At 46.8% G+C, this 72,089-nt stretch overlaps 1 protein-coding gene across 1 annotated transcript; it reads left to right on the top strand.

Moving 5' to 3' along the window:
• Positions 1–14,947: 14,947 nt before the first annotated feature.
• On the top strand, positions 14,948–58,140 carry LOC109778387 (MA3 DOMAIN-CONTAINING TRANSLATION REGULATORY FACTOR 2-like). The gene is given in 4 exon segments (XM_040388119.2): positions 14,948–15,618; positions 55,614–55,698; positions 55,700–55,768; positions 55,858–58,140. Coding segments are annotated over 4 exon segments (2,679 nt in total). The 3' UTR covers positions 57,712–58,140.
• Positions 58,141–72,089: the final 13,949 nt, after the last annotated feature.

Genomic DNA, 72,089 nt, shown 5'->3' on the forward strand with positions numbered 1-72,089 from the left:
CGTTGCCTCTGGATGAACAGTGAGCGTTGCTGGGGGGTTTGGATGAACAGTTCCTGGTGGGGGTGGATGAACAGGACCCCGATCGTTCGAGCCGCTTGGGGCTGGATGAACAGGACCCCGTGGAGGGCAGGATGAACAGGACCACCCCGTGGAGGGCATGATGAACAATAGACGGTGGAGGGCTGGATGAATAGTAGCCCGTGGAGGGGTGGTTGAACAGGAGCCCGTGGAGAGGGTTGGTTGAACAGTAGCCGGTGGAGTAGCGTGCGGTGGAGGCTGGATGAACAGGAGCCCATGGATGAACAGTCGCAGGTGGAGGCTGGAGGAGGTCGACGGTGGATGAACAGTAGCCCGTGGAGGCTGGAGGGGGTCGACGGTGGAGATGAACAGTATCCCGTGGAGTCCCGTTTTGCGGTACGCCACACCCCTCTCGATGAACTGGACCCCCGTTTCGACCGTAGCACTCCAACACAAGTCCGTTTCCTCCGTTTTGCGGTACGCCACACCCCTCCCGATCAACAGGACCCCCGTTTCGACCATAGGAGGTCCGTTTCCTCCGTTTTGCGGTACGCCAGACCCCTCTCGATGAACAGGATCCCGTTTCGAATGTGGCCGGTCGAACACAAGGCCGTTTCCTCCATTCTGCGGTACGCCGGGCCTCGTTTCCATCGGCTGTTCCGTCCAAGCCCTCCCGATGAACACGACGACGCATTCCGTTCTGACCCAGCCGGTTGGCTCCCCATGAACACAACGACGACGTTGTTTCTCCGTTCCGACCCAGCCATGTACACGAGCCCTGGCCGTGCGTATGTGCGAGTAGGCGTTCGAGACCCTGCCCGTATGTACATACGTGGCCGTATTTTCTTTCTTGCACACTGGCCGCTGTACATACGTGTACATGCTACGTGTGCGCCTCTACTACGACCCGTGCGCGCCTCTACATCGACCAGTATGTACGCACATGTTCGCAACCAGAATGACAACGCTACGTACGTTTCGACCAGGTGGGTCCCGACTGTCAGGCACTTCCTTGCGTGCGAAGATGTAGCTAGTGGGTCCCAGCAGTCAGGTGGGCGAATCGTTATTTTCTTGCCCGGACGCACTTCCTTGCGTGCGAAGATGTAGCTGGTAGGTCCCAGCAGTCAAGGGGAAATGTTTTTTTCGCGAAATACAGTTGCCCGTCTAGTGGGTCCCTGCTGTCAGGTGGAGGAATAATTATTTTGCGCGTAATAAGGAGGCACTTCCTTGCTGCGGCCGTGGACCCAGCTGTCAGCCTCTCCACGTACAGTCCACGTCCGATGGAAGCCGTTCCTAGACCACGTTGACCACGCCGCGCCGAGAGCACCAGGGCGGTGGACAACGGCGAGGCCTAGGAAGGGGACGACACAGAGCCGGGGAAGACGCGGCAGTGGAAGCCCGCGCGGAGAGGAGTACGAGGGTTCACTGGTTCGGCTGCGGTGTGAGGCTGCCGTCGCCGCAGGGCCTGGCCAGCGGTTGGAATAGTAGGGGGCGGTGAGGCCTTCGCGGCAGCACAGCCGGCCACGGGAGGCAGGAGCATGCGGCACGACCGGCGCTGCTTTGGGCGGCTGGAGCAACAAGACCAGAGGTTGAAGAAGCACTACGACCGTTGGATGGACATCGTACGGTCACTGGAGCTAGAATCATGCATATTGACTAAGTTGACAAAGCCCTCCGTCCCTGTTAACTTAGTAGGCCCACAAGTCAGCCTGCCACTATACTGGGTCCCAGCTAGCAGGGGGAGTATTCATTTTTTTGTGCGTAATAAGGATGCACTTCCTTGCGTGCGAAGATATAGCTGGTGGGTCCGAGCTGTCAGCGGCGGTATGTTTTTTTCACGAAATACAGAGGCCCTTTCGGTGGGTCCCAGATGTCAGGTGGAGGAATCATTATTTTGCGCGTAATAAGGAGGCATTTCCTTGCGTGCGGCCGTGGACCCAGCTGTCAGCCTCTCCACGTACAGTCCACTTCAGATGCATGTCGGTCGTTGACCACGTTGACCAGGCCGCGCCGAGAGCACCAGGGCGGTGGACGACGGCGAGGCCTAGGAAGGGAACGACACGGAGGCAGGAAAGACTTGGCAGTTGTTTCCCACGCGGAGGGGAGTACGACTGTACGGGGGTTTACTGGTTCGTCTGCCGTCGCCGGAGAATAACAGCAGGTGTGGGTGAGTAGAGGGATGGCTAGGCCAGCGATGGGAGTACAGTGGGGCGGTGAGGCCTGCGCGGCAGCACAGCCGCCCGCGGGGAGGAGGGAGCAGGCAGTCCCGCCGGCGCTTGTTTGAGCGGCTGGAGCAGGAAGAGCAGAGATTGAAGAAGCACGACGGCCGTTGGATGGACATCCAACAGTCACTGCTTGTGCGTCAACCTTTTTTTAGGAAAGCCTCAAATCTGTGGAAAACAGCATACAGCCCATCTGCCATTATTTCTAATAATTTACAGACCATTCGCTAATTCTTAAGGTTTTTTTGGAGCCCATATTCTTTTTGTTAGCATTACAGCCCATATTGTGGCCACGGTTAAAAAAGTATACGAAATTTTGCATATTTCGGTGCGATCCGAACTGTTTTTAATCCCGAAATTTCGAGTCACATTCAAACTGATTTAAAAAATAAATGTATATCAGTATAAAATCCAACAAATTGTCCACGCATAAAAATTAATGCAATTTAAAATCTCGAAATGAAAAAATAAATGTGAAACTAATTGCCGATTTGATGTGTTTTAAAAATGTACAGCCCATTTCTCATTACTGATAGGCCATTTTCTCGTCCAGCCGAATGAAACTCTCCTCGTCTTGAAAGATTTGCAGCCCAACAGGCCTGACAAAGCGACTTGCTTGGCAAATCACAAAAAAACTAGGCTAGCCATTTTCAGAAAGAAAAAAAACTACTGGGCTGGTCTGTGGTAAACATAAAGAGAAGGCTGTCTAGACAGGCCAGAGTGCCCCGCACAGCCCAGTTGACACCCTGCTTCCGTCTCAAAAAAAATTAGATAAATGCCACTCCAATTATGGTGATTCATAAAAATGCCACTGCAATTTCCAAACTTTGAAAAATGCCACTGCAATTTTGCAAACTTTGGAAAACGCCACTTCAATTTGCAAACTTTGAAAAACGCCACTCCAGACTTCGAAAAATGCCACTGGAAATGGCATGAAATGGCATTTTTCAAAGTTTGGAAATTGCAGTGGCATTTCTCGGAAACACCAGATTTGGAGTGGCATTTATCAAATTAACCCAAAACAAAAATAACTGGGCGAGCTGCTGGGTCCCTGGTGTCAGCCGCTCGTTGTGCAATTCTCTCGTTTATTGAATACGTTGAAAATGGCATGGGACCCAGATGTCAGAAATCCATTAGGAGGAGCCATTTTTTTATTGGCTTGAAATAAGGAGGCACTTGCTTGCGTACTGCCATGACCTTGGCGGGTCCCTGCTGTCATCCTCTCCACGTACAATCATCTCCTGATTGTGTACGTGTCAACTTGGTAGGCCCACAAGTCAGCCTCTAAACCCGTGGAGGACAAATACAACCCATTTTAAAAAATAACTGCCCATTCCATACGTTCAAACGAAAAGTTCAACATTCAGAGCAAAGTAACAGGTCTGATCCACATATAGAGTACTGAACTTCCACGTTGACAACCATCATAGCCAAATTAACTATCTACTCCCACTAATACTCTAGTAGCGTACAAGTACTAACTAGACGATGCCGGCCGCCATCTGCGGTACACGCTAAACTCCAGCACCGGCGTCCTCCGCCTCGCCTCGGACTTGCCAGAGGTGCCATAGGGCGCGTTGCTCGCGCGTGTTGGCCCTTTCCATGCCGGCGTGGTCCACCGAAGCTTCGGCTTCTAAGCGGGAAACCCACTTGACGAGCTGGTAGTAAAAATCGGCGTCGCGAACGCGTGCGTGCCCGACAGCCTCCAGGGCTATTTGCCGGGCGCCGGCCTCCACGTAGTCGGCCCAGTTGCTGGCGCTCTGCTCGCGACTCAGAGCGTCGGTGCGCTGCTGCTCCATGTCCCGCTGGCAGCGCAAATCGGTGATATGCTGCTCCTCCGCCAAGCGGTCGCGCTCCAACAACTCCTGCTCCTCCACTAGGCGGTCGCGCTCCAACAACTCCTCGATCTCCGCATTGCCATCTAAAGACCGATAGAATGCCTCCTCCCTCCGTCTGCCTTCTGGTGAAAAACCGAACACTAGTTCCGGCGGTGACCGCCTTCGGTGTCGCCTATCGCGGACGGGCGGGGCCATGGCGGACGTGGCGAGAGCGAGGATAAGTGGCAAGCGATGTCGGGCCGGTGGGGGCATATGAGGATAGGGCGAGTTGGGTGATGGTGCCACCGGAGAAGCTCGGGAAACAGTAATTATAGGCAGAAGGTATGTGAACTAGCGTGTTGCGGGAAACGCGACGGTCATCGCGGTCATCGGAATTCAATGCATAAGCATGCATGGCTTAGCGCGCCAGCTTGCCGTGGAAAACTAGAAAAACTGAAATTATGACTGTGCCGTCCCGTCCCTTCAGTGGTGCATCCCGTCCGTGCTGGGTCGCACGCCGGCCTGACGGTCAAAGGAGTGCATTCGAATCATCCAGATGAGGTACTCCCTCCTTGTCAAAAATGATTCCACCACCCATCATCTACCTTGGTTGGTTAGATTTTTGAATTAAGCCCTCCAAACCGGAAAGGAGGTAGTACGTGCATGATCCGCTATCTATCCATGTAGGATCGAATAGGTCGGATAGTGTACGTGTAGGATCGAGTAGGTCGGATGGTGTACATGTACGATCGCATTAGCTGATGAACGTTCGCTGGGAGATAAGGTATTTGCGAACGTTTTTGCTGGCAGTTTCTTCAGATTTGCATGACATTTTCTTCAGAGCAGCTTGTCAGTTTCTTCAGAGGTAGGCATTTTTATTCAAAAAACTACCACTTCAGATCTTGCGTCGGAACTAAAACTGCCAGGAGCGCATTAGTAGGCTAGCTAGTGATTGATCAGTAACTTGTAAACACTGAGCGAACAGAAATAAGGAACTGTTAGTAACTTGTAAACACCTAGAACACAGAAATAAGGATCATGATGTGCACAGCAGTAAGAGCCGATCCGTTCAAAATGTTCACACGAGACTCACAGGCCTGGCATTGTAATATGTTCACATTAGTAGCCCAAATTCAAAACCAACTAGTATGATTCCCATACATAAGATCAACATGTTACTGCATCTCAATGATTCACATATCATATATAAATATGTAGCTCCAAAAGCAAAGATCTAGAAAAAACATCTGTTCTTCCTACTAACATGGATGCTTCTCTTGGCCAACATTCAGTACAGACTGAAAGACAAATTTGTTTGTGAAGTCTACAATTCCTCTTGCAAACGTAAGTGGTTTCACCAATAGCTGGAACCATGAGAATGAACCACACATGATGGAGGAACATGTGCTGCAATATGATTTGGTCTTCTCTCGATCACACGGCGAGACTATTTTTGGAATACAAATTTTAACTTCGGAAAAATGATGCCCATTGTATAATAACACCAAAGCAATGAAGCACCTAGTGTTGGCCAATAAATAGTACAGTACTACTTTGCTGCAATCCATGAAGTGACTATCCAATCTTTCTGTGTCTATTTTCAAATGGCACTGCATGCAGTGACTATACTATTCTCTTGTGCAGTTCAACCAAAATTGCGGTCACTTTGTGTGTTTGCCAAATAGCAATGGCCAGACATTTTTGTCTGCACAAATATCAAGCAGCTAGTAAACATATACTCCACCTTGTATTTTCGGTTTAAACATGTCTCTTTCGCTTAGCATCTATCATGTTTTGCACTGGACAATTTGATACAGTCATGTTTTGCCCTGGACAATTTCATACAGAATTGATTTGCTGGTTCAGAGCAGAAATATAGCGCCTATTCTTCATCAGACCAAGGATATCCATGTTCGCAGTGATGGAAGAGGTGAAATCGATACAACCGAAATTGAGCATCCAATCATTGAATCCTGTCTTGCACCTCCAATGTAGGTCCACCCTGCCAATAAATTCACATGCAAACCACTAGTATTACTATCTAATGACAGTACAAAAAGAGTAGAAAGATAGTAGCAAGCCATGTACCTTCGTAATGAACAGCTCATAGTGCCACCAATTGGATATAAAGGTTTGGAAGAAAACATGCTCCTAATGTTGAACCAGTTGGACTTTTTGTGCAGTTCCACTAAAATTGAGCATCCCTGTTTGCATAGATATTGAAAGTGTGATTACTATAAAAGTGGCACTAGTTGAAGCATAGACTCACAAATATAAGCATCCAATTTCTTAATGGGAAAAGGTAGCAAGACTGTTTCTAACCACTTGTTTGAAGGAATAAATAAGGCAACAGCGGCTGATGTCAGAAAGGCATATATAGTTCTTTCTGAAAGAATGATCGATTCCTGACCTTTCCTCTTCTTTTAAGCATATTTTGTGCAGTTCAACTAAAATAAAATGCCATCACCGCCTTGACAATTCAGTGACACTGTACAAAAGGAAATGACTTGACATTACATCATGATGTCAGGTATGTAGTCGACAGGCATTAGAGACAAACATACAGACCTCCTCCGATAACATAATGAACATTAATTTTAACAAAGGTGTGACTAGCTTTACCGGGATTATTTGAGTGAACTCTACACCCTCTGTTCCTTAATATAAGATGTTTTCATAGTTCAATTTAAAGTACCCAAATGTTCGGTATTTAGAAAAACAGGTAGTAGTTTTCTTGAGCACATATCTGGGAAAGCTTGCCACACTTTATATATGTCCATACGCTAATGCAACACCATTTGAATAGTGCAAATATACACTAATCCAGTGGCTAGTGCAACAGTAGAGTAGTTATTTTATTACAGGGTACAGTACAATGGTTTTACTGAACAGATTTCCATAAGCTCTAGCACTGGAAGATTTCTATAAGAATTAACAATACAAAATGTAAAGGTAACAAGTTTCAGCATTGGTATACTAGCTGTGCAAGAGCATTAAACCAAATACAAAAGTCTGAAGGTAACTAGCATTATTAACTAATGGCAGTATTAAAAAATTGCAAACCATGTACCTTCAAGGTAAATATCATTTCGAACTCGAATGGACATGAAAAATTGCTATCCCAATCTTGATAATCGATCAAACATAAAAACTTTATCAAACGAATCAATACAATAGCCAAAGGGGGAGGTGCCCACTCTTGACCTTTCCTCTTGTCTTCATAATTTTTTGTGCAGCTTAACCAAAATAAAATGACATCAGCGCCTTGGCATTTTGGTGACACTGTACAAAAAAATTGACTTATCTCATGAAAGTGAGGTATGTAATCTATAAGCATTAACAGTGCAAAAATCTGAAGGTAGTAACAAGTTTCATCGTTGGTATACTGGCTGTGCAACAACATTAGAATGCCTTAGCTGAAAAATCTTTAATACGTCCGCAATCAACAGCTAACCCTGAAATAATCCAGAGACATTAAATGGCATTGCTTAAATTTATCGGTGGCATTAGACTGAATGCGGCATTAGTTAAATGTGGCATCACTTTAGCAGTAACATTGGTTGACTTTACCGCTGGCGTTATACTAACAGCAAAAAAGTGGCAATAAGAGCATGGGAGACCCATTCGGACAGTGGGCGCACCAGTACGATGTACCTCCACGGACGCATAGAGTGGTGAGGGAGGTATGGTTGCCTAGAGCAACAAATATCCAGGCAGCATATGTGGATTACGTCCCATTTTTGTTCTCTTTAGCCACCTTTTTCCTATGTGAGGACAACAAACCGATCGACCTGGTCATTCTCTATTGCGTTGTCATGCCTTTCTACCCTTCTTCAACCAAGAGACACGAGACTCGTTCCTTAGCTACTGATTTTCCCCTTTTTAACCTAGATGCGGGTTCGATGCCTACTCTCTTGGACAGTACATTCTCCCTTCCTTTCCTTATTCAACCCAGACATGGATTAGTCTGCATGAAGTAGGGTTTCCTATAATAGTACAAATTAAGGTTTTCGTCTGCATGACCAGCAGAGCACAGGACAGGAAATTGGGAAGATGGTGGAGTGGTAAAAGATCCACATGCAGCGTCAGTGGCGGAGCCAGCTCAAGTTTAGAGCCTGGGCAATATCTAAGTGCTGCCAAATTAATTTGTTTTTGCCCAAACAAAATTCTACGCTCGTGGCAGATGGGGCAATAGAACAAGGGTATGGTTCAAAAAGAGGTAGCATACCTGAGGGTCAGCGGGAAGTGGCTTCGCTCGTGGTGGTCGTCCTCCGCATGCACTACGACAGCGAGCTTGGGGACAGAGGCCATCCCGCACGGGCGCTAGGTCTGAGAGGACGGCCTTATCGTCAGTGCGTGACCTCGCTCGCCGACGACGAGTGCGTCAACGCTGCACGTCCTTTTCTTCCCCGGCGGATCTGTGACCACCGGTGAGGAGGGAGAGCGAGGGCCGTCTTTTTAGATCTGGAGAGAGGGTGATAGTGTGAGAAGCAAGTGGGAAGCCCTTAGCAAGAAAGCTCTGAACCTCTAGCCTATATATCTTTTTTATACTACTAGTACTAGAGGTGGAGTAGTGGTAGAGTAGTTTATAGTTTCTCTGGAAACAGTACCAGTTAGTCGTGCTTCAAAACTGAATGGCATGCCATTAATAAAATAAAGTCGATAACTAATGCGGCACCTCGGGCCAACGCGGCCAGATCGCATTTTGCACGAGAAATTACACACCATGTTTCGTTGACATGTGGTCCCGTAACAACATGTCAGTGAAGGACAAATGATAGGCGCTCCCACCCCCACCCCGGCGATCGCCACCACCTCCGGTGATCTCCTCCCCTAGCCACCAAATTTCATTTCCTTTCCAATAGATCTCTCTGGCGCACTGAGATCTACGTTTTAATACCCATCTCTATGGGTTCTGCTGATGGATCCACCCTTGGCTTGGACTTCTCCAAGGGTCTGGTTTTTGCGGAGAAGGTTTTTCAATCTACGGGTTTTCTGGTGCACCCCATGGATGACACGGGCTTCTTCACCATGGTAATTTCTTTTGGCCGACATGATTTTCGTTTGACTGAGGATTCGGTGGCAGCGGCGCTTGAGGCGGCCATCGGGGGTTCTGCTATTGAGTTCATGGTTTCTATGATCACGGAGAGGGTTTTTGGTTTTCACGTTTCTTGCAAGGCTGTGGCGTTAATCATTCTCAGGCTCCGTTCTTTCTCTTGTGATCATTTTAAATGTTTCTTTCATCTTTGGGGTAATGGTGGCCCAAATTGGGGCCGTGAGTTCAAGCTTTGGAAATTGGAATGTGATGCCGAGTGGATCATTGTTAGCCCTTCCAAACGTCGAGCTGCCCTTGGCATGTTGGCTATGCACACCAAGCCCCGTACATCTTCGATAAAATCATCGCAGGCCCCTGCCAAGAAGCTTTCGTTTTCACAGTTCCAGAATTATCCTGCTTGTCGTGGTTATCGTTATCCGGCCACGCAGACTTGCATTCAAACTGTTGAGGATGCGAGGTACACGCTTTCTGCGCATGAATGGGTGGTCATCCACCCTTCGCCGCCGGCTGAGCTCCGGTGGACGACAACTACCCCCTCCATTTATTTTGGAACGGTTAGGGATCTTCAACCAGCTGCGAATGGGTCGCCGTCTATCTCGGGCGGAAATTTTGGCTCTCCGAATGTGGACGTGCCATCCCATGTTGGGCCGTCTTCTTCACGGTCCACGGTCCAGGTGGAGCCGGTGCTATCTTCTGGGCCTTCCATTCCGTCTTCTCAGCAAGCAGACGAGGATATTGATAAATTGGTTACGGGCATGGTCGATGAAATTTTAACGTGTCAGATTTGCTTGTCTAAGGGTCATTTTGCTGCGGCGTGCACGTCTAAATTGCGTTGTACCTCTTGTCTGCGGGTGGGGCATGGTAAAAAGGATTGCAACAAGTTTGCAAGCATTTTGGGTTTGGTTTGGAAACCAAAACCTGGTAACGTTGCAACTTCCGAGGATCGCTCAGCTCCCACCGAGAATATCTCTCTGACACAGCTTTTACCAAACTTGGAGTCCTCTTGCACTTCCGCATTTACTGCTTCGCCCTGTTCCATCAGTCCTGGTCCCAAAACGCCTTCGACTGCGCCGCCTGAGACCCCTCCTCCGCCGGAGTTCTTGCTGTCTGCTTCCAGCCCGGGTTGTTCCTCTCCCATGGCCAACTTCCCTCTCGACCCCTTGTTGTATGTGCCGGCTGGCCATCACATTGTGGACGGCGGTGATGCTCGTCTGCCTCGGACCTATGTGACGCCACATAGCCCACTTGTGCGCCGCCATGAGGAATTCATGCTTGCTGAGGTAATGCCCATCCCCCCTCCCGATCAGATTGGTGCTGCTAGAGAGGAAGTGGTCCAGTGGTTGCAAGCTCATGGGGTGTTGGTGAGGTCTACTCAGCCTTGGATTAGATCGGTGGGTCTTTTCGAGCTTCGGGATGCTGCAGTCAGGTTTTCTCTTCTTCAGATGCCGCCCCAACCTCTAGGCAATGATCGTTTTGTGCGTTTTATGAAGCACGATGAGGGTGATTCGTTTAGAGGTGCTCAGGGTTTCCGTCAGGGACTGCTCATGTTCTTGGGGATTCCGCTCAATCTTCGCAATGAGGAGAGTATTCGGGCAGCGGTCAACACATTTGGGAAGTTTCAGCATTGGATTAGTGAGGATCCATACCTTGTGCGCACTTTGGTCTTTGCGTCTTTTCCAGAAGATATTTTAGTGCCAAGAGATGTGGTGTTCATGGATTATGCTGCCTGGGGTGGTGCCCGGGTGTCTTGGACGGTGCCTCTATATATCCTGGGGGCCAATTTTGCTGAACAGATGCCCCAAGATGAAGACTGGATGCCCATGAATGGCAATCCCCATCCCATGCCTGGTGTTCCCTTCCCGGAGATGCCACCTTTTATTCTGCCTCCATTCCCGGCCCTGGGGTGGAACGATGTGCCACCGCCTCCGCCTGAACCTGCACATAATGATGTGCATGAGGACAATTGGGGCAACTGGGAGGAACCTGCTGCGGAGCCTGCTGTGGAGGATCAAGAATCTATGGTATTGAATGCCTCGGCTCAACCTAGTTCGGCTCACCAAAGTTCTGAAGCTCAACCTCAGGTGCCCCCTGCTCCTATTGTTCTCATTGATGGGGCTCCACCTGCTAATTTGAATGATCAGATGGCAGCACCGGACCTGGAGGATGCTAATAATTGGGCAATTGTGGTCTATCAACCTCCTCCTTTTGATGTCCACACTTTGGAGCAGCCTGTGGTTCCGATTCCCTTTGGTCCCCCTCTGCCGCCTGAGATGATTTGGAGGCGCTCGTTTGAAAATCTGCTGAATGCTCCAATGGTGTTTGAGGTGCCTAAACCCCTGCTGCCTAAACCCCTGTCGCCTGTCATTTTGAACAAGAGAACCTGGGACTTTGCTTTCCAGCAGGATGCCCTTCCTTTGCTGACATGGAAGGAGTCGGTACCTGCTCGACCTGTGGCTAGAGCATTATTTGTGGATGAAGCTGACAGGGTTGTGCCTGTTGTCCCTTCTCCTCCTGAGCGTGCACCTACAAGGAGGCCACGCAAAGTTTTGGCGCCAACTCCACTTGTTGAAACTTCTGTTCGTAGGTGTACCAGAAGTTCGGCCCAGCAGGATGGGTTTAAGCCCACTTTCCATGAGCTGGTTCTGCAGCCCAAGAAGAAGAAGCCCAAGGCCAAGCCCCTTTCTGCGGAGATGTCTGAAGACCCTGCATTTGGAGATGTTCCTCCGCCTACTCCCATCAGTCATCTGCAAGCTATTGGCAAGGAGCTGGAGATTGATGCAGCTCTGCTCACGGAGGATGCACTTATGGTGGACCCCTCTGCTACTACAAATCAAGACTCCAATGAATAGTGTGCTCCTATTCTGCTGGGTTTGGCGAGCCCATAAATCTGCTTTATGTGTTTGGTTTTCTTTTTCTGATCCGGGGCTATGTAATAATGCTGGTTTGGAACTCTTATGTGCTTTTGGGCATCTGACACTGTGTGTCATGTGCATGGGTGGCTTGATTTTGTTATTCCTTTATGAATAATCTCTGTAGAAACTGGAATGTCCTGTGCTGGAATGTCAGGGGTTTAAATTCTGAGGCTAGGCAAAGAGCTGTTAGACAAAAGATTGACGAAAGCCACTGTGCTATTGCTTGCCTGCAAGAAACTAAATGTGCTTCATTCGATTCTCGAATGATTAAAAGCTTTTGCCCCAAGAGATTTGATAGCTTTGCTTTCTCTCCTTCCTTGGGGGCCTCTGGTGGAATTCTAGTTGTTTGGAACTCGTCTATATTTGGTGGGACTTTATTGCAAGTCCAACAATTTGCAGTGGTAATTGAGTTTGTTTCTAGGCACAACAATGAGCGGTGGACTCTTGTGGTGGTTTATGGACCTTGTCAGGGGGAAGCCAGGGATAATTTTGTAAACTGGTTGTATCACCTGAACATTCCTGTGGATGAGAATTGGCTGTTACTGGGGGATTTTAATTTCTTACGATCTATGGATAACAGGAATCTACCTGGTGGTGATTTGAATGACATGTTCATCTTTAATGAGATAATTGGACACCTCGGCCTTTTGGAGTTGCCCATCAAAGGCAGGTCCTACATTTGGTCCAATATGCAGGATGATCCACTCCTTGAGCAGCTTGACTGGTTCTTCACTTCTGTTGATTGGATCTCTGATTATCCCATGACTGAGGTGCTACCTCTTGCCAGAACTGCTTCTGACCATGTGCCTTGTATGGTTACAATTAAAACTTCTATTCCAAAGTCTAATATCTTTAGGTTTGAGAATTATTGGTTGGAGTTGGAGGGTTTTATGGACTGTGTTGATTCCTCATGGTAGAAACAATCCAGAAAGGGCCATATTACTGCCAGGATAGCTGACAAATTTAAGTCCTTGAGAATGTGTCTCAAAAGGTGGCAGAAGAGCATTTCTAAACTGAAAACTCTAATTTGTAAATGTAATAGCGTTATCCTGCTCTTGGATGAGCTTGAGGAATATAGAACACTCTACAGACAGGAATCAAATTTCAGGATTGTGGTTAAATACCATGTTGAGAAATTGCTCCACCTTCAATGTCTCTATTGGAGGAAAAGATGTACTATCAGATACATCAAAGTGGGTGGTGAGAACACCAAGTTCTTTCATGCTATGGCCACAGAGAGATACCGAAGAAATTCTATTGCTAGCTTAAAACTGCCTGATGGTACGGTGGTGACTGATCATTCCCAAATGGAGGGTATTATCTGGGATTGTTTTAAGAACAGAATGGGTTCTTCCAGGGGAATTAACATGGGCTTTGATCTTTCTTCCCTTATTGAACCAGTTGTGGGATTGGATGTTCTCACTAAGCCTTTTGAGAAGGAGGAAATGGACTTGATTGTCAAGCACATGCCAGTTGATAAAGCTCCAGGTCCAGATGGTTTTAATGGTCTTTTCTTCAAAAGGTGCTGGCACATAATTTCTCAGGATTTTTATGAACTGGCCCAGGCTTTCTTTCAGGGTACTGCCCATCTGGAGATATCAATGACTCTTACATAACTTTGGTGCCCAAGAAGCCCTCCCCTGAGGAGGTGGGTGACTACAGACCTATCTCTTTAACATGAATGGGTCTTAAGTTCTTGTCTAAGATGGCAGCCAATAGGTTTCAAGAGGTGATTATGCAGTGTGTTCACAAGAACCAATATGGTTTCATAAAAAGTAGAACAATTCAGGATTGTATTGGGTGGACCTTTGAGTATTTGCACCAGTGCCACCAGTCCAAGAAACCTATTGTGATTCTAAAGTTGGATTTTGAAAAGGCTTTTGACTCCCTTGAGCATGAGGCCATTGTGCAAATTTTGAGATATGAGGGCTTTAATGAGAAGTGGATCCTTTGGATGAAGCAACTTCTCTCCACAGGTACCTCCTCTGTTCTGCTTAATGGTGTCCCTGGTAGGAAGTTCAGGTGCAAAAAGGGTGTCAGACAGGGTGATCCAGTCTCTCCTCTCCTTTTTGTCCTAGCTGCTGATCTCCTGCAGACTGTAATTAATGACATGTTCAGAAGGGGCATTCTTCAGTTACCTATTCCTTGTCATGATCAGGATTACCCTGTGATTCAGTATGCTGATGATACTCTTATTATCTTGCCTGCTGACAAGGACCATCTTCTAGCTCTCAAGGATATGCTCAGGATCTTCTCTGAGTCCACTGGTCTGGATGTGAACTATCACAAATCCTTTATTATTCCCATCAATGTGGACACTACTGTCATGGCTGAATTAGCTTCTGCATTTGGCTGCCAGATTGGGAAAATGCCTTTTACCTACCTTGGGTTGCCAGTGGGAACTACAAGGCCTAAAATGCTGGATTTTATGCCACTGGTTGATTGCATGGAGAGGAGAATGACAGCTAGTTCATCTTTTCTGAATCAGGGGGAAAGGCTACAGTTCCTTAACTCTGCTCTGTCATCTATGCCCATTTTCTTCTTGTGCAGTTTGGCTGTCCCAGCTGGAATTCTTAAACAATTGGAAAGAATCCAGAGACAATGCCTCTGGAGGAGGAATAGGGGTCAGCCTGCCCCTCCCTAGCTGCATGGGACCTTATTTGCAGGCCAAAAAACAGGGGAGGTCTTGGCATTCTCAACCTTGGTTCCCAGAACGTTGCACTTTTGATCAAACATGCCAATAATTTCCTTAATAAAAAGGATCTCCCTTGGGTTTCTTTAATTTAGGATACCTACTACCATAATAGGGTCCCTCAGGGAACTTCGGATTGTGGCTCATTCTAGTGGAAGGATATTTGCAAGGTCATGCATCATTTTAGGGAGTGTGCTTGGGTTCAGATTAATGCAGGGAACACTGCCCTCATGTGGTCAGATAACTTGCAGTTTGATGGTCGGGTGTCTAGCCTTCAGCTCAGATTTCCCAGGCTCTATTCCTATGTTAAGGACCCCTGGGTTACTGTTATGGAATTCTTGGGCTCTCAGGACATTTTCCAGCATTTCCACCTTCCTTTGTCCAGCCAGGCTTTTGATGAACTGACTATTCTCCAGTCCATGTTGGGTGGCCTTATTAGAGCACCTGGGTCCAAGGATATCTGGTTTTGGAAGGGCACTGCCAAGGGATACTCACCAAAGTTGTTTTACTCACATACTTTTGTCTCAGCATCTTTCAACCCTTTGACAGCTTGGATCTGGAAGTCCTCTTGTACAATGAAAATCAAAGTTTTTGCTTGGATGCTTATTATGGATAGGTTGAACACCAAGGACATGGTGGATAGGAGGCATTGGCATTTGGAGGATGGAGTGAGCTGTGTCCTTTGCCCTTTGCAGACTAGGGAAACAAGGGATCATTTGTTCTTCAATTGCAACTTTAGTGTCAGAATTTGGAACTATCTGCAAATTGATTGGTCTTCTGGTGACTCCATGGCTCATTTGGTTCTTAATGCTAGCAGGAGTTTTAGGAAGCCCTTCTTCACTGAAGTGGTGTTCATTGCTTGCTGGAATATCTGGATCATCAGGAATGCTAAGGTCTTCAGGCATGAGAGAGCTAGATTTAATAAATGGAGATCTGCTTTCATCCATGACATCAGCTTAATGCAATATAGAGTGAAAGCTGCCTACAAACATGATCTTCTACGCTGGATTTCATTCCTGCCACCTTGAGGCCATTAATATGTATCTTCTAACTTGTTTTTCTCCTTCTTCCCCTAGATTCTTTGATTACCTCTTGTAATCCCCCTTTGGTACTTGTACTGTATGTCTTTTCTCAATAAAGTTTTGATATGCTGTGGGGGTTTCCCCTACAGTTCCCAGTCAAAAAAAAACAACATGTCAGTGAGACGACGGCGAGTCCTTTTGTACAATTTCCGAAAGGACGTGTAGGCCGGGGCGCCTCTTCGTGTACCATGGCAAACTGGCAACCGTCCACCGACTCTTCGCCTTTCCCTCTCGATTTGGAACTGCTGTCGCGTGCTCTTCCTCCCTCCTCCATTTGCCTTCACCCTTCCTTCTGCCATTGTTCGATCGTCTTCTCCATGGAGGGAACAAGCCGGAAATGACCCCGTTATTCTTGCCCCGATCTGAAAGATGACGTGGTGGGGGAACTCATTGATCGGTGCGACGTCATCACCTCCGCTAGCATGGCAGGTTCGTTCAAGCCCATTCTCGACTCAACTAATAACATCATTACAAGGAACCCAAGGGTCTAGGAGCGGTTTGATCTCCCCTATCTTCTTCGCCATGACCCTGTTCTCTAGCGAGCGGACGACAGAGACCTTGCCTTGTGCAAGTTGATGCCGCTTGATAATGATATGTGTGATGTCAAGATGCCATCGCTTAAGGGTAAGTCCTGGGCTGGCGCAAATGGAGATTGGGTTGTTTATATTGGGTACAATTGCGAGTGGGAACTTGTGAATGTGTACACTCGTCAGCGGATTCCACTTCCAAAAATCTCCGAGTGCCCTGAGGTTGAGCACACAGATGATCTACGTACGTTCAAATACGATCATCGTGACTGTCGTCTACTGAAGATAGCAATTTTTCTAGTTCCCAACCGCTCTTGGAATTACAAGAACTATCAAGTTGTTGCTATCTTCGACAAGCTTGTTGCCGTCCTTCATGGTTCGACTGGATGGATATTGCTCAAAAATCAGTTTCTATACACGGATGTGTACTGTGATGCAATTGAATACGAGGATCTTGTGTTTGCTGCCACCACTCGTGGCACTGTTTTTGCATGGGATCCTCGTAGTTTCAGTACGTTTGTCTTCCACCGAAATTATAATTGTTTCAGCCACATGCATGCGAGTTAGCAAGTTTCCCTTCTCTACTAATTAACCTTCTTCTTGTGTTTCCAAGGTCCTGTGAACATTCCACCACCTATACTTGAAAATTTTTATAAGCAAGGGGAGATGACGATGGTGATGGTCACGAGCATGAGGAGGAGCAGAACTTATATACTCAGTGGCGCCTGGCAACTAATTCCGATGGATCACCTCTTCTTGTCTGTATACAGTGTACTCAGACTGTTACTACTGAGGAAGCAGGTGTTGTCTCCCATGGTCGCCCTCTCCTGACCTATTCCAACACCCGTTGCATGGTATTCAGGACAGATACTAGTGTGCTAGCGCTAACACCTTCTCCCTGGTTCAGTATTGATAGCCTTGGAGCAAACTCGCTCTTCCTTGGACCAAACTATCCAATGATGGTGAAAGGCGATCCAGCTTCTGTTGACACAACGTTACTACCATTTATGAGAAGCAACTGTATCTATACCTCGGACATTTCGGTGGTTCCCTACCCTGGTCCTGATATTTGCCGCTTCAGCCTGGATGATCAGTCCTGCGTTGCTCTCGATATTGACAATAGATGGCCCTTCCCAGAGCACCTATGGTTCAAAGCAAGCGTTTCCAACGCCGAGGATTGGTTGAGTTGAAGTTCATTTCATTGCTTGTTATTCGTTGTGTGATGAATACTTTAGTATTTGCTAGAATTTTTGTTGGAAATAATCTATAATCCAACATGTATCCTCGTTGTCGTTGTGTGTTGATGACTTGTTGTATTTAATGAATGGTACATTTCAGTTGCAAATGCATGTCATAGACTCAACTTATGAATGGTTTTCGAGTCACTTCTTGGAGTGTGAGTACCGTAGTAGTATAGCCAGCATCCGGTTAGTATGAAGTTGCCACATCACATAGAGCCAACCTAATATTGGAGTATGCTAGCCCTCCACCGGCGCGCCGCTTCAAATGGTGGAGGAAGTGAGAGGTCGTGTCACCTTGTGTCCAGATCTGAGATGCCACGTGTACCAGATGAATGACTCCAAGTTCGACCACCGTGATGCTAGGTGCGAGCCCAGGAACACTGTTGGAGAGACCCCCCTCATAATTTTCCTACATTGGTCGTTTGATTCATAGGATAGAATGCTATAGGATTTTTTCCCTATGTAATCATGTTTTAATTGGCAATCTAGCATCCACTCCAACTTTTGTTTCACTTCCTTTATTCCTACGAAGAGAGTACTTGCTCTAAATGATGTGCCGCTGCAAGAGCCGCCTATATTTATTATCCATGCTCTAAAAAGGTGGACTAGCTTTGGCTATAGTAGTACTGTACTAGGTTAGTAGGTGACCTTGCGCTTGGCTCTTCTCCTCTTCCGGAAGTCGAACAATAATGATGGTACTACAGTAGTACTTCTGGCAATGTGACACCAAATGAACTGCTGCACGTCCACCGCTTGTAAGCAAAAGTTTCTCCTCGTGCTACGAGCCACCGCGCACGCGTTGGCGAGGGAGAAGGCGTAGTAAGCAAGCTTCTCGTCATTCTGCGAGTTGACGGGACACATCAAAGTTATTTATTAGTACTCTCTTCAAAAAGGGCCGACCATGTCCATGGCTACCATCCCGTGCTCTGTCATTGAGTACATGCACTATTCACGTGCCATCGAGGAGAAAAAAATATTGCGTAGTACTAGGTGCCATCAAAGTGCACGACTCACTTACGCACTGCATATCTCCATTTTCTTGCATGACACGCCACCTTGATGCTAGATTTCCTGCGTGTCATGGAGGCATATAGTATGATTTTGTAAAATGGAGGCATATAGATGTCCCGCGTGTCGGCAAAAGGATGAACAAAGCTCATGTCTTAAACGAAAGAGTGGAAGAACATAGATTCCCGACGATCGAGAAGGGGCAACAAACCTCGGGGTGGAGCGTCTACACTCATAATATTTTATATTATTCAGCGATATAAAATCAACCAAATCTCTCCACGTTCGTATACCATTCTATAGTATGAGAATAACTTTGAACGTAAGCCATTGATTCACTCTATCCAATGTTCATAGTTGGAAAATCCAAACAAAACCAAGCATTGGATCAACTCTTTTTTCGAGATCAACTCTTTTAGCACTTACCGCCTACCCACCTAGCCCACCTATATATCCGCTCACGTGTGATGACCACAGGAGCTATCCACTCAGATTGTATGTTAAAAAAATAAAGGTCGATAACTAATGCGGCACCTCAGGCCAACGCGGCCAGATTGCATTTTGCACGAGAAATTACACACCATGTTTCGTTGACATGTGGTCCTGTTCCAACATGTCAGTGAGACGACGGCGAGTCCTTTTGTACAATTTCCGAAAGGACGTGTAGGCCGGGGCGCTCTTCGTGTACCGTGGCAAACTGGCAACCGTCCACCGACTCTTCGCCTTTCCCTCTCGATTTGGAACTGCTGTCGCACGCTCTTCCTCCCTCCTCCATTTTCCTTCACCCTTCCTTCTGCCATTGTTCGATCGTCTTCTCCATGGAGGAAACAAGCCAGAAACGACCCTGTTATTCTTGCCCCGATCTGAAAGATGACGTGGTGGGGGAACTCATTGATCGGTGCGACGTCATCACCTCCGCTAGCATGGGAGGTTCGTTCAAGCCCATTCTCGACTCAACTAATAACATCATTACAAGGAACCCAAGGGTCCAGGAGCGGTTTGATCTCCCCTATCTTCTTCGCCATGACCCTGTTCGCTGGCGAGCGGACGACGGAGACCTCGCCTTGTGCAAGTTGATGCCGCTTGATAATGATACGTGTGATGTCAAGATGCCATCGCTTAAGGGTAAGTCCTGGGCTGGCGCAACTGGAGATTGGGTTGTTTATATTGGGTACAATTGCGAGTGGGAACTTGTGAATGTGTACACTCATCAGTGGATTCCACTTCCAAAAATCTCCGAGTGCCCTGAGGTTGAGCACACAGATGATCTACGTACGTTCAAATACGATCATGGTGACTGTCGTCTACTGAAGATAGCAATTTGTCGAGTTCCCAACTGCTCTTGGAATTACAAGAACTATCAAGTTGTTGCTATCTTCGACAAGCTTGTTGCCGTCCTTCGTGGTTCGACTGGATGGATATTGCTCAAAAATCAGTTTCTATACACGGATGTGTACTGTGATGCAATTGAATACGACGATCTTGTGTTTGCTGCCACCACTCGTGGCACTGTTTTTGCATGGGATCCTCGTAGTTTCGGTACGTTTGTCTTCCACCATAATTATAATTGTTTCATCCACATGCATGCGAGTTAGCAAGTTTCCCTTCTCTACTAATTAACCTTCTTCTTGTGTTTCCAAGGTCCTGTGAACATTCCACCACCTATACTTGAAATTTTTTATAACCAAGGGGGAGATGACGATGGTGATGATCACGAGCATGAGGACGAGGAGGGCCCATATACTCAGTGGCGCCTGGCAACTTCCGATGGATCACCCCTTCTTGTCTGTATACAGCCCACTGCTGATGTTACTACTAAGGAAGCAGGTGTTGTCTCCCATGGTTGCACTCTCCGGACCTATTCCAACACCCGTTGCATGGTATTCGGGATAGATACTACTGTGCTAGCGCCAACACCTTCTCCCTGGTACAATATTGATAGTCTTGGAGAAAACTCGCTCTTCCTTGGACAAAACTATCCAATGATGGTGAAAGCCGATCCAGCTGCTGTTGACACAACGTTACTACCATTTATGAGAAGCAACTGTATCTATACGTCGGACATTTCGGTGGTTACCTACCCTGGTCGTGATATAGTAGGCCGCTTCAGCCTGGATGATCAGTCCTGCGTTGGCCTCGAGATTTACAATAGCTGGCCCTTCCCATAGAATCACTTGTGGTTCAAAGCAAGCGTTTCCAACGCCGAGGATTGGTTGAGTTGAAGTTCATTTCATTGCTTGTTATTTGTTGTGTGATGAAAACTTTAGTATTTATAATGTATCCTCGTTGTCGTTGTGGGTTGATGACCTGTTGTATGTAATAAAATGATATGCCTGTGATAAACTTACTAAATTTATGAATGGCTATCGAGTCGCTTCTCTGAGTGGGTGCTGTGACGAGGCAAAAAAATATTTTCCGAATACATAATTATACGTGCATTGCAACAGGTTATCGGATGAGGCCAATCAACAATAGTACACTATTTGTACTAGCTTCACATGATGCACTATCTCTACGTCTACGTACGTAATACAACAAGTTTTAAACTTGAGACCAGCCACCCATCCTCACAAAGAACACTTTTTAACCTAGCACAGACTCCAGGAAATTTGGCCACAGTGTGAGGTGGGCCATATGTTAATGTGTTCGCTGTACGTAACCAGCACCTCGAATCCACTACTACTATAAGTAGTACTAGGAGTAGTAGGGTGGCATGGGCCAGAACAAGCATTCACGTCCAGGAGTACGACACACGCCACCAGCACAACTTCCATCTGACACCATATTTCTTGGAGTCCGTGCTACATCAATCTCTTCAACCTAGTCATTTCTCTAACTCAGCCATCGCGCGGCGGGCGAGGTGGGGGTTTGCCGATAGTCGGTTTCCTCAACTGCGGTCCCACTTGTAAGGCCAACTCCAACGCACGACCCCAAAGGACCTCCGTTTTGCCCGGATTCTGTCCATTTGGGTAGCGCAATGGGATCATGTCCGGTGAAAGGACCACGATGTCGCCTAGGGGGGTGAATAGGCGTTTTAAAATCTTTTACGGATTTGGCTATATCCTAACGCGGAAATAAACTAAGCGGATACTTTTCAAGCACAAATCCTAAATATACTAGGCTCACTAAGTGCACCAACAACTTAGGATAGACAAGATGAGAACAACGAGGATATGAGTAAGCACAAGTAAGTCACATAAACTTACTCAATGTATATCACAAGATATGGAAATGAATAATACACACAACCACAAGTAAACAATACAAGCTTACACAAATTGTATCACAATATATGGAATTGAATGATACAAGCAAACTCAAGTAAGCACTACAAGCTTACACACGTTATGTCACAAGATATGGAAATGAATGTTACAAGCTAGCAATTCACACTAAGCATAAGATAGAACAATAGTAGAAAGTATGAATTGCGAATATAAAGTGTAGGCCTAAATAATCTCTTCAAGGAAATGGCCAACACAATATAATGAGGACAACAAGATATAGTGAATGCATGGTCAAGTGACCAAAGTAAACCACAAGTAAGGAGTTAGGGTTAGGGATAACCAAAGTCACGAAGACGAGGATGTATCCCGATGTTCACTTCCTTGGAGGGAAGCTAGTCACCGTTAGAGAGGTGGATGTTACCACAAAGGCACACCAATGCCATGAAGGCTCACCCTATTCTCCTTGAGATATCATCACGAAGGCGATTCTCAACCACTAGTGGTAGACCTTGAGGCGGCCTCCAAACCTTCACAAACTTTCCGGGGGACAAATCACAAGTTGATTCCTCCTCGGAGCACTCCTACCGCCTAGGAGTCTCCAACCTCCAAGAGTAACAAGAACAAAAGGGGAAATGCTCAAGACTTGCTCAAATCACGAATTCCTTTGGTCAAGAGAGGGAGAGGGAGTGGATCTATCACTTGATTGGAAAAACTCTCAAGAACTCTCACGAATCTCTCCGGGATCTAAGATTTGGTGTAGTAGAAGTGAGAGGAGCCACTTGTGTTCTTGGGGCGATTTGAGATGAAGTGGTCAACCCTCTACCGGATTAGTAGAGGGATATATATAGGGCCTAGAAAACTAGCCGTTTGTGAGTAAGTGACAGCGCCGGGCCGGACATCCGCGCAAGTGCCGGACATCCGGCGGGCACAACCAACATTTGAAAATAGGTTCTGGAATTTGCGGGCCGGATTTCCGGGAGGATCCCGGACATCTGGGGCGACCCGGAAGCCCGGACATCCGGCCAAGTCCTGGATGTCCGGCCATTAAAAAAACAGCAGGAACCCCAAAACTGAAACATGCATAACTTTTACATCCGGACTCCGATTTTGATGATCTTGGGCTCGTTTTGAAGCTATGGAAAAGCTCCAGGTCGTCACATAGAGAACCACCCAAGATAAGCCAAAATGGAGGGTGCAAATCATGCAAGGGTTATACATATACTTTGGGGAACCTAGTTGGCTTTGGATTTTCTTTTGAGATATGTAGGCATATTGTATTTGTATTGGATAGGAGTGAAATATGCCTATGTTGGAATATGATGTGAGAAGAATAGAAATAGATGATGTTGACTTGAGCAAATCCATCACTAACCCCTTTGATCCCCTCTTAATAGTGCGGGATCCCTATAACTCAAGAATCATAAAAGAACTATACTAGATAGCTTCCGGAAACTCATTCTTGAGCATATACCCTTTTCGATGGTCATCGATCCTCACATATAAAGCCAAAGGAACTAATACCTTTGACTAGAGCCTTTCACTTGAGCTTTATATTGATGTTTCTTCATGGCTCAAGTTGAAGGCAAGACATTGGAGAAGTCTTCAAGTAGCTCCCCCATACACAATGTGGAAAGCTTTGCTTTGCATTCATCTTTACTTGTCCATCAACATTAATTACTTGATGACATACTTTGATGAGCATCAAGCTTTCTTATAAGCACCAAGCTCATGAGAATTACCTAACCTACATAACATAAACAACACATAGTATGGGTTAGTACACAAAGCGCAATTGATAAATTCTTACCATACCACAAGATCTCATGTGGCACATGATATGCGCTTGTGTGTTGACCATCTTAGAGGTCAATCTTTGATCTTCATCTTGGTCGACATTTAGCTTTGCTCCATGATTAATATTGATGTCTTGAAGGCCCTATTGATATCTTCACTATGCTTCATTTCTTCAAGACATAATAACCAATATCTCAATTCACCGTGACCATATCAAGTTTCTCCTTGAATATCATATTGGACATCATTTGCTCGTTCTCATGCTCCAACATAGTATCTTGAGAGGCACAATGAATTCTTCACTTGAATTACTTGCTTCAAGACATAATAATTCATGACTCAACATATGAGCTCATAATGATCCTATCTTCAAGCATATGTAGAATTCTTCTCTTTAATCATTCTCTCAAGATCTTGATCCATCATGGTTCAACCCATAAGCCTTGATGCATGCACAACAATATGTATATGGCATTCATTTCGAATCCATTCTATCTCCTTCTTGCATCACCATGGAACAAACATCCTTCAGTTCATCCAATATTCTTCATGCATTGGAAATGGAACTTTCCTTCAAATGTATAACTCAATGCAAACATTAGTCCATTAGGATTGTCATCAATTACCAAAACCACACATGGGGACTAAATGTACTTTCAATCTCCCCCATTTTGGTAATTGATGACAATCTCAAAAAGAGGGTTTATATAATAAACTTTAACACAAGTATGCAATTTACCTGAGGATAAATTGTATACTTGAGATAGTATTGATAGCATCAAGTGTCACAAAGATACTTGAGTTTATCAGGCTTAGTGTACTAACATCGAAACACTACACAAGTATTTGATGTTAGTGGAACCACAATATATAGAGCAAGCTCCCCCACAATATATGCACGTGTGAATGAACTTTGAATTTCCTTGCATATATTGGTTGGCATACACTAGGTGGAGTTTTCTCTATATATTCATTCATGCAACAAACATATATAACCAGGGTAGGTAAGCATGAGTGACAACAAGCACTTACAAAAATACTTATCTTAAACCCTCTAAACTTCTCCCCCATTGGCAACAAATGCCAAAATGGATGAAAAAAAATAGAGGACTAATATAGTATGAGTTCCTCCTTATTGTGTGCATATCGCGAAAATGTGAGTGAAATCAAATGCACATATTCAATGATGAAAAATTTGAGGAGCTCAACCCATATTTACGATCTAGAATGTAACAAGATAGTATGATATGAAAATAAGATTAAACATGGGAGGAAAATATTCAAAAGATCCAAAGAACATATTTTGGACAAGATAAAATAGGAATATCCAATGTGATCATCATGTCAAGTATGGTCCAAAATACATCCAAAACACATGAGTGCGCAAGGATATATGCAATTCATATAAGCACTCACGACACAACCTCTTACCGAAGCCACACCACACAAAGTGGACGGCAAGGAATAAATGATATCAAGGAAAGATATGAACTTTCTTATGTATAAAAATTTCTAAGTGGCCAATAATAATCATGATATGTATCCACAAAGAAACCCGTATACACAAAAAGGTTGTAATTGATAAGAACATGATATCCATGGGTGAATTCACTATTATACAACTTTGAGCCTAGCATAAGAGCAATGCACATGGAACAAATTGATCTCATTTGCATAACACAAAGTGACGCAAGCAATCAAAAGATCTGACGAGCCAGAAGGATAAAAGAAAATTATGATTTGAGCAAAGGAGTGTTCTAAGGAAAATAGAGAAGCTCCCCATGATTTGTGCACTATTTAGATTTTTTTATTTGGATACAAGTGCACAAAATAGGATCATCACTCCCCCAAAATCAATAGGAACACAAAACAATTGCAAGCAAGCATAGGTAAGAAAAGAAGCCTAGCAATTGCAACAAACATATGGTTGAGCAACATGTAAATGAGGCAACCTAATAATAGGCACAACCAAAACGATGTGTGTGAGTCACGTCAAAGCACTTGAGAAGACTAGTATAAGGATGAGAATTAAGCATCAACATAGTCTTGAGTAAATGAGATTCAAGGTGCCAGACATGTCCTTCCCACACACACGAACTTAAGCAGGTGACACACACATCAAGCAAATGGGTTTCACAAGCTCACTAATAGCAAATTAAAAATCAAAGCTTGTGACAGCCCATGGTGAAGATAGGAAATAATAGGCTAGTCAAGACAAGCACGAGGGCAACAAACTTCACCAAACATGAGTGGACTAAGATGCAAAGAGGTAAGAGACACACTCATACAACGAATGCTTCCACGGAGCCACCAAAGATATAAAAGGAGAATGAAACGATGGACATGAAAGAATAGGGATATCAACTAGAGATGTAACTTCTCTCACGTGTATAAGATTCTAGGTAAATGACATATATATCCACAAAGAAGGATGTACGCATGAAACAGTTACAAAAGGAAAGAATAAGATATCCAAACGGGAGTCATAAAATATACCAATGAGATCTTTGCTTGAAAGCATAGCACATGGCTTAATATTATCTTATTGTATATTAATGAACTCCAAACACACAACCATCAAAGACATCACAACTAGCAACAAGAGATCATTGTTGGGATGCTTTGAGAGAGGAAACAAGTATCACAGGAATGAGTCAAGAAATTCATGCCATGATGCAACCTACACAAGGTTGACCCCATTTCTATATATATGCATGAAGTAAATACTTGTTACCGAGATAGCATTGGTATGAAGTTGTAGATCAATAAAATGTCCAAGCTTGGCTCTAATTTCCTCATAGTGCCACCACCTTCATAAATAAGCCAATCACCCAATGCTTCTCAAATGTACCTATAACATTTTAAGTCCGATATGGTCCCCAAACTTATTGGGTCCGAAGTAGTTAGCATAACTACAACACATAGGGTAAAACCACTTAAGTATGTGCATATTGATATGATTTTGAATTTCATGCACATCTTAGCTATTAAGAATTTGATGGATTTACCATATATATATATGGGATCAAATAAAGCAAACAAGGCGTGCGAATTTACACATAGTAACTATGCATGCACATGCCTACCAAAAACCAGGGGGATACAAAATGGAAAAATGAACACATAACCATTAATACTTCCAATAACATCACTAGTCATTCATGTTGTCCAAAATAAATTAAAACGATAAATCAACATATGATAGCACACAAAGTCAACATATGAACAAAGGAAAACCAATGAGCATATAAGATATGCATTGCACACATACTCATAGGAATATCTCACTCAAGTAGATATAGGATACTATAGACAATGAGATGACAAACTCCCATAACTCCATACAAACCAATACGATGAACTCGAACAAATGGCATTTCGAGTTATCATTCGGCGTAGAATGCACATAAGTACATGATCATCTATACTAACACAAGCATAACACGAAAGTTTAGAAATAAACACAATGCTTGGATAGTATATTATTAACATTCCAATTAGATAGATCATCATGCAAAGCAACAATTGGAATATCTTTAATCAAACGATTTTCCGAATATGATTTTGAAGATAACCATGGGAAAACCGCACAAGAATGCCATATATAAACAATGCATTGCATGCCACAGAGATATAAGATAATCTCAAATATATTCTAGGTGGCATCCCATAATTGTACATATTTAACAAGGATTGTGATATGCACATAGCATATCACTCCCCCGTAGTGTGGTGATCCATTAATATCTCAAAAGATCCCAATAAGATGCAACTAAAATGCAATGAAGGCTCGAGACTACACACACAAATATATGACGTGCATTGCAACCTACACATGCTAGATAACACAAATCAAGCATATTAGGAGACACAACATATACAAACATATGCTAGGTACAAAACCTAAACATGCATGGGGCTAGTAACTTTCAATGTAGATAATATAAATACAAGTTACCGCCACAAGGAGCATTGGAATGACAAATATGATGATAATTCACTTGACTTGGTTTGAACCATAATGAATGGTGAGAATCATTTTTCTTCATGAACTAGCCAAGCCTCCAATGCCCTCCACACACCTATTGATCAAGTTTGAGCTTGAGGTCCCCAACCACGTTGGGTCCTAAGAAGTTAGTAACAATAGGCTTGGCAACCTAAATGGTATTATCCACTTTCAAACCACTTTGGGCACCAACATACTTGGCAAACATATTACCATCAATATCCTTCCTAAGTGAATAATGATCATTGATAATTGGAGGCTTAGAGATGTTACCGTTGGGACATGATGAAGCTATGTGTCCCTTATTTAGGCAAATATAGCAACATGTACTCCTCCTTCTCTTCTTCTTTACTTTCTCAACTTGGGAAGTAATAACATGGTTCATCATGGATAGTGGCCGTTCTTCAACTTGAGGTTGAACTTGATATTGAGCTTGAGGCCGCTTCCCATGTAGCTTCCCTTTATAAGCCCTTTTCTTCAATGGACAAGATCTCACGTGATGTCCAACCTTTTTGCACTTAAAGCAAGATATGTTGGACTCGTTCTTGGCTTGGTCTTGCCCCCTTTTCTTGTTCATGGATTTCTTCTTGTTGGAGTGAAAACTATGTCCATCATCGCACTTTTCCAAGTCTTCCTTCAGACTAGTGACTTGGGCCTTGAGCTCATTAATTTCCTCTACATGGTTAGTTTCAAGACTAGAAACAAGAGGACTAGTGGAAGTAGAAACTTCATGGTTAGAGCAACAAGACAAGGTAAGCAATTCATTATGAGGTGTATTAATATCATGTAGAAAGGAATTGCAAGGACTAGCACATGGAAATAAGGCATTTTGAGTAGAAGATGTGCTAATATCCACATGAGACTCACACGATTTTACCTTTGTGAACATAGCCTCATGAGCTAACTTTAGCCCATCATGAGAGATTAGAAGATCCTCATGAGTGCCCAAGAGCTTTTCATAACTTTCTTCCAATTTCCCATAATTTCTAGTTAGCAAATCAAGTTGAGTCCTTAGCTCAACATTTTCTTTCAACATCGGTGCTTCACACAAGATAGAGTTAGTAGCACAAGCATCGTTATCAATATGAGAGGAGTATGTAGAAACTAGAGACTCCGCATGAGTAGCTTGAAGTTCCTCATGAGACTTAGAGAGTTTGGTGAGCTCTCCTTTGACATTCTTGTAGCCAAGGTCAAGGTGCTCAAAATCCTCTTTAAGTTTACAATGAGTAACTTCAATCTTCTTTGATAGACCTCAAGTCACTAAGACATTGATGAGCCTTAGCAAGTTCATGTTCAAGTTGTTCACTTTTTGCTTGCTCGTTAAGAAATAAGTCATTACGTTTTTGAAAGCAAGCAAGAACATCTTGGAACCTTTTATAAGTGTTATCTTTAGCTCTATGAAGAGTTTTCCCAATCTCATAGAGATTTTGAGTCAAGTCGTCATCATCATCCTCATTGCAACTATCATCATTATCACTAAGAGAAGATGATACCTCATCATTACCTCTTGTCATGAGGCACATGTGAACAAAGGGGGGTGATGATGATTCTATTGGAGAAGAGGGTTCTTCATCAATCAAGCATGCCTCATGTTTCTTGATTTCCTCTACATGGTTAGTCATAGAACAACTAGAGGAAACCAAAGCATTTCTATCATGGCAACATGGGAGATCAAGCATATCATCAGAAATGAGCTTACCACCATCATCACAAGATATTTCTTCACTCACCATGTCATTACCTTGTGGCACACCACATGATGGTGAAGTGGAAAATATTGAAGTGTCCAAGTAATTGGAGGTGGAAGCAATAGAGAGTTCTTCATGATTTAAAAATGTGGAGAACTCCTCCATTAACTCCCCAAAAAGAATATTGTCTTCATCAAGATTGGACCCACCATATATATCTTCAAGTTTGGTCCAAGCCTCATGAGCCGACTTGCAAGTCAAGATTTCCTTAAACACTTCGAAGGATATAGCTTGGTGAATGGCACTCAACACTTGACTATGAAGATGCATATTCTCAAGTGATGGAGATTGTCCATCCTTTAGATTTGAATCCCCTACAACAACAATCCGCAAAGCGTTTGGACCCATGGCCCGAAAGTGACAAAGCATGCGTAATCTCCACATAATGTAATTTGTGCCATTAAAACAAAATGTGTCATCATGCACTAGTTCACTAGTCGACACCGTTACTCTCTAGGCGGTGAAGCCCAATAAGAGAGACCATGCTCTGATACCAATTGAAAGGACCACGATGTCGCCTAGAGGGGGGGGGGTGAATAGGCGTTTTAAAATCTTTTACGGATTTGGCTATATCCTAATGCGGAAATAAACTAAGTGGATACTTTTCAAGCACAAATCCTAAATATACTAGGCTCACTAAGTGCACCAACAACTTAGGATAGACAATATGAGAACAACGAGGATATGAGTAAGCACAAGTAAGTCACATAAACTTACTCAATGTATTTCACGAGATATGGAAATGAATAATACACACAACCACAAGTAAGCAATACAAGCTTACACAAATTGTATCACAATATATGGAATTGAATGATACAAGCAAACTCAAGTAAGCACTACAAGCTTACACAAGTTATGTCACAAGATATGGAAATGAATGTTACAAGCTAGCAATTCACACTAAGCATAAGATAGAACAATAGTAGAAAGTATGAATTGCGAATATAAAGTGTAGGCCTAAATAATCTCTTCAAGGGAATGGCCAACACAATATAATGAGGACAACAAGATATAGTGAATGCATGGTCAAGTGACCAAAGTAAACCACAAGTAAGGAGTTAGGGTTAGGGATAACCAAAGTCACGAAGACGAGGATGTATCCCGATGTTCACTTCCTTGGAGGGAAGCTAGTCACCGTTAGAGAGGTGGATGTTACCATGAAGGCACACCAACGCCACGAAGGCTCACCCTATTCTCCTTGAGATATCACCACGAAGGCGATTCTCAACCACTAGTGGTAGACCTTGAGGCGGCCTCCAAACCTTCACAAACTTTCCGGGGGACAAATCACAAGTTGATTCCTCACCGGAGCACTCCTACCGCCTAGGAGTCTCCAACCTCCAAGAGTAACAAGAACAAAAGGGGAAATGCTCAAGACTTTCTCAAATCACGAATTCCTTTGGTCAATAGAGGGAGAGGGAGTGGATCTATCACTTGATTGGAAAAACTCTCAAGAACTCTCACGAATCTCTCCGGGATCTAAGATTTGGTGTAGGAGATGTGAGAGGGAGCCACTTGTGTTCTTGGGGCGATTTGAGATGAAGTGGTCAACCCTCTACCGGATTAATAGAGGGATATATATAGAGGGCCTAGAAAACTAGCCGTTTGTGAGTAAGTGACAGCGCCGGGCCGGACATCCGGGCAAGTGCCGGACATCCGGCGGGCACAACCAACATTTGAAAACAGGTTCTGGAATTTGCGGGCCGGATTTCCGGGAGGATCCCGGACATCTGGGGCGACCCGGAAGCCCGGACATCCGGCCAAGTCCTGGATGTCCGGCCATTAAAAAAACAGCAGGAACCCCAAAACTGAAACATGCATAACTTTTACATCCGGACTCCGATTTTGATGATCTTGGGCTCGTTTTGAAGCTATGGAAAAGCTCCAGGTCCTCACATAGAGAACCACCCAAGATAAGCCAAAATGGAGTGTGCAAAGCATGCAAGGGTTATACATATACTTTGGGGAACCTAGTTGGCTTTGGATTTTCTTTTGAGATATGTAGGCATATTGTATTTGTATTGGATAGAAGTGAAATATGCCTATGTTGGAATATGATGTGAGAAGAATAGAAATAGATGATGTTGACTTGAGCAAATCCATCACTAACCCCTTTGATCCCCTCTTAATAGTGCGGGATCCCTATAACTCAAGAATCATAAAAGAACTATACTAGATAGCTTCCGGAAACTCATTCTTGAGCATATACCCTTTTCGATGGTCATCGATCCTCACATATAAATCCAAAGGAACTAATACCTTTGACTAGAGCCTTTCACTTGAGCTTTATATTGATGTTTCTTCATGGCTCAATTTGAAGGCAAGACATTGGAGAAGTCTTCAAGTAGCTCCCCCATACACAATGTGGAAAGCTTTGCTTTGCATTCATCTTTACTTGTCCATCAACATTAATTACTTGATGACATACTTTGATGAGCACCAAGCTTTCTTATAAGCACCAAGCTCATGAGAATTACCTAACCTACATAACATAAACAACACATAGTATGGGTTAGTACACAAAGCGCAATTGATAAATTCTTACCATACCACAAGATCTCATGTGGCACATGATATGCGCTAGTGTGTTGACCATCTTAGAGGTCAATCTTTGATCCTCATCTTGGTCAACATTTATATTTGCTCCATGATTAATATTGATGTCTTGAAGGCCCTATTGATATCTTCACTATGCTTCATTTCTTCAAGACATAATAACCAATATCTCAATTCACCATGACCATATCAAGTTTCTCCTTGAATATCATATTGGACATCATTTGCTCGTTCTCATGCTCCAACATAGTATCTTGAGAGGCACAATGAATTCTTCACTTGAATTACTTGCTTCAAGACATAATAATCCATGACTCAACATATGAGCTCATAATGATCCTATCTTCAAGCATATGTAGAATTCTTCTCTTTAATCATTCTCTCAAGATCTTGATCCATCATGGTTCAACCCATAAGCCTTGATGCATGCACAACAATATGTATATGGCATTCATTTCGAATCCATTCTATCTCCTTCTTGCATCACCATGGAACAAACATCCTTCAGTTCATCCAATATTCTTCATGCATTGGAAATGGAACTTTCCTTCAAATGTATAACTCAATGCAAACATTAGTCCATTAGGATTGTCGTCAATTACCAAAACCACACATGGGGACTACATGTACTTTCATCCGGGCCATTTCTCGGATGCGGTGGTCGTGCACCGAACGCGCGAGCACATCCGGCCGCGTACATTTTTCTTTGCAAACACATATCTTTTTTTCATCATTGATTTTTTGGTAAACGGAAATACATCACCAAAATTTTGACTAGAAAAGCAAGACCAAAGAAAACAAGAACCACAAGAATACATTTTAGTAGATATCCAACTTCCATAACTGCTCCCGTAAGTTGGATTAGTGCCTTCTCGATGCATTCATTGTTGAGATACGGAGGCTCGATCTTCCGTGCTTCTTTCTTCTTTGAGTGTAAAGAAGTAGACGTGTCTAGCCTCTATTCTATCAACAAGTGCACTAGTCTCATCTCTAGCCTCTATGCTAGCTAAAAGTGCTAGAACATCTACTAAATTGCGCTCTATCAATATATCGTTGTACTCTTCTTCCCAATACCAAAACTTGCAACCATTCTACACAATAAAATTTTAAGTTAGCACAACTAGTCTAATCCGAGAGCACAACCGAAGATTTGGTCGAGTTCTTCCTCCTTTTGCCGACACGTGGGACATCCAGCATCCAGGTCGTGTCATGCAAGAAAATAGAGTGGTAGGTGAAGCCACGTGATTTGCATCTTGGTTTAAACTGTAAATAGAATCTTACTACTCTTGAGTAACTCCAAAAGCGGCCACCGAAGATCTTTATTGGATTTGTTTTTCATCAGCAGCACGTCGAGGTGAAAGATGTGCAGGTTCAGTGGGTCCTCTTGCATTTTCACTGACTTGTGCGACCGCATGTGAACAAACAGACGATGGGCTCCGCGCGTCTGCTGGCTGGCTGAGAAGAGAGATAGAGGAGGGCTGAGCACGGACTCCAGGAAATTTGTTCTACGTACTCGATATAGTGGAGTAACCAGCACCTCGATATAGTGGGGTGGCATGGGCCATAAGTAGCATTCATGTCTAGCAGTACGGCACACGCCACCCACACGAGTCCCATCCGACCCCAATTTTCTTGGAGTCCGTGCTAGCTACAACCATCTCTTCTCCCTCCTGTTTTCTCAGCCATCGCGCGGTGGGCGGGGTGGGGGTTTGCCGATAGTCGGTTTGCTCAACTGCGGTCCCACTTGTAAGTGAAAATGCAACACAGCACGCATTCCCCCTTGAGTGGCATGCCGGACAAACCATGTGGGGGTGCGACGCGAACATGGCAGGCTTTTCCTTTTGAACTTGTAACTTGTAAAATTTGGTTCTGCTCCATGGGGCGACCGATAGATAGAAATAACGATTTTCCCTAGAGTAATGAGAAGTTTGGTTCTGGCACGGTTCATGCATGGAGTACGTAGGAAAATTATGAAGTTGATGCGAAAGGTAAGATAATTACTAGTAGTACCATATACAACTACATGGATTTGACGAAAAGATAAAAATACATACGGATCCATCAATGACATCCTCACGCCCTAGTGCACCGGGTCACCAACCGACGTGTGAGGAGCAGCGGCGTTGGCGGCAAGCTCAACGTGCTTCTGAACAATGCTGTCCAAGGTTGCCCTGCGGTCCAAGAAGGCCAGCGTCCTATTGTCCTCCTCTTGCATGTAGTATTCCTTGTGGACGATTTGCGCGTAGACGTGGGTGATTATGTCGATGGTGTCTTGCTGCGCCAGGCGCTGCGTGGCGAGCGCGACCTCGAGGTGGTCATTCTCCGGCGCGACGGCGGGCAGTCGCAGGGCCACCAGTGCGTCGAAGAGGTTGTCACCATAGAGGCCGTTGAGGGTGGCAGGCATCGCAGAGCCTGGGCGCGTGGGCTGGAGGCGTACGTCAAGGTCGTCCGCGAGCTTCTTGACGACGGTGAATTTGTCGAGGAAGCCAACGAGGACCTCGTCGAACAAGGAGACAAAGTTGTCGTCCAAGCGGCTCCTCGCCCTGGCGGCCTCAAGCACTACCTGGAGACGTTCCTCGGTGTCGGGCCGCAGGCCGGCGTCGTGGACCATCTGGCACAGCCGGCTGATGCTCGCGCTCATCGCCTCCATGGGTCTAGCTTCTAGTCAACTGATCTTGCGATTGGAGTGATCACTCTTGCCCTTGGGTGCGTAGGTGCGTAGGATTTCATAGATTGGACTGGCGGGAGCCTTTATATGAGAAGTGCAGACTGCGTTGAATTCACGTGCGTGTTGGCCATCTACTCCTTGCCCCTCTACTGCGCATGCCTTTGGCTGTATGACAGGTTGGCCAGCCACCCGTTGGGCCCACGTGTCATACACCCAAAGGCAGGTGCAGTAAGTCAATGAAGCTGCGTCCCCCTCCGTGCCCGTGCATGCTTTCAATGACTTGAGACTACCAAACATCACATGCAGTGGTTAGTTCATTGCATGTAATCCTATTAAGTAGCAAAAAGACATTAAGTTATCTCGCCGATAGGAATAAAACAATACACCATGTATTTATTTACAAAGGGAGTAGAACAATTTTTGTGACATGCATTACTAGATATTGCTAGTCAAATACTAAATCCAGATGGACGTGGTAGTACTACTAAATCCAGACGGTGGTGCTAGTACTAGTAGTAGTAGTACTACCAATGTAGTTGCCCTGTACTACCCGTTGGTCAAATTATTACGTGCTGCTCCTCATAGTGAAGTGACAAGACCCTACGCTGGAGATGACACCTGAGTATAGGCACCATGTTCGGCATACCATAGTCAGCCTCACCGTCTGCAGTCACTATCATCATGGCTGTAGACCTAGCCTGCTTACAACTAGCCGTGTTCGACATAATTTCCCGTGCGTAGATGCCTGTGCATTGCACGGAACACCAAGATTGGGGGGTGGACGGCGCCGGCAGCGGCCATCGCGCCAGATTTTTCCATGGCCTTTTAGATGTGGTGGGGAGGAGATAAGGCTGATTGTGATAGACAATGAGTTGTTTGTAAATAGGGAACAAGTGCGGGCACCTTTTTGCAAAACTGGAGAAGTTTGGTTTGTATGCGTCAGATCTAGATTCGACAGCTATTGGTGAAAGATGGCAGGCACAACATCATCACCAACTCAGGACCTGTTTGATTCGTAGGATTTTTAAAACGCAGGAATAGGACACGGCAATATTACAAGTTTCAAACTGATATTACAAATGTTAGGAGTAATGTTGCACCTACGAAGAGGCAATTACTAGGAAGTTTACATAAGAACTTTTGTTACTTTAGGTGGATGTAGCATTATCATACAAACTAAAATCCACCGCCCTGACAAGTCACTAATGGGCAAATAAGTTTTCGAGTCTCTGGCCACTTGATGTTTCAAAAACAAATTCAGCTTCTGTGGAGACTTTGTTATTTAGGCTTAGACACTTGTGGTGATCAGCACGCCATTCATTGTTGCGCCAGAGAACGCCAAACCTCATTACCTTGAGCACACTTGCCTCCAGAACAAAGAACCTGGCCAATTTAATCTCAGATGTGCTGCCTTCGTAGTCGATCAAATCAATTTCGGTAAGATGGAGATCAAGGCATTCGATGAGATTGTTATAGTGCAGCACATTTTTCACTTTCGGGTCTTTTTTTATCTGCAAAAGAAGAGAACATATTAGAGCAGCTGGCTATATAAGATTGCCGTGTCATCAAGAGGTACCAATATCATTCTCATACGATAGGGTTGGCTGGCTAGTGATATTTTTTCACTCTCTCTCTCTCTCTCTCTTTCCTCTCATTTACCTAGGAGTACGTGAAGAGCTTGGGCATTTGTTGCCTTCCACTATGTGGCCGATGCCATATTTCGCAAAAGTATGCCACATAATACGCATCGATGTCAAATCAAAAGATTTTGGCACTGCTCTCGCGATGTGAGAGAGTTGGCACCGCTGTGCACACAGACCCACATGTATAAACAAATCAATCAAACCAACAACACCAGCCTCTCACTCTCCCAAACAAGTGTTTTTTATTGCCTCAGTCCTCTCTCTCCCACGCAAGTGTTTTTTCATTGCGTGAGTTAATTTGGCACCGGAGCAAAGTAGGTGATCCAGATTGGGGCACCAGGTGAGCAATGGAGGGGCATCGATGCCAAATGCATCACAAGTGAATTTGGCACGTGTTTTGGCCTACATAGTGGAGGGCCGTTATAGCCCACTTTTGTACTACCTCTTATTCAGTATAAAATTTTGACCATATATTTATGTAAGAAAATGCCAATGCATGTCACTAAAAATTACACCATTTGAAATTATGTTCAAATACGAATCCAACGATATAGTTCTTAGTGACATGCATTAACATTTTGTCAGTTAAATCTATGGTCAAATTTTCATACTACAAAATAGGAAGAGTAAACCAGGACGGAGGTAGTACTTGCTCTTAGGGTAACCATAGAGTTACTGGAGTAGTCTAAGTTACTTTCCACTATGACTAGCCTAGGCTACTATAGTAGTACAACAAAAAAACGATGCAGGTGATCATGTGAAAAAAAAATACTAAGAACATTTCTTTCGGTGCAGTGCGTAGATGCAGTTTTGAACACTACACTTGTCATCGTAATTTGGGAAAATTACGAAAAATTTGAGCTACGTTGTGATTACCGTTTACTAATAGGAAAGAAGTTTCACCTCGATGAGTAGCTTCTCCGTGCACGGAAAGCATGTAAGGAATCCAACAACTTGATCCAGATTGGGGCTGATAGATTTTATTGCCAAGATCTTCACTGTGCGCATAGACTGGGTCAAGCTTGTGGGAATCATTTTGTGGAAGACGGTCATAAATACATCAAGAAGAAATTTAAAAATGTGAATTTCAAGAAGACGGAGAAGAAGATGGGTGTTGTACCGGAACGATTACGGATCCAATAAACAGTTCGGAGAATTTGGCAGACGAGTGCACCAATGCTGTCAATTTCGGCGCGTCAATGACCCTAATTTTTGTTGGACCTTCTAGATTCGATACAAGCAATCTCTCAAGGAAAGGCACATTCTCAATGACCATAACGTGGAACAGCTGGAGTGATCTCTTCCCAATTGATGTCTTGTTGCGGGGCCAGCAAGACACATAAAACCAACGGAGATTCGTCGAGGCGATGTGGAGGCTAATGAACCCGTGGATCCGCTCAAGACGAAGGTACTCGAGCGCAGTACAGCTGCGGAGTAGGTGCTCCATAGCCTTCTTCGAGATGACAACGTCGAAGAGGTCGAGCTGCTTGAGTTGAGGGAGAAGAAGGGCGGGCACGACATTAATCTCGGGAAGATAGCAGGAGCTGAAGCTGGCGCGGCGCAGCGTTGGCGCGAGGCGGAGCGCGGACGGCGGCAGAGAGCGACATCGTCCAGCTTCAAAGCTGGGATCCTCGAGCTGATCTAGGGCGGGGGATAAGAACCACTCGTCGAACTTGGGTTGGACCTTGCAGTTGGTACTGAACATGCGGATGTCAAGGCGTCTGGCTGGCCCAGGGTGCGATGAAAGGATCTTGGAGACTGTGGCCATGCGTTTGCAATCCCCGCCGCAGAGGCAGCTGTTGACGGTGACGTTGAGGGGGACGCGGTGCCAGAGGGGGCGCCACCGCCGGGAGAGCAGGGCGGTCTGCACGACAGATTTGGTGGGGAGGAGGCCGATGATGACGAGCAGCATGTCGTCGGGGAGGCTGCTGATGAAGTCCAGGCTCGCCGGATGCGGTTTTGGCTCGAGCCGCCTCCGCTTGTTGGCTGCCTCGCCGTCCATCTCAACCGGCGGCGACGCCGGTGTACACGTGTGCTGGTGTGTGTTGTGTGCTGGGTGTGCGCGAGTGCGTCCTTCTGTGCATGCCGCCGCGCAGTGGTGAATTGTGCGCGAGTGCGTCCTCCACACGGAAGAAGTGTGTCCTCAATTTACTAGCGTGCGGGGTGCTACCCCGAGTGGTTTCAACTTTGTTTACTTCACCGCGTGTCAGATGGGCCTCTAGTTTACTTATTTTCACGCACCGCCACATGGGCCAGCACACAAAGATACAGAACACGAGCTGACAAGGCAGCATGTGGACTGGTTGACCGGTCAACTAAACAATATACGGAGCTATACGCTGACACAGTGAGCGTATAATCCGTCGGTGTAGAGTGATCGCGTGAGAGGGGAGGCCCGTGAGAGATAGCACAGAGAGAGAGAGAGAGAGAGAAAGAGCTACTCCCTCCGCGATAATGTAGTTCCAACATTTTTTAAAAAGTCAAGCTTTTGAAACTTTGACCAAGTTTATGAAGAAATTACTTATATCTACAATACCAAAGATAAATGATATTATGAAGTAAGTACATGTTGTGATGAATCTAATGATCTTTCCAGATGTAAATGTTTTTCTCCACATATACCTGGTCAAACTTTTCTAAGGTTTGACTTTTCAAAACATCCATATGCTTATGGACGTGAGAGAGTCCCTAACTAGAGAGAGAGAGAGAGAGAAATAGAAAGAGTGAGTGAAAAAGTGTATGTGCGTGTGTGAAAGAGACATGGACAACACTCGATAAAAGTTGAGAAAAACATGTGTGTCTTATGCAAACATATCACAGATGCATCTTCGACAACGGAAGCAAGGTGAGGAGATAGTGTGTGGTTGTTTGCAACCGAGAGAGCAAGACCCCTAGCACGTGGCCAAGAGGGGTCTGACAAACAAGGGAGAGAGGTCGAGAGAGACGTACGGAGAAAATGCAGACATGGGGAGGAGAGAGTGTATGTTTGTCATAGAGAGATCCCCTGGAGATCGTGATGGGACTACATGGGTGGGAGATCGAGTGACAAGGTGTGTGCGCGATAGAAGATACCCCGAGAGATATCGAGATAGATGTATGGATGGAAGGAGACAATACGTGTGTTCCTGATGGCTAGTGAGAAATAATCATACTTAGGGGGGAGTGCTTGCGCCTATGATGGAGTGAGGGATTATGGTACTTATTAGGGGGGTGCGTGTCACATAGAGAGAGAACAAGGGCGGAGAGTGTTGGATGGGTCTGTATGTATAGCGCGAGCGAGACATGTGTATGTGTGAACCAAGGAGATATAAAGTTTGAGAGAGATTGAGGAGCCCCGATAAGGCTGAGTGGTGCGTCAGATAGCTGAGAGGGGGAAAGAGATATTCCATCCGCTCGATAATGCAGTGCATGTAACTTTTTTAGAAGTCAAACTTTGGAAACTTTGATCAGGTTTACACAAATGTTATTTATATCTTCAATACCAAAGATACATCATACGAAACTACATCTCATGGTGAATCTAATGGTATATGTTTGCCGTTCCAGATGTAATTGTTTTTCTCCATGTACATGGTCAAACTTTGTGATGTTTGACTTCTCAATAAATCAATATGCTATGGACCGAGGAGAGTGCCTAAGTCGAGAGGATCAAGTGCGTGTGAAGGAGAATGAGTAAGTGTGCAAAAAGAGTATGTGTGTGAAAGAGAAAGTGACAACAAACGATAAATTAGAGAGAGTATGTGTTTTTTCGTTTCTTAGGCGAACATATCACGCATGCATCTCCGAGATAGAAAAGCGAGGCGAGGAGATACACGAAGATAGCTAGTGTGTGATTGTTTGCAACGGAGAGAGACACCCCTATAGCACATGTCCAATAGAGGTCTGGCCAACAAGGAACAAAGGTTGAGAGGGACACATGGAGAACATGGACGCATGGGGAGGGCGAGAGGGTGTGTTTGTGATAGAGAGACCCCTCGAGATCTTGAGGGGACTATATGGGTGGGAGATCGAGGGAGGTGCGTGCGCGATAGAAAGATGCCCCGAGAGAAATCGAGATAGACCATGCACATGTTTGTGATGGAGACTAAGATTAGCTAGTCATATACATATAGGGGGGACTGCGTGTGCCTACAATTGAGTGAGAGACCATCATACTTGGCTAGCTAGGCATGAGATTGTGTGTGTGTGCGTGTGAGATGGAGAGAGAATGAGGGAGAGAGATAGAGTTTTAGATGGTCCTATCAAGTGCGAGTGAGATATGCATGTGTATGTGTGACCCAGGTAGATGGAGAGTTTGAGAGAGAGGGGGAAGAGCTCCGAGACGACAAAGTGGTGCGTGAGAGAGTTACGGGCAACGAGCCAAGGAATTTGTGTGCGTACGATGAGTGCACCCAAGATATCTAGATTGGACTAGAGAATCATACATAGTGTGCGAGAGAGACCTATAGATGGAGTATATATGCATGCGAACTAGAAAGACCCCCCACCCACGCACACACACAAAGAGAGAGAGAGAGAGAGATGGAGAGAAAGCGAGAGGACCAACAAGGTTTGTGTGTTGGATGCGTGCGACAGAATTGAAGATTGTCGGCGAGAGAGAGAGAGAGAGAGAGAGAGAGAGAGAGCAGGAGTCCGGGAGAGAGGGAGGTCGCGTTTTATGCATTAAATACTGATATAAACCATGTTTCGATATAAACTTGTATTCAAATGTTTAAATTGGAGAACATGTTGTCTGCAATCCACACATGAACGGATATATGCGTATATCAAACAAGTTCATTAATTTGACTTTCAACATGTTCATGGAGTACTATAATACTTTACAACATGCTATTCGATTGAGGTGTTCAATTTTGGATTTAGTTCACTATTTTGACCTGGTGAACGAGCTATTTCATTGAATCGAGATATTTCATTTTGGGTCTGATTCCCGTTTTTGAGTGGGTCAACTGTTTGTCATATAGTAAATCGCTAGCAACGAGCATGTAAAAACACATTAATCCCGAGCATCATCTCTCCATCTAAAAAAGAAGTGGCAAGCTATATTTCTAAATTTGATTCGAATCGACTTTTTTTTAGCTTGATTCGAATCGACTTGGTAAGGTAGACGTGGATGCTCGTTCTCCCAAATTTTGAACGAACCGTTAAACATCGTCTGCTCGGTGGAATTCGCCCAAGCAAATAAATGGGAGACGCAAAATTACCGTCCTATGTGGGAGACACATTAATTGGCCCGTTGTGCATCGAGGGTAGGTTCGTAACTTCATCCAAGCACGCCTTCTCCTCGGCCGAAATGACATGTGCAGAATAATTCATAAACCAAAGTCGGCAAAACACGCTCTCCTCGCCCGAAATAGCTCGCGCCCACTATTTCAAAACACGCTCTCCTTGCCCGAAATCGCTCGCGCCCACTATATTTCAAAACACGCCCTCCTCGCCCGAAATCGCTCCCGCCCACTATTTGGGGAGAAGCAAAGTTACTCTACTATCCCCGACCCTCAGTACACAGACCCAAGCCGAGAAGCCTAAAGGCAGGGGTAGAACTGTAACTCCCCCTCACATTTCAGACAAATGCGTCTGTATCCCAATCCCCCCCCATTCATACCTCATGGGCGCCAAACCACCTTCTCCCCGGAAGCTCCCTTCTCCCGAGCCGCGAAACCTCAGCCCCTCCTCCATGGCGCCCCCCACCGCACCAATTTCACAGCCGCCCTCCTCCCTAATGCCGGAGACGCTGTCCATTTGCTGTCGTGCACTGGGCCGTGTGCCTCTTACTCCGTGCTGCTGGAGCTGTCTCGACGACGGCCGCGTGAACCATACCAGAGCCGATTCACCCCCGCCGTTGTTCACGGCGCCGGAGCGGCTCCAACTTCGGATCCGTCCAGAGTCCCGGCGCTGCTTCCCCGTAGTCGTCGACCGTCGCGACATCGCTGTTTCCCTGCCGCCGGTGGCCACCGCAACCGCGCTGGCCTCACCGACTCGGCAGCTGGACCTGCCTACTTCACCATGCCGCCAGATAGGTCGCACCCTCATCTCAAATCACTTTATTTAGGCGTCAGTTGTCTGAATTTTTATTCTGGGCCAATCGATTCCCAATGGGAAGCAACACCCCTCGAGGCGATGGAGCTCCTAGACTGCCGGTTGGCTGGTGTCTAACGAAAGGGTGCGGGGCCGCAAGTTCGCCGTGGTAGCAGCGCTTAGATGGCTATCTTAGAGTTGCGTGGGTTCAAGGTACTGCCACCGCCGGATCTGGATGACGGGAGTCTTTGTGGATTGGCCCGGGGGCGGCGCAACCACGACAGTGCGGTGGGGCAGGGAGCGGGGTTTTGGCCGGGGCCATGGACGGCGGAGGCAAGCCGCTCTGCCGTTGGTCGCTGGCTCTTCGGGGAAGATTCCTAACAGTGTCAGCCAGGAGGCACAAGACGGCCATCTAGCCATCCGGCGTAGATCGGACAGTACCAAAATAAAATAAAATCATGTGACCCCAATTTAGTCTCAGTCAACAGACATGTGACCACTCCCGTACCTCGCTGTTGATCTCTTAGTGTATTTCTTCAGATCAAAGAGATGTGTCATTCTTAACATTATGCGTTATCTGCATCTTCAGCCACACAGTCTTCCGACTCACCGCAGCTACTCCAACAAGGGAAGCATACACCAGAAGGGAGCTATAGTCCCCACTCAACAGTTCCCTGCATCGAATGCGCGTGCCCGACATGGACAGCCACAACAACTGCAGGGCCATCGACAAGTCAGCACATGATGCTCACTCCTATGGATGGTGGCCAGTTAGGTTGTACCCTCATCTTACTTGTGTGCAACATTTATGGCTTTGTTATTCATCTAAGCATGGAAAATAGATTATCACATTTCACTGTATATTCATGCTGATCTCTTACGGGTCTTGTTCAGGAGTTAACATTGTTCCATAGTTCAGCTAAGATACTTGTTCTTTAGGTAACGTTGTTCCATAGTTATCATCCATCAGCCAATGCTATCCCACAGGCTGGTGATTATAGTATTATACCACTTCTAGTATTACCTATGTTGTTCTTTAATACTTTTGTGTTCCATCTAGTTAATCTCGAGTACAAACGATACATATTCTGTAGCTTTCATCTGTGTTGTCCCTTTAGTTTTTGAGACCTGTTGCTGCTAGTTAACCCCAGTCCTACTATTTATGTCGTCTCCTACAGGCACTCATTACATAAATCTAACTACTAGTTGTCTTCCATGCATGTCAGATATAATTGCACACACTGATATATCCACAAGAACCTCACGGAGCAATGTAAAGGCCAATAAACTTGATGTCAATGATACCCAATATGATGGAACATGTAAAGGCAGTTCTTCAGAAGACTTGCATAAAGATGTTAAATCCTCTTCACCCCACAAGGTCCTTGCTCTAACTTGGCCCGTGATATGGGTACAACATGCATATAATGTCCTGGAGTGTATGTACTCTGTTGCAATGCCATGTGCTTAGCGTGCTGATCATGCATGTAAATATGTCATGCCTTCCTGTTTTTCAGTACCTATTCCATTCATGATAACATGTTTTCAAATTCAAGTACTATCATTCTACTCTATCGCAATGCCATCTGCTTAATTTGGACATCATGCTTCTGAATATCTTATGCATTGTTATTCATCAGTACGTACTTCATCTGTCTACCATACCATGTTTTTTTTACATTGAAGTGTTGTTCTAGTGCTCTATTGCAATGCCATCTTAGTTTCCCAATCATACACGTGTATGCTGCCTTAGTTTTTTCTGTACGTATTCCGCTAGCATACAGTTTTTCATTCAACTAGTGTTTTTTTTACTGTGTTGTCCTGTCGTATCCCTAGCTCTTACACCATACTCCCTTCGTCCGGATTACATGTTGCCGAAATGGATAAAAAAGGATGTATCTAGAACTGAAATACGCCTAGACCCATCCATTTTTTTCCGCATGGAGGGAATACATGTCAATATGTCATGCTTTTCTATTCTTCAGTACCTATTCCATCTCTCTGCTGTAGCATGTTTTATAATTGAAGCACCATTCTTCTATACAAGGCATGCAAGTGGACGATGACTATGTTAGAATCTGCAGGGTTAGAAACCAGGTCTTTGCAAAAGATCCAATTTTTATAGATACTGCTCCAGCACAGAGAAACCCAACTCCTACTGATAATAAGCAGATTCCAGTGGCCAAAGAACTAGTCCGCTCCAGTCCAGCAAAAATATGTCAACTCCATTCTAAGAAGCGTGTGCGTATCCTTGCATCATGAAATTTTATAGCATGCTAATCATATTTTCTACATGTTTCTTACCCATCTCTCTTTTAGAAAATAAGCTTAACAGATAGAAGAATTTCTGCACTGGTATCGTCTGTGAGGAAAGATTCTTGCAGGAATTCTCTGTACTCCAATGCAGATGTAAGTACCTGTTGTATATCACTATATTTTTACATCAGCATGTATTTTGTTAATCGGCATGAATCCAACCTTTATCTGATCTAAATTTAGTTGTAGCAAAATGTATGATTAAAGGCCACAATGTTGATTTTTGTAAGGAAAACTGCCTGGTAGTTTTGCATCCTGAGCTGCATGAGTGTACTGTCTCATATCAGTGGGTTTGATTACTTTGGTTCTGCAGTGGGTTTTCAGTGTTTTTTTACTGTGTTGTCTTGTCGTATCCCTAACTCTTACATCATACTCCCTCCGTCCGGATTACATGTCGCAAAAATGGATAAAACTGGATGTATCTAGAAATGAAATACGCCTAGACCCATCCATTTATTTCCGGATGGAGGGAATACATGTCAATATGTCATGCCTTTCTATTCTTCAGTACCTATTCCATCTCTGTTGTAGCATGTTTTATAATTGAAGCACCATTCTTCTATATAAGGCATGCAGGGGGAAGATAGCTATGTTAGAATATGAAGGGTTACAAACCAGGTCTTTGCAAAAGATCCAAACGCCAGGAGATAATAAACCAACTCCATTTTTCATAGATACTGCTCCAGCACAGAGAAACCCAACTCCCACTGATAATAAGCAGATTCCAGTGGCCAAAGAACTAGTCCGCTCCAGTCCAGCAAAAGAATGTCAACTCCATTCTAAGAAGCGTGTGCGTATCCTCGCATCATGAAATTTTATAGCATTCTGATCATATTTTCTACATGTTTCTTACCCATCTCTCTTTTAGAAAATAAGGTTAAATGATAGAAGATTTTCTTCATTGGGATTGCATTCGAGGAAAATATCTTGCGGGAATTCTCTGTGCTCCAATGCTGATGTAAGTACCTGTTGTATATCACTATATTTTTACATCAGCATGTATTTTGTTAATCGGCGTGAATCCAACCTTTGTTTGATCTAAAATTTGTTGTAGCAAAATGTTAAAGGCGCCAATGTTGATTTTTGTAAAGAAAACTGCCTGGTAGTTTTGCATACTGAGCTGCACGAGTGTACTATCTCATATCATGCACATTACTGAATTGTAGTGCTGCTCTGCTTGCCCATTCATTCATTGTGTCAATGTTGCTTTCGTATTACCTTACCTGGCTGATGATAGCTGTGCTATATTGTGTTAATTTGGTGTTGGCTAGTTGCCCAAACGTTCGTTGTGCCAATGTTGCTTTCCTATTATCTGACTTGGCCAATGATAGCAATGCTAGTGTCTTAATTTGGTGCAGGCTGCTGAAGATAAGAAGACAAACTCTGAAAACAGCAAGGCAACCCCATTGTTTCTTTCCAATAAATCTAGGCCAGGTAATATGCCAATAACTCATGATTAATCTGTTTGGTTCCCCTCCTAATTTATGTTATGATGAAGTGGTCGAGACACTCTCCACTATCAATAATACAAGCCTGCCAAAATCGCCATCTGAATCTGTTCAGTATCCTCTGTCTCGAATGCAACAGAAAAAATGTATGTTTGTGAACCAATTAATGGCTGAAGGAATGATGTAAATGGTTGAGGAATCAGAGGTGCAGAGTCGTGTGACACAACAACTGATCAATATTTTCAGAGACAGTGTAGCAAAGCAGCGAGAACTTGCCCACATGCTTATGGGCATCATCCGTGCTGAGGTTGCAGATTGTGACGTTGTAGATCGTTAGGTTCTGTTCATTTATTTGCACTGGCATCAATCTTTGATTGCCCAGTGGATGTAATTTCCTGTAATATATGCTGGATGTGCAACGTTTTTCCATGTATGCCGTACCTTTGCTTGATCGGTTTTGGTCATGTGCATAATTGCTCGTCATAATGGGCTCAAATTATGTAACATCCCAAAATTCTAAATTTTGGAATGTTATATAAAATAAATTATTATGATTGTTTGTTTGATTGATTGACTGAAAGTGAGTGAAATTTGAAACTTTTGAAGTTGGATGAGAGGGAACGAAATGACTTTCCCAAACTTTCATCCTTGCATTTTATCTCAATGAATTCAAATTCATTTCAACACAAAACCCCAGAGTGAAGATGACATGACTTCTTCCATTTGAAATCCAAAGGGTTTTTGAAAAGATTTGAATTCCAGTTGGAAATATTTCAAATTCTAAAAAAACTTTATGCAACTCAATGATTTTCATGAGAGAAGATAAAATGTCTTCTTCAATTATATGAAATATGAGTTGGAAGTCAAAAAGAATCAAATTGAAAGTCATTTGAAAGTATTTTGAAACTCCCTTTCAAATTTGGAATTATTTGGATTTTATTCAAATTATTTTTCTCCTAAAAATAAATAAATGGAAATAAGGGTAAAATGATTCCCTTCAATGGAAAATTAGGAGAAAATAATTTTGAAATAATTTTGGTATTTTAAAAATGATTTTTGTTGGATTTTAATGCAACAATAGCACTGTTTGCTTTATTTGATTTTTTGTGGATTTTATTTGAACTATATAATAGTTCATGTTTTAGGAATTGTTTTTTGAACATTTTTATATATATTATGCCTATATATAGTTTTTATTTTTTGGTTCTTTTTACTTTTGTTTGTCTGTTAAAAAAAACTCTCCTTGCGCCAGCCAGGCCGACTAGGCCCAGCTAGCAGCCAGGCGGCCTGCCCCGCGGCCCACCAGCAAGCCGAACCGGCCTGCTCCACCCGCGCCGCGCCCGAATCCCCTCTCCCTCGGTCGCCCGATCCCTTTCCCCTTTCTCTTCTCTCGCTGACGCGTGGGACCCGCCGTCGTCTTCTTCCTCCGCAAGCCCCGCCCGAGCCAGATCGCACCGGCCGCGCCGCCGAATCCCGTGATCCTCGGGATCCTCTCCCCGACTCACCCCCTCCTCCAAGAATCGCCCCCCCTATATATACTCTCCCCCTCGACCCGTTCCACTCCTTTCCCTGCACCAAGGACCACCGCTGCCTCCCCGATTCCTCGCCGGATCCGAGCGCCACCGCCGCACCATTGTTGCCTTACCTCACCACCCCGACCACCTAGCCGCCACTTGAGATCACCACCGTAACCCCCTCGCTCGTCTGCACCTCCCCGTGCGCTCGCGCGAGCCCGAAACCCACCGGAGCGCGCCACCGCCGACGCCCGAACGCCACCGCCACCTCGACCTCGCCGCCGACCTCCTCCGTCAACCTACGACGCCGCCTCGACCACCGCTGGACTCGCCGTCGAACGCCTCGTCCGCCCGTGCCCTCGCCGGAGCTCTCCGACGACCGGAGCGCCGCCGACGACGTCGTCCGAGCCGCATCGCCGGCGACCACCACCGCTGTAAGCTCCGACGACCCTCCCCGCCGTTAGATCTTCATTATACGGCCTAGATTAGATGCAAACGAATAGGTAGGTTTTATGTATTAGATCGGTTTTTATGCGGTTTTATTTACGGTTTAGATTGGTTCAGATCGAACCGGGCCTCCTCCGGTTTTCTGCTTTAGCCGCACAGTCACGGTTTCGTTAAGTTACGACCGAGCGTTGTTTAGTTCAGATCGCCCATTGCTTAGGCCCAATAGCAGCCCGACGCGTAGTACCTGCCCGTTTGTTTTTTTAGTTTATTTTCGTTTCTGTTTTAAAAACAGAAATAGTTTCAATTTTAGATTGCTTATAACTTTTATGTTTTAGATTCAATTTGAGTGATTCTTTTTGCATTGTGTCACAAATTTGTTGAAGTTTTTTTTTACGTACTTAGTTTGCAAATTTGAGTAGTTTAAATTTGAATTATTTCAAATATGTTTCAAACACTGTTTTGGCTCTAGTTTGAGTTTTATAAAATATTTTGATTGATTCTTTTTGCTACTGTTTTATTATGGTTTTGTCTATCCAGTAGGATATAGTTATTTATTTTTAGTTTATTTTAAGTTAGGTTTGTTGCAAAAACAGTACTGTTTTGCTTATGTAGTTGTTTTAGTCATATAATTAGTGTTTTTAATTATTTTTAGTTAATTCTTTTTGTAGATTTTTACATGTTGTCATATGTTTCTGTTAGACTACAGTAGATAAATTTTTGTAGTTATTTATTAGTGTTTAGCTACTGTTTTAGTATTTGTTTGTTTAGTTCATAGTGATAGTTGATAAAAATAGTTTTACTAGTTTTAATGTATCTCTTTTTGTCGCTTCAATATATGTTGTTATTGGTTCTGTTATTAGGAGTAAATAAGTTTTCATAAATTATTTTGGTATTGTTTACTATTGTCTTAGTGTTTTCTAGTTGTTATAGTTGTTCTAGTGTTAACTAGATAGTTATAATAGTTTTTTATTATACTAGTTCTTTTTGCTAGTAAATTGTTTTATGTTGTTTCATTAGAATTATATTTTCTTTGTTGTAGAAAAAATTATTAGAGTAATTTGGTGTTGCTACGAGAGTATTGTCTGTTATTGTGTGAGTTGGTTTCTCCCTTGTTTTCGTGAAGTCTTCTTTGTAATTCTATTCGGTTTTCTTTGACTTCATTATTGTTTTATTTATGACTTTTTGATTGTTATTTTGATTGCTAGTATTGTTTGCTAGAATTATTCCTTATGTGAGTATAATGTTTGACTATATAGATTTTCTCGGAGTGACGAATAGTTTATCAAAGATTCTGAGAGCGTTATTATCTTCATCAAGTAATACCAGGCAAGTTCACTTTGACCATGCTTTCATACCTATGTTTTTACTGCATTTAGTGGCATCTTTGCAACAACCCTCCAGTAGTGATATTGAATTCTTGTAGTTGAGTAGTATGCATGAGGTAGGAACCCATCACCCTATTACCAAGCCCGGGACGTTATTTATTTTAATGCTACGCTATAGTAGACGGGGTTTGGTATGAGTGCACGAGAGTGGTGTGAAGAAGGAGGACTCTACGTCAATGACAACAACTCCATGATGGCATATGCGAGGACTGCATCTTCAAGGCCTCAAGACTTCAAGACTCGAGACAAGAATTCAATACACACTACTGGGTGAAGGACGGTTGACGGGCACCCTGGAGAAACCAGTGGATGGCCGGGATGCATGGAGAAGCGCCATGACATCTTGCGGAAAGCTTCACCCAGACTCAAAGAGACAGAAGAATACTTCATGCCCGGAAGCTTACCTGTGCAACCGCAAGTCACTATGGGCTCTGGCTTGGTTGACCTTAGTTGTGACTCTGGCTGGGATGGTGCTAGCAGATGTAGAACTACGGTAGGATTGGATGAGCACCGGACAGTGTGGTCAGAGGAACTCTTTGGAAGACCATGTTTCGGTCATCTTGTTCTCAAACACCCTGAAGTGCGAGAACGTAAAAAGAGGGATCGAATCTTGCGGGTAAAGTGTACAAACCTCTGCAGAGGGTTTAAACCTAATCGATTAGCCGTGTCCCCGGTTACGGACAATTTGAGCCTCTGGACTTGGATTTATCTCGGAACTCTCAACACCGGACTGATAACATAATTGTGGGCAACTTATGATGATTTGGGCCATGAGACATCAGTTGGCGGAACCATGTCATGATAGGAAACTCCGTAGTATAGACTCCTGAATTTCTTTGATGTAGGGAAAATAAAACCAGCTTTTATGCAAAACAAAACTTAGATACAGAGCCACAAAGCCATATTGCATATAGTATAGTTTTATCATCTGTTTTCTCATGTTGTGATCTTGCCGGTACATTCAATGTACTGACCTACACGGCTGCAACGTATCATGTTGCAGATACTTTCTTCCAACGGGTAAGAGTACGGTACAGGGTTACGGTCTACACTCAACCTGCCGATGGCGTTGATGGGACTCCACACCCGACTATTTGTTTCCGCTGTGACTTATGAGGTATATATCAGTTTTACGTTATTTATACATGTGATTGCACTTTGATATATACATTGATGTACTGTGTGTGCCAGCATACTGATCCAGGGATGGCACAGAAACACAGAGACTTGACCGTCTGAGGTCGGGTCGCTACAAATTATCTAATTTGGCCTAAAGACATGTACGAACTTTAGTGGGCCCATTAAGTTAATGGGCCGTTACCAGGCCGAAAGTTAATGGTCGGCCCTCTTAACTCCCGGGTCGTTAACAGGCTGACATCGAAGCGGGCAACAGGTGGGCCCAATTGATTTAATGGGCCGTTAACAGGCCGTTACTAAGTTCAGGCTACATATGGCCCAACTATAATGTGGGCCTTTAGCAGGCCGAAAGAGACAACGGGCTTTTACTGGACCATGTAGAGCATGGGCCGCTAAGAGGCCGAAAGTCAGGTCGTATTGTAAATGGCCCAACTGTGTTGTGGGCCTTTAGCAGGCCGAAAGAGAAACCGGGCTGGTATTGGACCATGAAGGGCATGGGCCGTTAAAAGGCCAAAACTCAGGTCCGACTACAAATGGCCCAACTCATTTATGGTCCGTTAACAGGCTGAAAGGCACACAGGGCCGGGAATTGGCCCAACACTTAAATGGGTCGCTAAAAGGCCAAAACTCAGGTCCGACTACAAATGGCCCAACAGATATATGGGCCGTCACCAGGCTGAAAGACACACCGGGCCGGAAATTGGCCCAACACTTAAATGGGTCGCTAAAAGGCCGAAACTCAGGTCCGACTACAAATGGCCCAACTGCTTTATGGGCCTTCAACAGGCTGAAAGACATACCGGGCCGGAAATCAGCCCAATATTTAAATGGGTCGCTAAAAGGCCGAAAGATGTACATCGTGAAAATTGGCCCATCCACTGAATGGGCCGTTAACAGGCCGAAATCTCATCGGGCCGATATTGAGCCCAAATATATAGCGGGCTGTTAACGGGCTCGAACTGGCGATGGGCTGCAATGGTGTCAAATCTTTAACGGGCCGTTGACGGGCCGAATTGGCACATCTCGTATGGGTTGTGGGCTTAAATGGACCTGACACAAGTGGGCTTTATATGGGCCGGCCTGCTATTTTTCACTAGGCCGGCCTTTTTCACCGGAATGGACCACTGTTGGGCCGTGCCACGTGTTGACCTATCATAGGCGCCTCCTGTCCAATGAGCGGATGACATCTGTCCCAATGGTGAGGCAACACGTGTTTCCTCCGGCCAATGATGATTTTACACGTGGAAAATCCCCATTGGTCCGAGTTGTTAACGGGTTATCGGATCCAAAACCTGACCCGATAGCTTAACGGCGTTCCGTTACGGTGGATGCCACGTGTCGGACACCCTTGACGAAAGCACTTCTGTGACGCGCGATTTATCGTCATGGTGGACACTTCCGTGATGATAATTTTGGTAATGTCGTGGAACACTTCTACGACAACACAGGTATGACTATCTTGATTCTGTCATAAATCTGTCATGGATGTACATGCATGGCAGAAAACGTGACCTACTGTGACAAACAAGTATCATCACGGAAGTGTCTTTTTTTTGTAGTGACATCATTAGGAGAATTATGTGATGGACAAGACCCATCCGTTAGCTTAGCATGTTGATCGTTCAGTTTTATTGCTATTGATTTCTTCATGTCAAATACGTATTCCTTCAACTATGAGATTATGCAACTCCCGGATACCGCAGAAATACCTTGTGTGCTATCAAACATCACAACGTAACTTGGTGATTATAAAGATGCTCTACAGGTATCTCAGAAGGTGTTTGTTGGGTCGGCATACATCGAGATTAGGATTTGTCACTCCAAGTATCGGAGAGGTATCTCTGGGCCCACTTGATAATGCACATCATAATGAGCCTTGCAAGCAATGTGACTAATAAGTTAGTTGCGGGATGATGTATTACGGAACGAGTAAAGAGACTTGCCAGTAATGAGATTGAACTAGGTATGAAGATACCGACGATCGAATCTCGGGCAAGTAACATACCGATGACAAAGGGAATAACGTATGTTGTCATTACGGTAAGACCGATAAAGATCTTCGTAGAATATCTGGGAACCAATATGAGCATCCAGGTTCTGCTGTTGGTTATTGACCAGAGAGGTGTCTCGGTCATGTCTACATAGTTCTCGAACCCGTAGGGTCCGCACGCTTAACGTTCGATGACGATTTTGTACTATATGAGTTATGTGATTTTGTGACCGAATGTTGTTTGGAGTCCCGGATGAGATCACGGACATGACGAGGAGTCTCGAAATGGTCTAGAGGTAAAGATTCATATATAGGACGATGATATTCGGACACCGGAAGTGTTCTGGGGGTACCGGGTACATATCGGGTCGCCGGAAGGGGTTCCGGGCATTCCCCGGCAACTACATGGGCCTAATGGGCCAAGAAGGGGACAGACCAGCCCCTAGGGGGCTGGTGTGCCCCATGTAGGCTGAAATAAGGGGGAAGGAAAGAGGAGAAGAGAGAAAGGAAGGGGAGGGATTCAACCTCCCCCTTCTTTCTCTCCTCCCTCCTCCTTCCTTCCCCCTCCGGATGATTATGGAAAGGGGGGAGGCCGAATTGGGAGGCACCCAAGTAGGAGTCCTCCTACTTGGGGCGCCCCCTTGGCTGCTTCTCCTCCCCTCCAACCCGTGTGCGGCGTCCCCCTCCACAGTTTACGCCTCCGGTCATATTGTCGTAGTGCTTAGGCGAAGCCCTGCGCGGATCACTTCACCATCATCGTCACCACATCGCCGTGCTAACAAAACTCTCCCTCGACACTTTGCTGGATCAAGAGTTCGAGGGACGTCATCGAGCTGAACGTGTGCAGAACTCGGAGGTGTCGTACGTTCGGTGCTTGATCGGTCGGAACGAGAAGAAGTTCGACTACATCAACCGCGTTGTCAAACGCTTCCGCTTTCGGTCTACGAGGGTACGTAGACACACTCTCTCCCTCTCGTTGCTATGCATCTTCTAGATAGATCTTGCGTGAGCGTAGGAAATTTTTGAAATTGCATGCTACGTTTCCCAACAACCCCCTCCTCCCTTCCCCTATATATAGAGATGTAGAGAGAGGGTAGCCGCACCCCTTGAGCACATCTCCACGCCATGGTACTGCCTCTCCTCTCCCTCGCATCCCTCTTCTTCTCCGTAGTGCTTAGCGAAGCTCTGCTGAGATTTCTCCACCACCGCTGCCACCACGTCGTCGTGCTGCCGGAGGACTCGAGCTACTACCTCACCATCGCTCGCTGGATCGAGGAGGTGAAGGCGTCATCAAGCCGTATGTGTGTTGAACGCGGAGGTGCCGTCCGTTCGGCACTTGGATCGGGAGTTCGCGGGATGGATCGTGATTGGATCGCGAAGACGATTGACTACATCAACCGCGTTTTTTAACGCTTCCACTTAGCGATCTACAAGGGTATGTAGATCCAATCTCTCCTAGATGGTCATCTCCTAGATTGGATCTTGGCGAGCGTAGGAATTTTTTTTGTTCCCCATTCAACGTTCCCCAACAGCTGTTGGATATACTCTTGATGATATTAAAGGCATTAGTTCCCACTCTCTGTCAGCACAAGATTAATATAAAACTCGATGCGAAACCAGTTGTTGATCATCAACGACGATTGAATCCTAAGATAAAGGAAGTGGTAAGAACTGAAATGATAAAGCTTCTGGAAGCATGTATGATCTATCCCATAGCTGATAGTAGATGGGTAAGTCTTGTTCATTGTGTTCCAAAGAAAGGAGGTATTACTGTTGTTCCCAATGATAAAAATGAACTTATTCCACAAAGAATTGTGACTGGCTATAGAATGGTAATTAATTTTAGAAAATTAAACAAAGCCACTAGAAAAAATCAATTTTAGAAAATTAAACAAAGCCACTAGAAAAAATCATTACCCTTTGCCTTTTATTGATCAAATGCTAGAAAGATTGTCAAAGCACACACACTTTTGTTTCCTCGATGGATATTCCGGTTTCTTTTAAATACCTGTATCACAACCTGATCAAGAGAAAACCACCTTCACTTGTCCTTTTGGAACTTATGCTTGTAGACGTATGTCTTTTGGTTTATGCAATGCACCTACTACCTTTCAAAGATGTATGACTGTTATATTCTTCGACTTTTGTGAAAAGATTGTTGAGGTTTTCATGGATGATTTTTCTATTTGTGGATCTTCTTTTAATGATTGCTTAAGCAATCTTATTCGAGTTTTGCAGAGATGCGAACAAACTAATCTTGTCTTGAATTGGGAGAACTGTCACTTTATGGTGAATGAAGGTACTGTCTTGGGGCATAAAATTTCTGAAATATCCCGCTACGACGGAAAACAAGTAGGAGGGGAGAGTTCAACAGGAAAAGAAAAGAGTGTGTCGTGGGGTATGATTTTTGTGTTGGGACTGCGTGTCAAAGATACATGACGGGTAGTCTGGACAATCACATTTCTTTCTCACATATGGATTGGATTTGAGGAAGCTCGAACTGTCCAAACGGTTGAAATTTGGGGAACCCACTGGAAGCCCGTTTGATATCCAAACATAACCAAAATGTATGACGGAAAAATAAGCTTCAAGTTTGAAGATGACCTTAATCATCTATTTGATCTATTTAAATATCTTGTAGCCCGTAGCAACGCACAAGCATTCTTTATAAAAAATTATCGTGTGTGGAATAGTTCCGGATTAAAATGCCGTGTCTTGGTTTTGCAGATTTGTGGTGACCCATCCTGCTCCCTCTGCTCGGTTGTGTGCTATCTCAACGGACGTCCACCAGTTCACCTCCGACCCAACTGCCTGTTGCCCAACGCAACGCGTGTCGTTCATCTCAGCGTACGCATGCACCCTGCCCTGGACCGTCTTCCAGTGATGCGGCCATGCCACCCCTCCCGTTCCTCCCTCCTGTTTCCCGGGGAGGAGCCATGCATGAAGAGATAAAAAGCACCCCATCCTTCGCGCTTGCTCTTCACAGCTCTCTCTCAATCGCTCCCTGAGGCAGAGCTGTCCCTACGGAAGGCAGCCAGAATAATACGGGAGCTCCTCAACATTTTCGTTCCATGTTTGATTGATTCCTTCTAACCGATGGTACCTGTACATGTAACCGGCCGGAGCTCTGTGTCCAAGGCGGCTCCATCTGGTGAGGTCATCTGCAACCTCACGGCGCCTAATTGGACGGTATAATAACGGACTTGCAGAGAGTTGATCCCCGATCGATGGAGGACGGCCTCGCTCCGCCCGCGCGCCGGGCGCCGATCAAATGCCCCACCGCCGCCGCCGAGGTAATGAACCAGAGTTCTCTTGATCGGCGCATGCATTTTCGTGTTGCGGCTCGCGGCGTTTTTTCACGGAACGGCGGGGAATGGTTCAGGACGTGGACCAGCTGCCCACCCCGACGGTGACCTCCGAGGAGTTCCTCCAGTTCAAGAGGAAGGCCACCACGATCGTGGAGGAGTACTTCTCCACGGACGACGTGGCCGCCACGGCGAGCGAGCTGAGGGAGCTGCGCGTGCCCTGCTACCACTACTACTTCGTCAAGAAGCTCGTCTCGGTGGCCATGGACCGCCACGACAGGGAGAAGGAGATGGCGGCCGTGCTGCTCTCCTCGCTCTACGGCGACGTCATCGACCGCCCGCAGGTGTACAAGGGCTTCTGCAAGCTCGCCGAGTCCTGCGACGACCTCTCCGTCGACACGCCCGACGCCGTCGACATCCTCGCCGTCTTCGTCGCCCGCGCCATCATCGACGACATACTGCCCCCGGCGTTCCTGGCGAAGCAGCTGCCGTGCCTGCCCGACGGCTGCAAGGGCGCCGAGGTCATCCGCAGGGCGGAGAAGAGCTACCTGTCCGTGCCGCACCACGGGGAGATCATCCTGCAGAGGTGGGGCGGCATCAAGAACATCACCGTGGATGAGGCCAAGGCCAGGATCGCCGACATCCTGGAGGAGTACCTCGCCGCCGGCGACACGGCCGAAGCCTTCCGGTGCATCAGGGACCTCCAGATCCCCTTCTTCCACCACGACGTCGTCAAGCGGGCGCTCGTTCTCGCCATCGAGCGCGGCGGCGCGGCCGAGGGCCACATCCTGGATCTCCTCAAGTCGGCGTCGGACCAAGGTGTCATCAACGAGAGTCAGATCATCAAAGGCTTCAACCGTATGATCGACTCCGTTGACGACTTGACGCTCGACGTGCCAAACGCGAGGTGTCTCCTGAAATCCATAATCCTGAAAGCTTCGTCGGAGGGCTGGCTGTGCGCGTCGTCCCTGAAACCGTTGGGGTCGGAGCCGAAGAAGGTCGTCGAGGACGACCCCGCTGTCAAGAGGTTCAAGGCGAAGGCCGTGGCGAGCATACACGAGTACTTCTTGACAGGGGACATCATCGAGTCGGTGAGCCGGCTGGAGGCTGAGAACAGCTCATGCTCCTGCTTTTTCAACGCAATCTTCGTCAAGAAGCTCATCAGCTTCGCCATGGACCGGAAGAACCGCGAGAAAGAGATGGCCTCCGTGCTGCTGTCCTCGATCTGCATGCCGCCGGAGCACGTCGTCGCTGGGTTCCACCTCCTGATCGACTGCGCCGAAGACGCCGCGCTGGACAACCCCGCCATCGTCGAGGACCTGACCATGTTCTTTGCCAGGTCAGTGGTCGACGAGGTTATAGCGCCGTCGGACTTGGAGGCGATGGAGGAAGAGGCCGGCCGCCGAAAAGCCGCAGGCTCCCCAGGGATGTTGGCTCTGCGCAACGCCCACGCCATGCTCGGAGCAAAGCTCTCCGCGGAGCGGATCCTGCGGTGCTGGGGCGGCGGTGGCACCGGCAAGGCCGGCTGGGAGCTGAGCGAGGTGAAGGACAAGATCGGGAAGCTGCTGCAGGAGTACGACAGCGGCGGCGGCGTCCGGGAGGCGTGCCGGTGCATCAAGGAGCTCGGGATGCCATTCTTCCACCACGAGGTGGTGAAGAAGGCGCTGGTGGCGATCATCGAGAAGCGGGGCAAGGACGAGCGCCTCTGGGGGCTGCTCAGCGAGTGCTACGGCCGCGGCCTGATCACGCCGAACCAGATGACCAAGGGCTTCCAGAGGGTCGCCGACTGCGTCGACGACCTCGCGCTCGACGTGCCGGACGCCGGGAAGCAGCTCGGCTGCTACGTCGAGCGCGCCAAGAAGGGGGGATGGCTGGACGCGTCCTTCTCCGTTGCCAAGCCGGGGCCAGATGTCATTGCCGTTTGCTCGTGAGCACCGGTTACATGCAAACACACTACTGACATTCCGGGGGAGTTCGTTGGGTTTGCAACAACTTTACGCCATTATATTACGTGTATGTATGATCTGCAGGTATGAGAGAAGACGGTCGATTAGGAGTATATAATGCTCGCACAGGAAATGTGCTATAGGATAGGGAGTATGATCTTCCAAAGTAGGAGGTTTTCATGGCGTTTAGCGCGGAGGATTTGTGCATTGAAGAGTTTGTTTTTGCCATTGTTTTTCTCCTACACTGTCCTGTGGTGTTTTTATCTGGTCAACTGCTCGTTGAGGAAATTACAATGTTACACCTTATTAATGTATCACACATTTCTCTAGTATATTCTATTCTCTTTTTTTTCATTTCATTTTTCAATTTTCCTTTCCTTTTTTAAGAGTTGTTGATTTTTTTTAATCTGCCTGGTTTAGTGTACGATTTTTTAAAACTTATGAACATTTTTAAATAAATGCTGACATTTTTTAAAATACACATTAAACACTTTTTTAATACATTCTTAATATGCTACTTTTTCATGAATATTTTCTAAAAAATGTGAACATTTAATTAAGTGTAACGAACAATTGTTTAAATGGTACAATTTTTTTATAAGGCATGATTATTTTAAAATGTCAATCATTTTTGAAAAATCAAATGGTATTTTTTTGAATGGCATGAACTTTTTTGAAGATACGTGAACAAATTTTTACATTCCATGAAAAATTCAAAAAAACAATTGTAACATGTGAACATTTTTTAAATGTATAACTTTTTATGAATTGTACGCACATTTTTTCTAAATTTGGTGAATAATATTTTTACATTTCATGAACATTTTTAACACACAATAAACATTCTCAAAACTAAGTAAAATGTTTTTTCATTGATGTAAATAGAATAGGACGGAAACTAAAACACACGGTAGTAGTATATATATTAGAACATTTCAGAGATGCAGATATAATTAAAAGAATGTAAAAAAATTGTAGAATAGGACGTAACGTGTGGTTCATGCATGAAAAGAAACGTGTGGACCAGACCAGGCGCCTTATGTGGGGAGGAAGAGAAACTAGACTGGCTCAGATTTCTCGCGACCAAAATAGAGTTAGCCATTATCTAGCAAATTTCGGTAGAGTAGAAGAGCGCACTGCTGTGTGGCTCGGCTCCGGACCAGGTGATGTCCCTGATCTTTGTATGCAAGACTCTCCTGTTGAGTGATCAATAAAAACTTTCCCCATCGCAAAAAAAAAGAAACTTGCTAGAGGTGTGTGGTTCTTCCTGCAATGGGCCTGGCCCTTTTGGAAGACCGCTTGAAGCGACGCCAACTTTTTCTATCTTGTTGCAACCGATATATAGACGCCAACTTTTTTTCAATTTCAGTTTATTTGTTTTTCGTGAGAACGACCACCTTGAGGCTCCCGCGTCGCTCCCAGTGGGCGAATCGGGCTGCGACACTCCCCTCGCCGCCACCAACACTCCTCCCATCCCTTTCCCCTCGCCGTCGCCTGAGAGAGTCTGCAGGAAATCCTGCGGCGCTTCCGAGGAAGGCGATGGCGAGGCCTTTCTTCCTACCCTGCTCCGTGCTGTGCTGGACGTCCCGCGATGTGCACATGCAGATCTGGCACTAGATGTCTGGTGGTGGCTGGCGGTGGTCTGCTGGTATATAGCTGTGCCCTCATTTCGGAGAACTCCTAATCGGCGCTTCTTATATCGCTGATCGCAGAAGCAGCTCTCGTGGGGAGTCTCTATGTGTTGTGGCCCAGTAAGCTTTGCTCGCCCAGCGCTCGCTCGGTCGCTTCAAAACTGCTTTCTCAAAAGCGCTCGCTCGGTCCCTTCGAACCGCTCACTCGGCCTTGCTCCATTTTTTCATCTCATCTACTATCTAGCTGATAGAGGCGAAGGTGTTTCGTCTTTCGATGAGATGGTGGCTATCGTTTATGGTGGAGTAGACTTTGACGATCCGACTACGAACGTGCGAGGACGTCACGCCTTAGCAATCACTAAACCAGCTCCTAGAGGTTATTGACCACGCCGGAGTATGATCAACCTGACCACGAGGGTCTATTTCCTGCAAGCAAACGAAGAACAAACAGGAAACTAAAATTGCAATCTGGATATTGCGAATTAAAGAGGAAAGCTTTATTGATCAAGGTGGGGTTCTGTAACGTCTTGGTCTAGTCGTTGAACACAAACAAAATACGCGAAGTTGCAGCTATGGCAAACTTTTAATCTAAACAAAACCCAAAGTCTAAACGACGCCCTAAGGGCAGTATATATGGAGGAGTGGGGGGGCAATTTCATGGCCCCTTGTAGGAGGGGTCCGAAACCAACCCTAACTTTGTTTCCCCACACATACGGACTCTAAAAACAACCTATGCTTAAGTATTTCAAAATTACATGGGCCTGACCCAAAAATAAGGTGGCGCAGCACCTAAAATAAGCTATGGACGAAAGTTATGAAGGGGCATGTATATTTTGTCCATGTCCTTGTGGGTCATCATGGAGGCTTCAAAGTGCTCAAATATGCACTAGAAACGCCATTCTGGATCCCTTCGTGCGCGCCTTCATCTCCATGCTTGATCCTGCTCCAGTGTTCATCCCTCTTGTCCATGCTGGGCCCTTAATTAGTAATCAACACAAATGTATCCAATTTAGTCAGCATCATATTCTCATGAGCATTAAAATTGTCACCAAGAAACGAAAGTATCTGGTAATTCAATTGGCGTGCGCGAGCTCTAGTAATTGGTCCAGTATGTATAGCAGCAGGGGTTGTGGGTGTAACAATGGTATTAATGTCCTCATCATCCTCCTCTTCTTGAAATGAAGTCGTCCTCGACGGAAGCTCGTCTTCTTCACCCAAATAAAGCTTCAAATTTGCAATGTTAAAAGTGGGACTAACCCCAAAATCTGCAGGCAGCTCAAGTTTATATGCTTTATCATTTATTTTCTCTAACACCTTAAAAGGACCATCAACACGTGGCATTATCTTTGATTTGCGCAAATCGAGAAATCTATCCTTAAGCAAATGTAACCAAACAAGATCTCCAGGTGCAAACACAACACGTTTTCTACCCTTATCTCCAGCAAGTTTATATTTAGCATTCATACGCTCAATGTTCTCCTTAGTTAACTCATGCATTTTTAAGATCAATTCAGCACAGTGTTTAGCATCAAAATTAACCTTCTCCGAAGATGGAAGAGGCAACAAATTAATAGGTGCACGAGGTAGGAAACCATACACAATTTCAAAAGGGCACATCTTAGTAGTAGAATGCAGCGAACGATTATAAGCAAATTCAATATGAGGAAAACATTCTTCCCACATTTTCTTGTTATTCTTCAAAATAGCCCTAAGCATAGTAGACAATGGTCTACTCCCTCCGTTCCTAAATATTTGTCTTTTTAGAGATTTCAAATGGACATCACATACGGATGTATATAGACATATTTAGAGTGTAGAATCACTCATTTTGCTCCGTATGTAGTCACTTGTTGAAATCTCTAGAAAGACAAATATTTAGGAACGGAGGGAGTATTGACTACCTCAGTTGTCCATCAGTTTAGGGGTGACAAGTAGTACTAAAAAACAGTTTAGTCCATGATACGTCTCCAACGTATCTATAATTTATGAAGTATTCATGCCGTTATATTATCATTCTTGGATGTTTTACAATCATTTTATAGCAACTTTATATCATTTTTTGGGACTAACCTATTGACCCAGTGCCCATTGCCAGTTGTTTTTTTTGCTTGTTTTTTACATCGCAGGAAATCCATATCAAACGGAGTCCAAATACCGCGAAACTTTTGAGGATTTTTTATGGACCAGAAGACATCCAGTGGGCCAGAGAAGCACCTGGGGGTGCCCCGAGGGGGGCACAGCCCACCAGGGTGCGCCTGGGGGCCCAGGCACGCCCAGGTGGGTTGTGCCCACCTCGGTGGCCTCCCGCACTGTTGGGGAACGTAGCATGCAATTTCAAAAAAAATCCTACGATCACGCAAGATATATCTAGGAGATGCATAGCAAAGAGAGGGGGGAGTGTGTCCACGTACCCTCGTAGACCGAAAGCAGAAGCGTTAGTTTAGCGCGGTTGATGTAGTCGAACGTCTTCGCGATCCAACCGATCAAGTACCGAACGTACGACACCTTCGAGTTCAACACACGTTCAGCTCGATGACGTCCCTCGAACTCTTGATCTAGCAAAGTGTCGAGGGAAAGGTTCGTCAGCACGACGGCGTGATGACAGTGATGGTGAAGTGATCCGCACAGGGCTTCGCCTAAGCACTACGACAATATGACCGGAGGAGTAAACGGTGGAGGGGGGCACCGCACACGGCTAGGAAACAATTGATGTGATTTGGGGTGCCCCTGCCCCCGTATATAAAGGAGGAGGGGAGGAGGACGGCCCTAGGGGGCCCGCCATGGGGGGGGAACCGACTTGGACTCCTAGTCCTAGTCGCCCCCCTCCTTCCTTCTTTCGGAGGGGGAAAGGGGGAAGGAGAGGGAGAGGGGGAAGGAAAGGGGGGCCGCGCCCCCTCCCCTTGTCCAATTCGGACTGCCCATGGGGGGGGAGGGGGCGCCACCCCTTGTGGGCTTCCCTCTCTCTCCCCTATGGCCCATATTGGCCCATTACTTTCCCCGGGGGGTTCCGGTAACCCCTCGGTACTCCGATAAATATCTGAAACAATCTGGAACCATTCTGGTGTCCGAATACTATCGTCCAATATATCAATCTTTACCTCTCGACCATTTCGAGACTCCTTGTCATGTCTGTGATCTCATCCGGGACTCCGAATAATCTTCGGTCACCAAAACACATAACTCATAATACAAATCGTCATCGAACGTTAAGCGTGCGGACCCTACGGGTTCGAGAACTATGTAGACATGATCGAGACACATCTCCGATCAATAACCAACAACGGAACCTGGATGCTCATATTGGTTCCTACATATTCTACGAAGATCTTTATCGGTCAAACCGCAATGACAACATACGTTATCCCCTTTGTCATCGGTATGTTACTTGCCCGAGATTCGATCGTCGGTATCTCCATACCTAGTTCAATCTCGTTATTGGCAAGTCTCTTTACTCGTTCCGTAATGCATCATCCCGCAACTAACTCATTAGTCACATTGCTTGCAAGGCTTATCATGATGTGCATTACCGAGAGGGCCCAGAGATACCTCTCCGATACTCGGGTGACAAATCCTAATCTCGATCTATGCCAACCCAACAAACACCTTCAGAGATACCTGTAGAGTATCTTTATAATCACCCAGTTACGTTGTGACATTTCATAGCACACAAGGTGTCCCTCTGGTATCCGGGAGTTGCATCATCTCATAGTCAAAGGAATATGTATATGACATGAAGAAAGCTATAGCAATAAAACTGAACGAGCAATATGCTAAGATAACGGATGGGTCTTGTCCATCACATCATTATCCTAATGATGTGATCCCGTTCATCAAATGACAACTCATGTCTATGGTTAGGAAACTTAACCATCTTTGATTAACGAGCTAGTCTAGTACAGGCTTACTAGGGACTCAGTGTTTTGTCTATGTATCCAGACATGTATCAAGTTTCCGGTTAATACAATTCTAGCATGAACAATAAACATTTATCATGATATAAGGAAATATAAATAACAACTTTATTATTGCCTCTAGGGCATATTTCCTTCAGTCTCCCACTTGCACTAGAGTCAATAATATAGTTCACATCGCCATGTGATTTGTCGGTGTACAAAAGTAGGGGCTCTCCTTTTTACCCCTTTACTTGTGCACGGGCAGTCGGAGCCGCGCCCACGGCCACACTAAGCAGGGCAGAGGAGGGAAGCCGAAGGCACAAGGCGACCAGCGGCAACGCCAAGACCGGAGATCACAAAGAGCAAAGGGGCAAGGTGGACTCCCCCGGCAAGACCCTTGCCGGGGTGGCCTCCGCAGCCCCGGCAAGAGCCTTGCCAGGGCAACTTGCCCGGCGCCAGCAGAGCAGGCCACCCTTGAGCTCGAGGGTTCCAACACCGCCAACAACCACATTGGAACCAAGGCTCGGGAGGCACCTCCGTGGTGGCATGCAGATCTTTGTCAAGATCAAGAACATACGAGATCAGATGAGGATCAGAAGACGACGATCCTCGGCGGGATCCTAGCCGAGGAACTCCACGAGACCCCCGGCAAGACGCTTGTCGGGGAAGACCACGATGCCGCGGCAAGGCCCTTGTCGGGGCCCCGGCAAGGCCCTTGCCGGAGACACTTACGGGACAGCAGCAGGGCCCGCGTCTGCCAAGACTCCACCGCCGTCCCCATGCAGCTGCCAGCTCAACCAGCTGAGCAGGCACCTGCGTGGCGACGGGCGGCCTCCACGACCGACCCAGCAAGCACCTGCGTGGTGGTGTGCAGATCTTCGTGAAGGCTCCACCACCGCGCCAGCCCAGCAGCCAGCCAACATGGCGCTACATTGCCTCGTTAGCCCGGACGCGTGTCGAAGCCAGGCGAGGCGGTGACAGCTGGGACATGCTTCCTTGCCGTCCCCGATAAAGTAAGAGGGGCACGTCGGCAGCGCATTAAATGCGTTTGTCCGACGGTGCCAGAGGATAGACTCATCGATTGTACACCTTTCCACATCCTGTGTGCCACTGTGGCAACCCCTTTTTGCCTATAAAAGGAGGCCCGAGGCGACCAGGAGAAGGATTCGGATCTTTTGGGCAAGTTACACCCCGTAGCTAGCTCAAGAACACAAGAACACTCAAATACATACACCAAAGCAGGACTAGGGTATTACGCATCCTCGCGGCCCGAACCTGGGTAAACGATATGTGTGCTTCCTGCCAGACCCGCTCTTTGCACAACCCCGCGCCCGCCAACCGTAGAAGGAATCCCAGTGATTCCATAGGTGTCGTTTCCCCGACATCTTTGGCGCGCCAGGTAGGGGGCGCAGTTGTGGAAATCTGGTCTAGTTGGAGCAGCGGCTTCATGGTGATCGTCACTCCAAGGAAGAAGACGACCAAACGGGCGGCGTCGCCTACAGGGTGTGGTGCACGCCCGCACAACGACAAAAAAGCTAAGTCATGTGAAACTTTAAGCAATTCCTTTTTATATATAAGGTTATTGTCCTCGAAGGTCTTGCCCTATGTATGGAAAACCTGCACGCAAAGGGGCCCTTCCGCTATTGGCAACGCCCTTGCCCTGTTTCGAGTCCGCTTAACAGCTCAAGCGGCCGCGTCGAGAACGGCGGGGTAGCCTTCCGCAATTGGCAACGCTCTCGATTCTGACTCGAGTCAAGCTCGACAGTTCGAGCGGCCGCGTTGAGAGCGGTAAGGTGGTTCGCCCGGTAGCAAGCACACCCGCAGGCCATTGGGGATCTGTCCTCAAGGTGTTGTGGCCTAGGTTTACGCGCTGGCTAGCCTACCCGATTAACGTAGGGTGAACATACAAGGGGAGATCTAACGGGAAGATAGCATGCATAATATTAAAAGTGCTGCAGAGTTATATTACAATAATTGTTGCTGCGGTTCTAACTAAAGATAGAAATTGTCTTGGTCATGAACCTGCAGCGGCGGTGAGAGACGGGGTGCCTAATCCCAGCGCTGGTCCTCTACCCTCTGGATTCCATCGATGCGGCTGATGATGGGCTTGATGCGCTCCCTGAGCACCGCGAGGTCCGCATCCTCCGGCAAGCTCTCCAGCGCAGCTTGGAAGTCGAGGTTGGGATTCCAGTGCGCCACCTTGGTGAGGACCTTGGTCATGGCACCCCGGCAAAGCCTCCGGGCCTCATCGGCCAGAGAGGCCGCCCGATTGGAGTGGAACTGCTCCAGGGCCCCGAAGACACCCTCGAAGAATAGGGTCAGCTTGGCGTTGGGACTCACGTTGCGCTCTGGGGTGTACCTCACATTTGGCATCCCCATGGTAGCCAGCCGTGTGGTGATCCTGCCGGCAACGCCTTCGAGGCGGCCGATCTAGCGGTTCTCGCCCTCCACAAAATCCTTGTGGTTGGTGGCTTCGTTCTTCCGCTGCTGCTTCTCGGCCTCCAGATCCTTGGCCAGGGTCTCCTCCCAGGCCTTGGCCTCCAAGAGCGTCTCCTCAAGGCCCTCCAGCTTCAGCTTCAGGTCTCTGATGGAGTCGTTGGCCTTGGAGAGCTGCTCAGCCTTGCCGAGGACTGCGCCCTGCGCCTCCACCAGGGCATCGTTGAGCGTGTCCTTCTCCTTGGACAGCTTCATGACCTGGTCCTTCATCCCGTCCCGCTCCACCTCCAGCTCCTTCACCTTGTCGGCGTGAACCAGAGCCTGGGCATCGAGTGCCTCCTTGTGCCTCTGCTCCAGCTCCTGGGTCCACTGCACGACGAGTTTCTCCACCTCGTCCTTGCCGCAGAGCGTTGCGGCGAGCTTCTCCTCACGCGCGGAAAGGTCCTCCTCCTGGGAGTTCAGCGCGGCCTGGTGCTGGGACCGAGCGGCTTCGTCCGTGGCAGCCTGGTTCTTCGCCGCCTCTTGGACCTTCTCGATGTCGGCCTGCTTCATGATGAGCTCCACCTTGCACTTGGCCAGCTCGTCCTGGGCGGTCTTCAGCTCCTCGTGGGCCTGGCGGAACCAGGCCTGCGCCTCGGCGACGCGCTCCTCGAGGTCCGCCTCCTCCTTGTCCGCCATCGCCATCCTGGACTTGGCCTTGTCCAGGCGGGCGCGGTGAAGCGCCTGGAGCTTCTGGAAGTTGGTGCTCATGGCCCGGAGGAGCCGCTCTTCCTGGGAACCGCCGCCACTGGTGCTCGGCTCGTCAACAACCTCAAGCCCGGCGACGGTGAGCACTTCGTCATCAAACACCTCCCCCTCGACAGGCGCCCTAGTGCTCGCCGTCCTTGGGAGGTGGACGAACAGGTCGTCGCTCACCCTCAGGTACCTGCTCGAGCCAGAGGCAGTGGAGGAGGAAGGTTGGTCATCAACCACCTCCTCCTCGGCAGCGGCCTTGCCGGCCTCCTCGGCAGCAACCTTGCCAGACTCCCCGGCAGGCCCCTTGGCGGCGTCCTCAGCAGCATCCTTGGCGGCCTCCTCGGCGGCAATCTTCTCGGCCTCCGCCGCGGCGTCCTTGGCGACATCCTCGATGACGGTGTCTATGTCCTCCCGGTCCGCCGAGGGAGGATCTGGATATCGAGAAGGGGATGAGGCAAACCCAAGACCGAGATCCAAAAGAAGAAGAAGAAAAGAAGGAGCAGGGACAGAAGGCGAATCACTTACCCGTGCCGGGCCAGGAAGAAGTAGCCCCTTCCCCACCAACATTTGGCGCCGGGACGGAGCCACCAGCACCTGGGTTCTCCTCCTCCTCCATGCGCATAGGCTCGACACTTGGCGCCCTTGCCGGGGACGCCCCTCGGGGCGGCGTAGTTGATGGGGGCGGCGTGTTGGGGGTGGCCCCTAGTGGCTCCTCCTGCTGCCGTCCTCCTCCTGCAACCACGACAAGGTCAGCACCAAGGGATCATACCTCGGCATGCGTTGAGGGGGAGCGAGTGGTGAACTTACGCCGGGGGCTGCTGTCCGGGCTGCTCACCACTACCAGCAGCGTACCCGAGGTGCCCGCCGGGGGCTGGCTGCCCGTCGAGGCCCTGGCCCTCTTCACCCTTTGGGCCAGCGTCTCCGTGTCCCTGCAAAGATGAAAACAAACCAAGATAAGCGGCACAGTCTGAGGAGAAGGAGATGACAAAAAAGGAACAAGATACTTACTCATCCTCCACCTCCTCTTCTGCTGCCTTCCTCTTCCTCCTTGGGCTGAGGGACCCAAAATCAAAGACAACCTCCGCGTCATCATCTGCGGGAGGAGGGGAAGCAGATGGAGTCCGAGGACGCTTGGACGAACAAGAGGCAGTTGCCTTCTTCTTAGCCACCGCGGTCTTCACCACCTTCCTCGCTGCCGCGGCCCTCGTCTGGCGCACGGACGCCTCCTGGGTTTGCTACAGCCGCGCGACCCTGCCAGGCCGGACCGGCTCACCAGAGCTGGCCCGTCGTAGGACTTGCCCCTCCCCATGGCCGGAGGGTCGACAGTCTCGACCTCCTCCTCTGACGACTCGTCGACTACATCTTCAATAAGAGGGGCCCCGGTGCCGGCGCTGCTGGCCTCCCCAGCGGACTCCGCCCACTGGGCGAGCTCCCTCTCCTCTTCGGCCGCCGCGGCCTCGTCCTCCACGCCGCCGGCGCTGCCGGCCTCCCTGGCGAGCTCCGCCTGGCGGCGATGTAGTCCAGCTCCGCCTGGGTGGTGTCCTGAATGAGCAGCGGCTCGTCGCGAACGTACTTCTCCTCCAAGGTATCAAAGAACTCCTGGGCCTGATCCTCCGGCGGCTCGGCCCAATTTGGGACGAGGCCGTGCGCGTTGAACTCCGGCATCATGGCGATGATGTCGTTTCGGCGCGAGTTATTGCTCAGCGAGACCACCCCCGCTGGCAACCCAAACAAGGGCCCCTTAGCAGCCTTGCCGGTCTTGGCGGCCTTGCCGGACCGCTCGACCTTGCCGTCACGGTTCACGTCGAGCTGGAAGAGCCGCTGGCAGAAGTGGGCGTGCCCCATCACCGTGAGGTTGTGGTCGAGGCCAGGGCGAAGCCTCATGATGTCGGCCGCATTCGTGAAAACCCAGGACGGCCTCCCCTTGTTGTGCAGCGGAGCGATTCGGCGGCGGATGAAATCCGCCCCGATCATCTCAAGGGTGAGCCCGGCCTCGGTGAGGCAAAGAATCCTGGTGGTGGCAACCGTTAACTTCGCGTCGTCGGCGTCAACATTGCTCCAGTCACTTCCGCGGACCGGCTACGCCTGGCGAACCTGGCAGAATTCTTGTGGATCCTCCTCCTCAATCCAGCACCACCGGCCCCGCCACTCCTCCCACCTCTCCGTCTGAGCGCCCTCCGGGTATGTCCCCTTGGACCTTGGGATCCAGGCGACACAACCGGAAATGGTACCCCCCCTTTTGGACCCGAGGGAAGAAGTAGTGGCGGAAGAGCGCCGTGTTGGGATGCACCCCGACGAAGCCTTCGCAGAGGTGCGCAAAAAGAGACATGCACGCCACGGCGTTTGGGGTAAAATCCAGGAGGTGGAAGCTGTAGGTATGCATGATGTCATTGAAGAAATCAGAGAAGGGGGGGGCAGAGGCCGCAGGAAAAGTAATCGATGAAGAATAGGTACCGATTCGGGCCGGCTTCGGCGAAAGCGGCAGGGATGACGCGCGTGGCCGGATGCCCCGTCGTCTCCCCCCCCCCCCCCCCGTCTTGCACCCCCACAGGTGCTTGAAGTAGTCCCGGAGGTGGACCGCGTCGACCGCCGTGGGGAAGTAGGCAGACTGCATCCGCCACCGCCAACTCGCTCTCCGGCGGCTCGTTCGCCCCGGCGTCCTTGACCACTCCCTTGCCTCTGCTGGTTTTGGGTGCCATGGCGGCTGCGAGAGGTGAAGGGTGAAGGGCGACGATGGCGCGGTGGCGGCGAGCAAAGGCAAAAGCTTGAGAGGGAGGAAGAAGGGGACGGCGGTTCCGAGATTGGAGAGCGCACAGAGGGTAAATGAGCAGCGCGCCTGCGGTTATTCCTTTTTATGGGGAAGGCGCGGGCCGCCTCTTTCCCATTTACAGTGATGTGACGCGTGCGTGCGGGAACCGCCCCACGCATGACCCCCACATCACGCACGACCCTCCACGACGCGCGCTCAACGCGGGTCGTGGGGAAGCGCAAACGAGCGAAAAGTTACCGCGGTGAAAGTCCGCCCCGCCTGCCCGCGCACCGTTCTGGGCCTGGCCCAACAACATGTCGCGCTTAAGTGTGGCCCAGGCTCGTGGGCTCCTGTCGGTGTACAAAAGTAGGGGCTCTCCTTTTTACCCCTTTACTTGTGCACGGGCAGTCGGAGCCGCGCCCACGGCCACACTAAGCAAGGCAGTGGAGGGAAGCCGAAGGCACAAGGCGACCAGAGGCAACGCCAAGACCGGAGATCACAAACAACAAAGGGGCAAGGTGGACTCCCCCGGCAAGACCCTTGCCGGGGCGGCCTCCGCAGCCCCAGCAAGAGCCTTGCCCGGGCAACTTGCCCGGCGCCTGCAGAGCAGGCCACCCTTGAGCTCCAGGGTTCCAACACCGCCAACAACCACATTGGAACCAAGGCCCGGGTGGCACCTCCGTGGTGGCATGCAGATCTTTGTCAAGATCAAGAACATATGAGATCAGATGAGGATCAGAAGACGACGATCCTCGACGGGATCCTAGCTGAGGAAATCCACGAGACCCCCGGCAAGACGCTTGCCAGGGAAGACCACGATGCCGCGGCAAGACCCTTGGTGGGGCCCTGGCAAGGCCCTTGCCGGAGACACTTACGGGACAGCAGCAGGGCCCGCGTTTGCCAAGACTCCACCGCCATCCCCATGCAGTTGCCAGCTCAACCAGCTGAGCACGCACCTGCGTGGCGACGGGCGGCCTCCACGACCGACCCAGCAAGCACCTGCGTGGTGGCATGCAGATCTTCATGAAGGCTCCACCACCGCGCCAGCCCAGCAGCCAGCCAACGTGGCGCTACAATGCCTCGTTAGCCCGGACGCGTGTCGAAGCCAGGAGAGGCGATGACAGCTGGGACATGCTTCCTTGCCGTCCCCGATAAAGTGAGAGGGGTACGTCGGCAGCGCATTAAATGTGTTTGTCCGACGGTGCCAGAGGATAGACTCATCGATTGTACACCTTTCCACCTCCTGTGTGCCACTATGGCAACCCCTTTTTGCCTATAAAAGGAGGCCCGAGGCGACCAGGAGAAGGATTCGGATCTTTTGGGCAAGTTACACCCCGTAGCTAGCTCAAGAACACAAGAACACTCAAATACACACACCAAAGCAGGACTAGGGTATTACGCATCCTCGCGGCCCAAACCTGGGTAAACGATCTATGTGCTTCCTGCCAGACCCGCTCTTTGCACAACCCCGCGCCCGCCAACCGTAGAAGGAATCCCAGTGATTCCATAGGTGTCGTTTCCCCGACATGATTTAACACCAATAGTTCACATCTTTATGTGATTAGTTCACATCGCCATGTGACTAAAACCCAAAGGGTTTACTAGAGTCAATAATCTAGTTCACATCGCTATGTGATTAACACCCAAAGAGTACTAAGGTGTGATCATGTTTTGCTTGTGAGAGAAGTTTAGTCAGCGGGCCTGCCACATTCAGAGCCGTATGTATTTTGCAAATTTTCTATGTCTACAATGCTCTGCATGGAGCTACTCTAGCTAATTGCTCCCACATTCATTATGTATCCAGATTGAGACTCAGAGTCATCCGGATCGGTGTAAAAGCTTGCATCGACGTAACTCTTTACGACAAACTCTTTATTACCTCCATAACCGAGAAATATTTCCTTATTCCTCATAGGTAACTAAGGATAACTTTGACCGTTGTCCAGTGATCCACTCCTGGATCACTATCGTACCCCCTTGCCAAACTCATGGCAAGGTACACAATAGGTCTGGTACACAGCATAGCATACTTTATAGAACCTATGGCCGAGGCATAGGGAATGACTTTCATTATCTTTCTATTTTCTGCCATGGTCGGGTTTTGAGTCTTACTCAACTTTACACCTTGCAATACAGGCAAGAACTCCTTCTTTGACTGTTCCATTTTGAACTACTTCAAAATCTTGTCAAGGTATGTACTCATTGAAAAATCTTATACAGTGTCTTGATCTATCTCTATAGATCTTGATGCCCAATATGTAAGCAGCTTCACCGAGGTATTTCTTTGAAAAACTCCTTTCAAACACTCCTTCATGCTTTCCAGAAAAGTCTACATCATTTTCGATCAACAATATGTCATTCACATATACTTATCAGAAAGGCTGTAGTGCTCCCACTCACTTTCTTGTAAATACAGGCTTCACCGCAAGTCTGTATAAAACTATATGTTGTGATCAACTCATCAAAGTGTATATTCCAACTCCGAGATGCTTGCACCAGTCCACAGACGGATCGCTAGAGCTTGCACACTTTGTTAGTACCTTTAGGATTGAGAAAACCTTCTGGTTGCATCATATACAACTCTTCTTTAATAAATCCATTAAGGAATGCAGTTTTGACATCCATTTGCTAGATTTCATAAAATACGGCAATTGCAAACATGATTCGGACAGACTTTAAGCATCGATACGAGTGAGAAAATCTCATCGTAGTCAACACCTTGAACTTGTCGAAAACCTTTTGCGACAATTCGAGATTTGTAGATAGTAACACTACTATCAGCGTCCGTCTTCCTCTTGAAGATCCATTTATTCTCAATGGCTCGCCGATCATCGGGCAAGTCAATCAAAGTCCATACTTTGTTCTCATACATGGATCCTATCTCAGATTTCATGGCCTCAAGCCATTTATCGGAATCTG

Source organism: Aegilops tauschii, chromosome 4, assembly GCF_002575655.3.
Source record: "Aegilops tauschii subsp. strangulata cultivar AL8/78 chromosome 4, Aet v6.0, whole genome shotgun sequence".
NCBI classification, from domain to species: Eukaryota; Viridiplantae; Streptophyta; class Magnoliopsida; order Poales; family Poaceae; genus Aegilops; species Aegilops tauschii.